Genomic DNA, 72,089 nt, shown 5'->3' on the forward strand with positions numbered 1-72,089 from the left:
GTGACCTGGTGCCAATTTTTGTTTTACACCTCTGCTGCTTAGCGGACAGTGTGGTGTTGTAGAGGAGGTCTCCCCGGACGCGTGCATATGTCACACTAGTCGAAACATAGCAGGGATTTTTGTCCAGCGTCCACTTTAGTCCACTGTATTCTGGAAATGGGAAGTTTTTTTAAGTTTTTTTACATCTGACCTGGTGCCAATTTTTGTTTTACCCCTCTGCTGCTTAGCGGACAGTGTGGTGTTGTAGAGGAGGTCTCCCCGGACGCGTGCGTATGTCACACTAGTCGAAACATAGCAGGGATTTTTGTCCAGCGTCCACTTTAGTCCACTGTAGTCTGGAAATGGGAAGTTTTTTTATGTTTTTTTACCTGTGACCTGGTGCCAATTTTTGTTTTACACCTCTGCTGCTTAGCGGACAGTGTGGTGTTGTAGAGGAGGTCTCCCCGGACCCGTGCGTATGTCACACTAGTCGAAACATAGCAGGGATTTTTGTCCAGCGTCCACTTTAGTCCACTGTAGTCTGGAAATGGGACATTTTTTAAAGTTGTTTTACATCTGACCTGGTGCCAATTTTTGTTTTACACCTCTGCTGCTTAGCGGACAGTGTGGTGTTGTAGAGGAGGTCTCCCCGGACCCGTGCGTATGTCACACTAGTCGAAACATAGCAGGGATTTTTGTCCAGCGTCCACTTTAGTCCACTGTAGTCTGGAAATGGGACATTTTTTTAAGTTGTTTTACATCTGACCTGGTGCCAATTTTTGTTTTACACCTCTGCTGCTTAGCGGACAGTGTGGTGTTCTAGAGGAGGTCTCCCCGGACGCGTGCGTATGTCACACTAGTCGAAACATAGCAGGGATTTTTGTCCAGCGTCCACTTTAGTCCACTGTAGTCCACTGTAGTCTGGAAATGGGAGGTTTTTTTATGTTTTTTTACCTGTGACCTGGTGCCAATTTTTGTTTTACACCTCTGCTGCTTAGCGGACAGTGTGGTGTTGTAGAGGAGGTCTCCCCGGACGCGTGCGTATGTCACACTAGTCGAAACATAGCAGGGATTTTTGTCCAGCGTCCACTTTAGTCCACTGTAGTCTGGAAATGGGAAGTTTTTGTATGTTTTTTGACCTGTGACCTGGTGCCAATTTTTGTTTTACACCTCTGCTGCTTAGCGGACAGTGTGGTGTTGTAGAGGAGGTCTCCCCGGACGCTTGCGTATGTCACACTAGTCGAAACATAGCAGGGATTTTTGTCCAGTGTCCACTTTAGTCCACTGTAGTCTGGAAATGGGATTTTTTTTTGACATTTTTTGACCTGTGACCTGGTGCCAATTTTTGTTTTACACCTCTGCTGCTTAGCGGACAGTGTGGTGTTGTAGAGGAGGTCTCCCCGGACGCGTGCGTATGTCACACTAGTCGAAACATAGCAGGGATTTTTGTCCAGCGTCCACTTTATAAAGTCCATGCTCTCCAGTGAATAGCATTTATCCATTTAGATAACTTTTTAATTACTTATCTTTACACAGAAACATTACTTATTACTTATTTTTACACAGAAACATAATGTGTGTCCTATAGCATCGTTTAAATGCTTAATTTATAGTTTTAATGTGCAAATTAATCTTTTTTTCAATACTCTAGAGGGTACTCTTATTTTGAAGAGATCGTCCACCGGAAGTCTTATATTTGCTCACTTAGATTTGCCAAAAGAACGCTGCTCTGAGTGGCTGTACGGCTTCTCCCGTCCGTGAACCAAAGAAGTTACGACGAAATTAAATTAAAATCGCCTTTCAGACGCGCGTGGAGATTATTCCATTTGACCGCCTTTCTCAAAGATGCTGCTTCATGCCAGGAAATATAAAACTATGACTATGAGCCCAAATCCACGTTTCGCCCGTTTTGTTAAACAAAGTGAAACCCTCTAGGGCTTGCTTTCAATTCGCACCTCAAAAGGGAATGGAGGTCGTGACAGGCACTGATCGTGATAAATAGCTAGTCAGAATAGATCAGAAATAGATCCCCCACGCGATCCACAGGGCCAACTGTTGTCTGTTTGCCACCTGTTTGCCACAGTTGGGGAACAACAGCTGTTGTATCATTGATTTTTGCCACTGCCCCTCGGAATCTAAGTCCCCGAGTTTCGCCAGCAGTTGGCGCCAGATAACCAGTTTTATTAGTGTATTGTAGCCCAAGGTTTAGACTCTCGTAGAGGTTTTTTTCGATTCTGACGAATCTCTCAACATAATCGAAAATTACCTCTCCAATAGATAGATAGATAGATAGATGGATGGATGGATGGATGGATGGATGGATGGATAGATAGATAAGATAGAAATCACATAATATCATTAACGAGAGTACTTGAAATACATAATAGTTCACGCGTATATTATTATTACTATTATTTTATAACAGTCCATACCCATTCGGGGCTATAGGATCTACCCAATCTTTACCTCTTTCTCTATAGTAGGCCATATAGTGTGGATAGTAGCCTAAGTTAATTTAAACTAAAAATAAAACACTCCTGTGAAGTGAGGGGTGCTCTTACCATCACACACACACACACACACACACGCACACGCACACGCACGCACGCGCACGCACACGCGCACGCGCACACGCACACACACACACACACACACACACGCACACGCACACGCACACGCACACGCACACACACACACACACACACGTGTTTACTGGATTACTTAATTAGACCATGGCTCCCAGCTGTGTGCTGAATGCCATTGTACCGACATGGCATCTAACATATTTGATATATTAGGCTACCGGTAGGGTATACTACTTGTGTAACATTGATAGAGTCGAGTCATACGAGTTAAATGCTCTCTACATCAGAGCAGAAGTGTTCCCATCGACCATTTCAACATTTAGTTTTATTTTGTTTAGGGTGCAGCGAATAGTTATACACATTTAGCAGCTCATCTGCAGTTATATTGCATGCACACATGAATTCTATTCTGGTGCCAACATTAGTCAATAAAGGCAGCTCAACAAGTAAAATCATGCAGGCACACACAGATATTTAATATCCAGATATGTCCCTATATAGGGGCATATTAACACGAATATGCCCATATGTGATATGCCTATAGGCTAAGTATATGGTTATAATGGCCAGATTGACGGTATTGAACACCCAGATCTCCATACATAGGTACCCTTTTAGCCATGTTATTTCTCACTGTATTGTGGGGTAAATTCAAGATCAAATACCTTTTGACAAACTTTCTGTAACTCTATACAAATTACTATTATTTTTGAGGGGCACTAGTGCCCCTCCTATGCCCAGCTTTGTGTACCCCATTGCGATGATTTGATTGGCTGAGGGCTTAAAAGTGAAGATAAAAAGTGAGGACAGAAAATGAAGGATGCCAAAATTGATTGGCCGGAATGTGATGATGTATGATAGGAGCGCCCCTCACTTCACACAAGTGTGATTTTTTCCATCCTAGTATAGGTACAACAGAACAGATATTCTGCAAAAACACCTCTACAAACAAGACAACTATTTAGAATCTAAATAATTAACAAATATATATATATCACCTATCTATCATACTCTTTCTTGACAGCCCAAACAAAACATGTCAACATACAGTGAATAGTAACAATAATGTAGCAGCTTGTCTGCACTGTAATGCATTCATATTAACCATATGAACCCTAGCGACTTAGCGAAAAACCCACCAGAATCTCTGCATGGGGGATTAAATGGTGCTTGTTAAGTGATTTGAATCAGCTGTGTTGACAACAGGAAATGATGCCCACAATAATTGCCCCACCCCCTTCCCCCTGTAGGCTAAGCTCCTTGGGAAACTTGTGGATAGGGTTTCAAGTAGTAAATTATATAGCAATAGCAAATATGCCTGATGAACAAAGTACTTCACAGCCCCAGCATTGCAGACCACCACTGTAATAGCACCACTGACGAGGGAAATTGAATAAAATGTACACGGACACAGACAGCTCAGATTCGCAGCTCCACAGGACGCTGTCCTTACAGCAAGTGAGGCCTTTTATTGAACAAACCCAAATCATAATACACGCCCACCGCAGATGGCACTGATCAGTGTTCAATTACTCAAATAATCAAGCATCAAATCAAAACAATGTATGAATTGTATGAATCCTCATGTGTTGTTTTAGAGTAGCTGACTGACCAAAGTCAAAAACCAAGTCAAAACCAAACCAAGTCAACTCAGATGGCTTTTTAAATGTACATCTAAATGTACAAACATTTCCCTATAGGCTACCGTATGGGTGTTTGTCTGTTCATATGTTGAGTTTGATTAAATCTCTGCTACTTTGCTAATGAGTTCTCATATGAGATTTCAGAAGTCCACTTTGAGTGAAGCTTTTGCTACAAACTGTACAACTAAAGGGCTTTTCCCCTGTGTGAATCCTCATGTGTTTTTTCAGATCACTCATTCGACCACAACCTTTGCTACAAATTGTGCACCTAAAGGGTTTTTCACTTGTATGTGTAATCATGTGTTGTTTAACAAGGTTAGCACGAGCAAATCTTTTGCTACAAACTGTGCAACTGAAGTGTTTTTCACCTGTATGACTAACCATATGTGATTTCACATCATTAGCACGAGCAAAGCTTTTCCTACACACTGTACAATAAAAGGGCCTTTCCCCTGTATGAATCATCATATGACTTTTCATATGACTCTTTTTAACAAAGCCTGTGCCACACTCTGCACAACTAAAGGGCTTTTCCCCTGTGTGAGTCCGCAAGTGTTGTTTCAGACTTAAATGAACACTAAAGGTTTTGGTACAAAATGTACAACTAAAGGGCTTTTCCCCTGTATGAATCATCATGTGTTGTTTTAGAGTAGCTGACTGAGCAAAGCCTCTACCACACTCAGCACAAATAAAGGGCCTTTCCCCTGTGTGAATCCTCATGTGTTGTTTTAGACCAGCTGACTGACCAAAGCCTCTGCCACACTCTGCACAACTAAAGGGCCTTTGATTTTCCTCTGTATGAGTCACCATGTGTGATTTCAGATGTTGCTTAAGACGAAATCTTTTGCTACAAACTGAACAACTAAAGGCCTTTTCCCCTGTATGAGTCAGCAAGTGTTGTCTCAGATGACCCATTACAACAAAGCCTTTGCCACACTCTGTACAACTAAAGGGCTTTTCCCCTGTATGAATCATCATGTGACGTTTCAGATGACCCATTACAACAAAGCCTTTGCCACACTCTGTACAACTAAAGGGCCTTTCCCCTGTATGAATCCTCATGTGACTTTTCAGATGACCAATTTGACCAAAGCCTTTGCCACACTCTGTACAACTAAAGTATTTGGTCTCTGACTCTGTACAACTAAAACCTTTGGTCCCTGTGTGATTCCCTGTGATTGCTGTGATTCCCTGTGTTTGTTTCGATGATGTCAGGTCCTGGGACAGGTTATTGCTCAAAGACAACCTTTGTCCTTCTACATATTTTGTATAATGTGACGACTCATCACTGTCTTCAGTGACGTCAGATTCAGAACAGTGTGAAGAGAGGAGTTGGTCATCACTAGCTGGTTGTGATGTTCCACAGTCCTGTATATCAGCTTGTGGTGTCAGGTGTTCAGTTGTACTGGCTAGAGGCTCCATCTCTCTGTTTTCATCATCATCTTCACTTTTCATTGCTAGTAATCGGGTTGACCCATCAACCTCATTTGGTCTTTGAACTAGGTCCTCCTGTTCCTCTTTCATCTCTGGAGGCACTGGTTCCTCCTCTTTACACACAGTGAACTGCAGGAAGTGAAGGGGAAAAATAAGACAACATAACTATTATCAGGTGAAAATACATTTAAATATATTTGAAATGGTATACACAAGGCAAACTGTATATGCCACTTATATTTCATAAGCACTACATGACACCTGTCATAAACATGCTACAAAGCCATGTCTAGCATTAGGGTTTGAGCTCTGCAGTGTTTGGGGACGGCAGTGGCTAAGGGGGCAGTTGATCAGGGGGCAGTGGCTCAGGGGTAGAGTGACCGGATGGCAACCGCAAGGTTCCCAGTTTGAACAGAGTTAGTGTTGAAGTGTCCTTGAGCAAGACTCAGCCTTGTAAGGTTTTCTCCGGCATTGGTGTGTGAATGTGTGTGTGAATGGGTGAATGTAATGCACAATTTCTGTAAAGCGCCTTGGATAACAGCGCTATATAAATTCACTGTCATTTACATGATGTGGTGCGTATCTTTCACTTCCCAGCTGTACTTTGTGTTGGCTCCCACAATGTCTGTTTGCTTGCCACCAGTTCCGGGTGCCTGACACAGTCACAGTGCCCAGCCGGTCTCATCATTCTCTCTGACTTTGTGTGTGCTTGTGGAAGGCCCCAGTAGAGGTCCTCATTTTTATGTAGTCTGTCCATGTGACACCAAGTGCATTCTTGTGTACAGTAGATGCCCTGCTGTGAGCGTCCATGTCTCTGCTGTTTTGGACAAATGTGACACCAGTCTGAAGGCACCGCAGTATTTGTCTGTTTCAAGGGGCCCCTACATATCTTGTCAATAGAAATATTCCATTTAGGGGCGTAGAGGGTGCAATGCTGGTTAAGTTTTTACTACATGGTGTTTGTCATATGGAATTAAACATTTTGTGGAATATTTTCTTTTCTGGCCAAAACATGTATTTTAATAATAATAATAATAATAATAATAATAATAATAATAATAATAATAATAATAATAATAATAATAATAATAATACATTTTATTTATAAGGCACCTTTCAGGGCACTGAAGGTCGCCTTACAACAGGTTAAAACAGTTTATATAAACATATTTAAAAACAAAACATAACTAAGGTACAGCCTGCAGCAGAGGTCAGCCATATGCCTGCCTGAACAGGTGCGTTTTGAGGTGAGTTTGGAAAATGGTAATAGAGTCCATGTTTCTAATATCAGGGGGGAGGGAGTTCCAGAGGTGAGGGGCAGAGCGGCTGAAGGCTCTTGACCCCATGGTGGAGAGACGGGCTGGGAGGACTTTCAGAGTGGAGGATCTTGTAGTCTATGCGGTGTTTGATGGGAAGCCAGTGGAGTTGGTGAAGTACAGGGGTGATGTGACTGTTGACAGGGGTTCTGGGGACGATACGGGCAGCAGCGTTCTGGACCAGTTGGAGTTTATGGAGGAGTTTGTGGGGGAGACCAAAAAGAAGGGAATTACAGAAGTCCAAGCAGGAGGTGACGAGAGAGTGAACCAGGATTGCGGCACTGTGGGGAGTGAGTGAGGGGCGGAGGCGGTTGATATTTCTGAGATGGAAGTAGGCAGACCGGATGGTGTTGTTGATATGGGTGTGGAAGGATAGGGTGCTGTCGAGGACGACACCCAGACTCTTAACCTGAGGGGAGGGGGAAACCGAGGATGTGAGGTACGGACTAAAATAACATGTAGGCGTTTATGCCTACTTATATTGATCCCAGGTGACTGGCCATGGGGTCTATTTGCAGCATTGCCCCTGTTGTAGTCCAATTTCCCCATGGAATCCGCTTGTAATTCCGCAGGCGCATTAGTCCGACAACATGGCTCCGCATGCGGTTAATGTTTGGGTTAAGGACAGGGTTAGTATATGGGGCGAGTCGGACCAACACGCCGTCGGAATAATGACGCTGGCCCTTTCCCCATCAGTCACCCGCAGCCTTCATATCATGGAGTGGAGCCCATAAGAATATCGCTTTACGGTCTTATGCTATTTCAGTGAAAATAGAAAGTAATGAAATGTTAATAAAATGATAGATCAGCACAGAAAAAAGATAAGAAAACGAGCATGAAACTTACTGAATTCCAAGTGGTTTTCAGGTTCCTGTTTAATAGAAACGGTCCTGGTTGGTGCTGGAGAACTCATGTGCAGCTGCAGGCTGGACTCCACAGACTGGTCTGGAATGAAGGAATTAAAAATCGATTTTTCAAATCAAAACGTTTCTCGATTCGATTACTGGGGTCATGATTTCATTACAAATTAAATAAGGACAGTAAGAGTTTTATATATTATGTAAACTAAGGTCTAAAGGTTTTATGTCTTAATCTGCGTCCTAAATACAATATTGGCACTGGATATCAGCGTGTGCGGCCACTTCCTTGTTTTTTCAAGATTCCCTGTTCATGTAAACTAAAGGGACTCATCTTCAAAGTGCTGTCTCATTCATTGTATACCAGCCCTTGCAGCCTCTCACCCTCAAGAACTTACCAGCTGACATCACTTAAATCAGTGAGGGTCCAGGACTTGAGGGCTCAAGGCGGACATTGGAATTCTACTCTAAATGATAAATGCTTTCAGTTGACTTCATTAGACTACATTCAACACAGATCTCCAACATTATTATAACGACCTACATGTTTACATTTTTTACATTTACATTTTTTCATGTTTACATTTAAATACTCATTAAAAAGATTGAAGTATTGTTTATTTAGACTAGACCTAATCATTCAGGGTAAGGATTTAAATGTGTTGTTGCTGCTGTAAGGGCAGGACTGACCTGTGTCTTGGCCATGCTGTTATTATTAGTTTTGACTTTGTGTTTTAATAAAGGACATACCACCCATTATGTTGTATAATAAAATGCCATGCCACAAACAAATACTTAGCAGCCTACCTACTATACTCTAGATTTAAAAACGATTAACTCTATCCGTTAAGATCTCATCTCTGTGCATTAATACTAGTCAGTGTAAAACACTAGGAAAAATGTATGTAATACATAGGCCTACCTATGCTGCAAAACGTTACTACAGGTTTCATCGAGTCATCAGGCAGTCCACATTCCTGGTCCATTTCTCGCTCTGACGATGTTGAATACCATTTGAAAGCCATCTCTCGTGAAAAGTCGACCTCTCCCTGTGGTGGTCTGGGGAAATCACCAGCAGAACAAACTTTAAGTGTATCATTCAGCAACCTTACATACAGAATGTGTTCAAGTGTGGTCTTCTTTAGCTGCTACTGATTGTGCTAAACAGGTCAAAAATAGATCCTCGAGGGAGGTTTTGTTGTCACAGTTGGGGCTAGCTTTTGCCCACATAACAGCTGAAGGTTGTAGAAAGTAACACTTTACCCATAGATAATGGGTAGCACTCACATGTTACCAGAAGGTTAATGCTAATTCTGTCAGTGTGGTTTAGTACCCTACAATGAAACAACAGTTTTTTTTAAATACATACATACATTTCATACATCACATTCCGTGCTCAGCCAATCAAATCGTCACATTCCCGGCACAAACCCGTACACGTGTCTTAAGAATATGATTATTGGCAGAATCGCTGAAAGTTTCGAATATTTGTGTGTGTTTGTATATATACAAACACACACACAACAAATGTTAAAATAAATGACTGTATTCTTCTGCCTGACACATAGGTCATGTCCTAACTGAGCGAATAGGGGATGGGGGTCTTCGAATAGTATTTGACAGTTCAGTTTAAAAATTTCGAAAGATCAGTGGATGTTGCAATTACCTGCACTACAATACCCATAAAATGTAATGATGTGTAGGCCTACGTTTCGTAATGCAGCTCCAATGGTGAAAGTTTTTATTTTATTTTTTGTTAAAAGAAAAGGGGGTTTCCCCCACCCCACAGGTTGAACAGCGAAACAGATACAAAATTACAATACAGCAAAAACAATCATAATAATAATAATAAATAAAGCAAGACAGGTACTTTACCATTGGAAAAATTAAATTAAAATAAAAGAAAATAACAGTCATCAGAGATGTTAGCATGTTTAAGTTTTTCTAATGCTGTGGATAAGATGTCAAGTGTGTTTTCTTGTGCCCCATTGGAAAGAAAATATTAGGCAAGAGGGGAATTCTAGTTCCCATTACCTCAGATAGTACTTCTGAAACTCTAGACCAAAAACGATTGACATCTGGACACTCCCACATCATGTGCATGTACGTCCCCAGTTTGTTATTGTTGCATAGGGTGGAAATGGGTGTCATACAGAGCCGGAGTTGAAAACGTTTCCCTGGAGTCAAATAGAATCTCTGGATAAATTTGAAATTCAACATTTGATAGTTATAATTTCGTGATGAGAGAGAAATATTTTCCCAAATTCAGCTCCAATGGTGAAAGTTGTGTAGTTTCACCCAACGAATAGAGGACTCCTACTCTACAGTATGTCCTCTCTATGGCCGATCGAAACTGGCCCCTGTAAAAACAAATTAAGCACCCCGTAGGCCTACTAGGCCTACATGTTTTTCCCCTCTTTTTTATTTTTACTTTTTCTAACTGTATATAATGATTTATTTTTCTTTTGCATAGAAGTGTAGGTCTGTATTCGTACATCTTAAAATGTTCTGATGAATTGAAAATGGAGGATCCTGATGTATGTCCATGTGTTTTTTGTGTGCAACTGAAACAATCTTTCACGCACGCACGCACGCACGCACGCACGCACGCACGCACGCACGCACGCACGCACGCACGCACGCACGCACGCACGCACGCACGCACGCACACACACACACACACACACACACACACACACACACACACACACACACACACACACACACACACACACACACACACACACACACACACACACACACACACACACACACACACTCACACAGCGTGTATTACATACCTTGTGTCCCAGTTGGTTGTTGGTAAACAGAGCTTTTTCGGTTGTTTCCTACAATGAGCGCTAACACTACGTTAGGCATGCATGTGTTGAAGCTTTCCTGTTTAACACCTTGAAGGGTTTAACAACACCTCGGACTCTTCAGTTTGGTCAAAACTCCACTGAGTGAGTGTACGGCTTCTCCCGTCCGTCTGATAATCAGGCTCAGGCTGTCGAACCAAAGAAGTTACGACGAAATTAAATTAAAATCCCCTTTCAGACGCGCGTGGAGATTATTCCATGGAATAATCTCGCGGTCAAATGCATTTGACCGCCTTTCTCAAAGATGCTGCTTTATGCCAGGAAGCTCTAAAACACGGGGCAGCACTCCTAAATCTAACCAAATTGGTCAGAATAGATGAGAAATAGATCCCCCACACGATCCACAGTTGGCCCTGTGGATCGCGTGGGGGATACCTTTCTGGGTGCCATGTCATTAGTCAGAAGGTTCATTGTTCCGAAATTACTGTCCTTATCTCTAACCCTAACCTAAACATAACCGCAAGCACGGGAGCAGTGCATGTTCGCCAACCTTAATGCATGTTCGGACTAACAGGACTTCGGATCTATGACGTATATTATTACTATTATTGTATAATACATAACTAGTCCATACCCATCTGGGGATAGGATCTACCCAAGCTTTGGACGAGAGCTACATCCCTACCTGCTTTCTCTGCACCATTTAAGGCCGTTTCCAAATGTTAAAATGTAAAAGACCAATATTAGGCCTATTATGAAGAAAACAAGATGTTAAGACCGCTAAACAAAATAGAATAAAGTTTACCTTCAGAAAAAGCGTTGTTTATGGCTTCTGAATGTAGGTCTTTTAACATGTAATGTCTATGGAGTGACGTCACGTCAACACCACTAGGTCTGGAAAAGGTGGCATGGAAAGGGGGCGGGGAAGGGCTGTGAGACAGGCAGAAATTGATCCCCCACTCGGTCCACAGGGCCAACTTTTTGCCACAGTTGGGGAACAACAGCTGTTGTATCATTTTGCCACTGCCCCTCGGAATCTAAGTCCCCGAGTTTTGCCAGCAGTTGGCGCCAGATAACCAGTTTTATTAGTGTATTGATTGATTGCCACTCACTTTATGCATGCGCATATCCTCTATTACCTCTGCAAGTAGAGATAGATAGATAAGATAGATATAGTTTATGATTAAAAACAAAAAACAGCTCCTCCTATGCCCAGATTTGTGTGTGTGTGTGTGTGTGTGTGTGTGTGTGTGTGTGTGTGTGTGTGTGTGTGTGTGTGTGTGTGTGTGTGTGTGTGTGTGTGTGTGTGTGCCCCATAGTGATGATTTGAGTGGCTGAGGGCTTAAAAGTGAAGATAAAATGTATAAATTTTATCAGCAAATGTATCAAATCTCTGGATCTCATCCAAGGCTATACCTGTGCAAAGGTAAGTTAATCTTGTTATCTCCGTCTTGGCTACAGAGGAGTTAACCATAGCCTATGAACAAGCCCAGTGTCACACTGGCCAACACCAGAATCTCTGCATGGGGATTAAATGGTGCTTGTTAAGTGATTTGAATCAGCTGTGTTAGCAACAGGAAATGATGCCCACACTAATTGACACATCCCTCTTCCCCCAGTATAAGCTCCTTGGGAAACTTCCGGATAGGGTTTCAAGTGTGAATATATGAGCAAATATGCCTTTCAAAATCCTGAACTAGAGAGATACTCATATTGTTGTACTAGTCTTTTATTAGTGTCATGAAATTATGACATAGGGAAAAATATGAAAAAGCAACACAAGCATTTCATAGTCCATCGTGGTGAAATTTGAATCTACTGACTAACAACAATTTAATAAAATACAGAAAATGAGAATCAACATAGCTGTGGGGATTATGTGTATGGCATCATGTCAACTCAGATGGCTTTTTAAATGTACATCTAAATGTACAAACATTTCCCTATACTGTATGGGTGTTTGTCTGTTCATATGTTGAGTTTGATTAAATCTCTGCTACTTTGCTAATGAGTTCTCATATGAGATTTCAGACATCCACTTTGAGTGAAGGTTTTGCTACAAACTGTACAACTATAGGGCTTTTCCCCTGTGTGAATCCTCATGTGTTTTTTCAGATCACTCATTCGACCACAACCTTTGCTACAAATTGTGCACCTAAAGGGTTTTTCACTTGTATGTATAATCATGTGCTCTTTAAGATGGCTAGCACGAGCAAAGTTTTTGCTACAAACTGTGCAACTAAAGGGTTTTTCACTTGTATGCGTAAACATGTGTGATTTCACACCGCCAGCACGTGCAAAGCTTTTGCCACAAACTGTACAATAAAAGGGCCTTTCCCCTGTATGAATCATCATGTGAGTTTTCAGAAGATTCATTTTACCAAAGCCTTTGCCACACTCTGTACAACAAAAGGGATGTTCCCCTGTATGAGTCCGCAAGTGTTGGTTCAGACTTCCACGATCAGTAAAGTGTTTGGCACAAAATGTACAACTAAAGGGCTTTTCCCCTGTATGAACCCTCATGTGTTGTTTTAGAGAAGCTGACTGACCAAAGCCTCTGCCACACTCTGTACAACTAAAGGGCTTTTCCCCTGTGTGAATCCTCATGTGTTGTTTTAGAGTAGTTGACTGACCAAAGCCTCTGCCACACTCTGCACAACTAAAGGGCCTTTGAATTTCCTCTGTATGAGTCCCCATGTGTGATTTCAGATGTTGCTTAAGACGAAATCTTTTGCTACAAACTGAACAACTAAAGGCCTTTTCCCCTGTATGAGTCAGCAAGTGAATTTTCAAATTACCAATTTGACCAAAGCCTTTGCCACACTCTGTACAACTAAAGGGATTTTCCCCTGTATGAATCATCATGTGACGTTTCAGATGACCCATTACAACAAAGCCTTTGCCACACTCTGTACAACTAAAGGGCCTTTCCCCTGTATGAATCCTCATGTGACTTTTCAGATGACCCATTTGAACAAAGCCTTTGCCACACTCTGTACAACTAAAGTATTTGGTCTCTGACTCTGTACGACTAAAACCTTTGGTCCCTGTGTGATTCCCTGTGATTCCCTGTGTTTGTTTCGATGATGTCAGGTCCTGGGACAGGTTATTGCTCAAAGACAACCTTTGTCCTTCTACATATTTTGTATAATGTGACGACTCATCACTGTCTTCAGTGATGTCAGATTCAGAACAGCGTGAAGAGAGGAGTTGGTCATCACTAGCTGGTTGTGATGTTCCACAGTCCTGTACATCGGCTTGTGATGTCAGGTGTTCAGTTGAGGTACTGGCTAGAGGCTCCATCTCTCTGTTTTCATCATCATCTTCACTTTTCATTGCTAGTAATATGGTTGACCCATCAACCTCATTTGGTCTTTGAACTAGGTCCTCCTGTTCCTCTTTCATCTCTGGAGGCTCTGGTTCCTCCTCTTTACACACAGTGAACTGTAGGAAGTCTAGAAGGGGAAAAATAAGACAACATAACTAGTTATCAGGTGTAAATAAATGTAAGATATATTTGAAATGGTATACACAAGGAAAACTGTATATGCCACTTATATTTCATAAGCACTACATGACCCCTGTCATAAACATGCTACACGCCCATGTCTAGCATTAGGGTTTGAGCTCTGCAGTGTTTGGGGACGGCAGTGGCTAAGGGGGCAGTGTGACCGGATGGCAACCACAAGGTTCCCAGTTCGAACCCGGGCTCCCCCAGAGTTAGTGTTGAAGTGTCCTTGAGCAAGACTCAACCCCTAATTGCTCCCGATGTGCAGGTTGGTGCCTTGCAAGGTTTCCTCCGGCATTTGTGTGTGAATGTGTGTGTGTGTGTGTGTGTGTGTGTGTGTGTGTGTGTGTGTGTGTGTGTGTGTGTGTGTGTGTGTGTGTGTGTGTGAATGGGTGAATGTAATGCTCAATCTCTGTAAAGCACCTTGGATAACGGCGCTATAAGCTCCGCTGTCGTCAGAGTTGGGTGTAACGAGTAACGGAATATTTCGTTACTGTAATCACACTACTTTGGTCGGTAACGAGTAATATAACGACACTCCTCCTCCAAATTGATAATCACATTACAGTTACTGGTCGCTGTAGCGCTGCATTTACTCGTTACTTGCGTCATGTGGCTGCTTTCAGCAGTGTTGCTTTGGAGAATAATGCACACAACGGAGATGAGTTGAACATGAACACTAATGGTTGTGCTGGCAACGCACTAGCGGAGTCGCGGACTAGAACATTTCAAACCGGTGTCAGATCAGCAGCAGCACAGCACTTTTTGTTACTGTCATGGACTCGTAGGGTGGCCAGACGTCCGGTTTTAGACCCACCTGTCGTCCTCCCTCCCACCTCAACCTCTGGCTGGACACATCATTGTCCGTTTTTTGTGATAGTGCTTGTGTCATAACTGTCATTTACGTCGTCTCGGGATTAAAATCTCCGCAGCGCTGCTCAGCTCCACATCGAGCCGGCCACACTCACTCCCACTGTCATAAACAGAGACAGAGCAGACGTTGGGGTGTTGCCATGTCCGCTTATTATATAAGCGACTTTGGGCTTGTTTTATAAAATAGCCCAGTCAGGCTTCTTTTGGGCTTGTTTTCATAGACATGGCTGCTTGTTTCTCTCCCAAAACCTGGCAAGTTTGGCAACACTGCCAGTGGGAGGGTCGGTTTGTTTGTTGTAGAATGTGTGCTCTCACAATCACTCGCTAGTTAGTTAATGCAGAGATGAATAAACCAAATATGCCGAAATGAAAAACTACATTTAATGAGCAATGGAGCAGGGAACTCGACATCATAAAGAAAGGGATCCTAAAGCACTGTGAACATATAGGCTACTGATTTCTCTCAGTCTCATTATTTTATTTGAATATATTTTGGGTTAATATTTGCCTAGAGAACCTGTGGTACAGTGGTTTTCAACCATTTTCATATCATACCATATATCATACCAAATGGATTTGGTTTCATTTTACACTATCAAGAGTTAAAGATATAAGGGTTAAATATCTAATGAGTGTCCATTTGGTTACCAACTCTCCATCATTTAGCTGGGCACCACCTGGAACACCCTCAAGGCTCACTGGTGTCTGGTGGTCCACGGACCACTGATTGAAAGCCACTGCTGTCACTGTTACTAACATGTACAATGTACTTAAAGAATTAATTAGAAGTTTGCAAAGAAAACGTTTTACAAGGTCAAAAGAACCACTGCACTAGACCGTTTTGGAAAGGCCCATTTTGTTTTATTCCTCCACAACCTGGTAAAGAGCATAAAGAAAGATCTTGTGTATGTCCTCCTTATTAGGATTTTAAAGATTAGTTAAGTGGTGGTAAATTATGTGACAATGCATCTCAGGCGATTTTATGGAGTAATGCAAAAGTAATGTAACGAGTAGTGTAACTAAGTTACTTTCTCCAGGGAGTAATCAAGTAAAGTAAGGCATTACCTTTTTCAAAAGTAATGTGTAATATGTAGTGTATTACTTTTTTGAGTAACGGACCCCAACTCTGGCTGTCGTTTACATGTGGTGCGTATCTTTCACTTCCCAGCTGTACTTTGTGTTTGCTCCCACAATGTCTGTTTGCTTGCCACCAGTTCCGGGTGCTTGACACAGTCACAGTGCCCAGCCGGTCTCATCATTCTCTCTAACTTTGTCTGTGCATGTGGAAGTCCCCAGTAGAGGTCCTCATTTTCATGTAGTCTGTCCATGTGACACCAAGTGCATTCTTGTGTACAGTAGATGCCCTGCTGTGAGTGTCCATGTCTCTGCTGTTTTGGATAATAGACAGTGGTGACACCAGTCTGAAGGCACCGCAGTATTTTTCTGTTTCAAGGGGCCCCTATATATTTTGTCAATATAAATATTCCATTTAGGGGCGTAGAGGGTGCAATGCTGGTTAAGTTTTTACTACATGGTGTTTGTCATATGAAATTAAACATTTTGTGGAATATTTTCTTTTCTGGCCAAAACATGTATTTTAGATGTGAGGTACGTGGGGGCTGTGATTGTTCCCAATAAGGAAAGTAGGCTTTCAACATCTTAAAACCGTGCTTGTTTTGGTGAGTAGCTGTTATTTTTAGTAGAGAAGAGAGGTAACATAGCGGTTAAAGGACAAGTCCGGACTAAAATAACATGTAGGCGTTATTTTAGTCCTACTTATATTGATCCCAGGTGACTGGCCATGGGGTCTATTTGCAGCATTGCCCCTGTTGTCGTCCAATTTCCCCATGGAATCAGCTTGTAATTCCGACGGCGCATTAGTCCGACAACATGGCTCCGCATGCGGTTAATGTTTGGGTTAAGGACAGGGTTAGTAATGGGGCGAGTCGGACCAACACGCCACCGGAATAATGACGCTGACCCTTTCCCCATCAGTCCCCCGCAGCCTTCATATCATGGAGTGGAGCCCATAAGAATATCGCTATACGGTCTTACGCTATTTCAGTGAAAATAGCAAACTTGAAATGTTAAGAAAAGAAAACGAGCATGAAACTTACTGAACTCCAGGTGGTTTTCAGGTTCCTGTTTAAAAGAAACGGCCCTGGTTGGTGCTGGAGAACTCATGTGCAGCTGCAGGCTGGACTCCACAGACTGGTCTGGAATGAAGGAATTCAAAATTGTTTTTTTCAAATCAAAAGGATTCTCGATTCGACTCTATATAAGGACAGTAAGAGTTTTATATAGTAGGCCCCGCCTATGTAAACTAAAGGTTTTATGTCTTAATCTGCGTCCTAAATAATATATTGGCACAGCGTGTGCGGCCACTTTCTTGTTTCAAGATTCCCTCTTCATGTAAACTAAAGGAACTCATCTTCAAAGTGCTGTCTCATTCATTGTATACCAGCCCTTGCAGCCTCTCACCCTCAAGCACTTACCAGCTGACATCACTTAAGCATGGGCGGATTTAAATAATTTGGCGACCCCTGGGGGGTCGCGACCCACGGGTTGAGAACCCCTGCTTTAAGAGACCGGCATCACTATGGTTACGAATCTCTAATTTTCTAACTTTGCTTCGGAAATCGGTTCGGACGGGACAGTTTGATTTTAGATTAACACAACAAACAATCTATCACAGTCATCATGAAGCGAGTTTATCCTGCCGGATATGAAAAAACTAAAAGGAAAAGGCATCAGAGTGAACTATAAAGCAAGACTGACAGCAATCAGGTAAAAAAACAAACTTGCAGGATTGCAATGCCGGTTGTTGTTGTAACTTGTGGTGCTCTTCTGACTGTATAGTTATTAGTTTGCTGCTGTAGTGTGTGCGTGTGTGTGTGCGTGCATGCATGTGCGAGCGCTGCTGTCCTAAATAACTCCTTTTTAGCCGTTAGGGGTTGTATAAAAATGGCAAAATAATAAAAAAGGTTAAAACATTTTTTTAACCTTTTATTATTATTTTGATTCCCCCCAGACATTCCCCAGCCCCCGCCCCCCCCCCCCCCTCCCCCCCCCCCCTGGGGTCAACTTCAAACTACGCCCATGCACTTAACTCAGTGAGGGTCCAGGACTTGAGGGCTTAAGGCGGACATTGGAATTCTACTCTAAATGGTAAATGCTTTCAGTAGACTTGATACATTCAACACAGATCTCCAACATTATTATAACGACCTACGCATACATGTTTACATTTAAATACTGATTCAAAAGATTTAAGTATTGTTTATTTAGACTAGACCTATTCATTCAGGGTAACTGATTTATATGTGTTGTTGCCGCTGTAAGGTCAGGAGGGAACTGTGTCATCTCTGTGCAGTAGTAGGCCTACTAGTCAGTGTAAAACACGTAAAAAATGTATATAATACATACCTATGCTGCAAAACTTTACTACAGGTTTCATCAAGTCATCAGGTAGTCCACATTCCTGGTCCATCTCTCGCTGTTCCTCTGACGATGTTGAATACCTTTTGGAAGCCATCTCTCGTGAAAAGTCGACCTCTCCCTGTGGTGGTCTGGGGAAATCACCAGCAGAACAAACTTTAAGTTTGTCATTCAGCAACCTTACATACAGTACAAGTGTGTTCTTAGCTGCTACTGATTGTGCTAAACAGGTCAAAAATAGATCCTCGAACAGGGAGGTTTTGTTGTCACAGTTGGGGCTAGCTTTTGCCCACATAACAGCTGAAGGTTGTAGAAAGTAACACTTTACCCATATACTAATGGGTAGCACTCACATGTTACCAGAAGGTTAATGCTAATTCTGTCAGTGTTTTAGTACCCTAGAATGAAACTTTTTTTTTTTAAATACATAGGCCTACATGCATATAATATATGTACAACATGTGTTGTGTGTGTTTGTATATATTATATATAAAACACACACAACAAATGTTAAAATAAATGCCTGACACATACGTCATGTCCAATCTTTCACGCACGCGCGCACACACACACACACACACACACACACACACACACACACACACTTCATACCTTGTGTGTGGGGGGTTGTAGCCTATGTGAAATAAAGAAAGAACTCCACTGAGTGAGTGTACGGCTTCTCCCGTTTCATCAAAACATGACACACCGTCCGTCTGATAGCCTAATAAGGCTCAGGCTGTCGAACCAAATAAGTTACGACGCAATTAAATTAAAATCGCCTTTCAGACGCGCGTGGAGATTATTCCATTTGACCGCCTTTCTCAAAGATGCTGCTTCATGCCAGGAAGCTATAAAACTATGACTATGAGCCCAAAATCCACGCTTCGCCCGTTTTGTTAAACAAAGTGAAACCCTCTAGGGCTTGCTTTCAATTCGCACCTCAAAATGGAATGGAGGTCGTGACAGGCACTGATCGTGATAAATAGCTAGTCAGAATAGATCCCCCACGCGATCCACAGGGCCAACTGTTGTCTGTTTGCCACAGTTGGGGAACAACAGCTGTTGTATCATTTTTGCCACTGCCCCTCGGAATCTAAGCAGAGGCGTATATACAATAAGGCGAGGGCAGGCGGCCGCCTGTCCAAATCCATTTCTTGCCTGGCCAAAATCCATACAATGAGAAAAAAGAGGACAAAAACAAGACCCATTGGAATGCATGCCTTTCAGCCTTTGTATCCCACTCGTTTGGCAGGTAGGCTATATCTCTTTGAAAACCTACGATTGTGCGCGGGGAGACTACAATTAACATATCTTGCCTGGCCAAAACGTAATTCCTGGATACGCCACTGAATCTAAGTCCCCGAGTTTCGCCAGCAGTTGGCGCCAGATAACCAGTTGTATTAGTGTATTGTAGCCCAAGGTTTAGACTCTCGTATAGGTTTTTTTCGATTCTGACGAATCTCTCAACAGAATCGAAAAAAACCTCTACGAGAGTCTAAACCTTGGGCTAAGTGTATTGATTGATTGCCACTCACTTTATGCATGCGCATATACTCTATTTATATTATCTCTCCAATAGATAGATAGATAGATAGATAGATAGATAGATAGATAGATAGATAGATAGATAGATAGATAGATAGATAGATAGATAGATAGATAGATAGATAGAAATCACATAATATCATTAACGAGAGTACTTGAAATACATAATAGTTCACGCGTATATTATTATTACTATTATTTTATAACAGTCCATACCCATTTGGGGCTATAGGATCTACCCAATCTTTACCTCTTTCTCTATAGTAGGCCATATAGTGTGGATAGTAGCCTAAGTTCATTTAAACTCAAAATAAAACACTCCTGTGAAGTGAGGGGTGCTCTTACCATCACACACACACACACACACACACACACACACACACACACACACACACACACACACACACACACACACACACACACACACACACACACACACACACACACATCGATTTCTTTGAATCCACAAATTACAATTAATTTTACAAGGAGACAAATGTAACGGGGTTGACAGTTCATGTTCACTTAAAGGACAACTTTAGTTTTTTTCAAACAAGGTTCATGTTTTAGGTTGTTATTAGAGAAAGTAAAAGATGAGTGTTAATTTTTCTTCATTTGTTGCTTTCTTTCATTTTAGGGATTTTAGCGGTTTTTGACAGGGGGGCGGGGGCATTCGAGCATGGGGCTAAATATGTATTTTTTTACAACATTTTATAGCGATTTATTTTTGTATTATTTACTATAGTCCTACTAAACCTCAAGAAATTACATCCGGCCACAAAAGATCACGAGATCTACTGAATGTGTCAAACTGACATATTGAGCCTAAGACACACAGTGTGGCTTCCCCCCAGTAGGCTACCTTTACATTCAGTAGATCCTGTGATCTTCTGTGGCCAGATGTAATTTCATGGGGTATATTAGGACTATAGTAAATAATAAAAAAAGAAATCGCCATAATATTTTTTAAAGAAATACATATTTAGCCCCATGCTCGAATGCCCCCGCCCCCCTGTCAAAAACCACTAAAATCCCTAAAATGAAAGAAAGCAGCAAATGAAGAAAAATGAACACTCATCTTTTACTTTCTCTAATAACAACCTAAAACATGAATCTTGGTTGAAAAAAACTAAAGTTGTCCTTTAAGGATACACATGGCACCTCCTCCTCCACACGGACAAACTGCCTATAACAGCCGAAACAGAACAGTATTTGGCAAGTTGTTTGGCTTTACTTTTTGTCATGCCAGCTATTCTTAGGCCACTCATGGTCACTTTATGCACATGGCCCAGGCTTCCGGATATCAGTATGGCAAATCTACAGCGATACCCCAGGTTTGTTATACTTCCAAGTAATGGTTGATACTTGATACTTGGAGTGTTTATCTTGGAATGCCTGGTCCATGTACAAATCAAAGACACAGCCCACCTCCAGAATCAGGACCTCCTTGTGACTGGTGTCAACAAAGACAACATCAGGTGTATTTGGGGTGTTAGCAAAGACATCGCATGCACAGCTAAACCAATCTGGTAACACTCTTGAATGTTTATACATTGCTGCACTAGATGGCACATACTTTCAAACTGCATCGGACACTAGGTCAACAATCCGGTCGTGGCGAGCAATATACAAATTTTTGTATGCACTGCATCCGTTTGTTATGTGTGCGATGGATTCTAAGTGTTGTTCAGAATCATGATGGTTTATACAGAGTGGAGTGTGGGTGTCGGGATACCAGATTGACAGATTGTACTTGGTTGGTAATACTTGCAGTCTTGCTTTGATGGTGAATTTTAATACATCCTCCCCAATAACAGCATTTTTGTACATCGAATGTGAAACAGAGTGATCAGCTGAATCAACACAGGCCAACTTGCCCTGCAGTCGAAGGCCACGCCAATGTTCTTTGGCTTCAGTCTGTTTCGTGCTAAGCAGAACCCTTCTTGCCGTTTCTTCCTGTAGTCTAGTGTCTGCTCCCTGGTGGGTGAGGGTAGCCTTCACTACCACGCTGGGTCTGTAATTAATCCATCAGAGATGGGCACATTTTCGTTGTTTTTTGCCCATTTTAGCTGGACTCCTGTCCGATGGCAAAGGTCGTTGAGATCTGGCCAATCAGACCAGACCCCGAAGCCCTTGGCTTGTGAGTCCAGTTTCCCAGAGTCTTTCCTCCTGAAGCCCAGGAAGTTATTCTGGTCTGCAGCAGCCAGGGGTACCTTCCTCCTGCGCAGGTCCAGTAGGAGGACACACACACACACACACACACACACACACACACACACACACACACACACACACACACACACACACACACACACACACACACACACACACACACACACACACACACACACACACACACACACACACACATGCAAGTTGTACAATGTGTTTACTGGATGACTTAATTAGACCATGGCTCCCTGTGTGCTGAATGCCATTGTACCGACATGGCATCTAACATATTTGATATATTAGGCTACCGGTATGGTATACTTGTGTAACATTGATAGAGTCGAGTCATACGAGTTAAATGCTCTCTACATCAGAGCAGAAGTGTTCCCATCGACCATTTAAACATTTAGTTTTATTTTGTTTAGTGTGCAGCGAATAGTTATACACATTTAGCAGCTCATCTGCAGTTATATTGCATGCACACATGAATTCTATTCTGGTGCCAACATTAGTCAATAAAGGCAGCTCAACAAGTAAAATCATGCAGGCACACACACAGATATTTAATCTCCATATATGTCCCTATAGGGGCATATTAACACGAATATGCCCATATGTGATATGCCTATATAGGCTAAGTATATGGTTATAATGGCCAGATTGACGGTATTGAACACCCAGATCTCCATACATAGGTATCCTTTTAGCCATGTTATTTATCACTGTATTGTGGGGTAAATTCAAGACCAAATACCTTTTGACAAACTTTCTGTAACTCTATACAAATTATTTTTGAGGGGCACTAGCCCCTCCTATGCCCAGCTTTGTGTACCCCATAGCGATGATTTGATTGGCTGAGGGCTTAAAAGTGAAGATAAAAAGTGAGGACAGAAAATTAAGGATGCCAAAATTGATTGGCCGGAATGTGATGATGTATGATAGTACAACAGAACAGATCTTCTGCAAAAACACCTCTACAAACAACACAACTATTTAGAATCTAAATAATTGACAAATATATATATCACCTATCTATCATACTCTTTCTTGACAGCCCAAACAAAACATGTCAACATACAGTGAATAGTAACAATAATGTAGCAGCTTGTCTGCACTGTAATGCATTCATATTAACCATATGAACCCTAGCGACTTTACAGAAAAACAAGCCCAATGTCACACTGGCTGACACCAGAATCTCTGCATGGGGATTAAATGGTGCTTGTTAAGTGATTTGAATCAGCTGTGTTGACAACAGGAAATGATGCCCACAATAATTGCCCTTCCCCTTTCCCCCAGTAGGCTAAGCTCCTTGGGAAACGTGTGGATAGGGTTTCAAGTAGTAAATTATATAGCAATAGCAAATATGCCTGATGAACAAAGTACTTCATAGCCCCAGCATTGCAGACCACCACTGTAATAGTGCCACTGACGAGGGACATTTAATAAAATGTACACGGGCACAGACAGCTCAGGTTCGCAGCTCCACAGGACGCTGTCCTAACAGCAAGTGAGGCCTTTTATTGAACACACCCAAATCATAATACACGCCCACCGCAGGTGGCACTGATCAGTATTACTCAAATAATCAAGCATCAAATCAAAACAATAGATAATAGTTTGCTCTACACAATATAAGTTACAATTAAGAGCATATCTTAACAATGCCTTTTCAAATCATGAACTCTGGACAAATACTCATTTGTTGTAGGCCTACTAGTATTTTATTAGTGTCGGGTAATTATGACATAGGAAAAACGACAAAAGCATTTCATAGTCCATCATGGTGAAATTAAAATCTACTGACTAACACAAATAAAATACAGAAAATGAGAATCAACATAGAAAACGGGTCATGTTGGGATTCTGTGCATGATGGAGGCTGGTATATCTAAATATACAAATCAATGTCCCTACGCTGTATGGGTGCCAATTTGTTTCTGTTAAGATGTTGGGTTTTATTAAATCTTTGCTACAAACAAGCTTTTCCTCTTGAATGAGTTGTAATATGATTTTTGAGACCTCACTTGACTGTAGCTTTTGCTACAAACTGTACAAATGGCGTTTGGCTTTTCCGCTGTATGAATCATCATATGGCATTTCAGATGACTCAATTTACCAGTTGTTTCAGATTTAAATGAACACTAAAGTTTTTGGTACAGAATGTACAACTAAAGGGCTTTTCCCCTGTATGAATCATCATGTGTTATTTTAGAGTAGCTGACTGACCAAAGTCAAAAACCAAGTCAAAGCCAAACCAAGTCAACTCAGATGGCTTTTTAAATGTACATCTAAATGTACAAACATTTCCCTATACCATATGGGTATATTTGACTGTTCATATGTTGAGTTTGATTAAATCTCAGCTACTTTGCTAATGAGTTCTCATGTGAGATTTCAGACATCCACTTTGAGTGAAGTTTTTGCTACAAACTGTACAACTAAAGGGCTTTTCCCCTGTGTGAATCCTCATGTGTTTTTTCAGATCACTCATTCGACCACAACCTTTGCTACAAATTGTGCAGCTAAAGGGTTTTTCACCTGTATGAGTAATCATGTGTAGTTTAACAAGGTTAGCACGAGCAAAACTTTTGCTACAAACTGTGCAACTGAAGTGTTTTTCACCTGTATGACTAACCATGTGTGATTTCACATCATTAGCATGAGCAAAGCTTTTCCTACACACTGTGCAATAAAAGGGCCTTTCCCCTGTATGAGTCAGCAAGTGTTGTCTCAGAGTTAAGGGAAGAGCAAAGTTTTTGGTACAAAATGTACAACTAAAGGGCTTTTCCCCTGTATGAATCATCATGTGACGTTTCAGATGACCCTTTACAACAAAGCCTTTGCCACACTCTGTACAACTAAAGGGCTTTTCCCCTGTGTGAATCCTCATGTGTTTTTTCAGATCACTCATTCGACCACAACCTTTGCTACAAATTGTGCAGCTAAAGGGTTTTTCACCTGTATGAGTAATCATGTGTAGTTTAACAAGGTTAGCACGAGCAAAACTTTTGCTACAAACTGTGCAACTGAAGTGCTTTTCACCTGTATGACTAACCATGTGTGATTTCACATCATTAGCATGAGCAAAGCTTTTCCTACACACTGTGCAATAAAAGGGCCTTTCCCCTGTATGAATCATCATATGACTTTTCAGAGTACTCTTTTTAACAAAGCCTGTGCCACACTCTGCACAACTAAAGGGCTTTTCCCCTGTGTGAGTCCGCAAGTGTTGTTTCAGACTTAAATGAACACTAAAGGTTTTGGTACAAAATGTACAACTAAAGGGCTTTTCCCCTGTATGAATCATGATGTGTTTTTTTAGACTAGATGACTGAGCAAAGCCTCTACCACACTCAGCACAAATAAAGGGCCTTTCCCCTGTGTGAATCCTCATGTGTTGTTTTAGACCAGCTGACTGACCAAAGCCTCTGCCACACTCTGCACAACTAAAGGGCCTTTGATTTTCCTCTGTATGAGTCACCATGTGTGATTTCAGATGTTGCTTAAGACGAAATATTTTGCTACAAACTGAACAACTAAAGGCCTTTTCCCCTGTATGAGTCAGCAAGTGAATTTTCAAATTACCAATTTGACCAAAGCCTTTGCCACACTCTGTACAACTAAAGGGATTTTCCCCTGTATGAATCATCATGTGACGTTTCAGATGACCCTTTTGAACAAAGCCTTTGCCACACTCTGTACAACTAAAGCATTTGGTCTCTGACTCTGTACAACTAAAACTTTTGGTCCCTGTGTGATTCTCTGTGATTGCTGTGATTCCCTGTGTTTGTTTCGATGATGTCAGGTCCTGGGACAGGTTATTGCTCAAAGACAACCTTTGTCCTTCTACATCTTTTGTATAATGTGACCACTCATCACTGTCTTCAGTGATGTCAGATTCAAAACAGTGTGGAGAGAGGAGTTGGTCATCACTAGCTGGTTGTGATGTTCCACAGTCCTGTATATCAGCTTGTGGTGTCAGGTGTTCAGTTGAGGTACTGGCTAGAGGCTCCATCTCTCCGTTTTCATCATCATCTTCACTTTTCATTGCTAGTAATCGGGTTGACCCATCAACCTCATTTGGTCTTTGAACTAGGTCCTCCTGTTCCTCTTTCATCTCTGGAGGCACTGGTTCCTCCTCTTTACACACAGTGAACCGTAGGAAGTCTAGAAGGGGAAAAATAACTATAACTATTATCAGGTGAAAATAAATGTAAGATATATTTGAAATGGTATACACAAGGCAAACTGTATATGCCACTTATATTTCATAAGCACTACATGACACCTGTCATAAACATGCTACACACCCATGTCTAGCATTAGGGTTTGAGCTCTGCAGTGTTTCTCTCTAACTTAGTCTGTGCTTGTGGAAGGCCCCAGTAGAGGTCCTCATTTGTATGTAGTCTGTCCATGTGACACCAAGTGCATTCTTGTGTACAGTAGATGCCCTGCTGTGAGCGTCCATGTCTCTGCTGTTTTGGATAATAGTGGTAAGTGACACCAGTCTGAAGGCACCGCAGTATTTGTCTGTTTCAAGGGGCCCGTACATATCTTGTCAATAGAAATATTCCATTTAGGCGCGTAGAGGGTGCAATGCTGGTTAAGTTTTTACTACATGGTGTTTGTCATATGGAATTAAACATTTTGTGGAATATTTTATTTTCTGGCCAAAACATGTATTTTAATAATAATAATAATAATAATAATACATTTTATTTATAAGGCGCCTTTCAGGGCACTCAAGGTCGCCATACAACAGGTTTATATAAACATATTTAAAAACAAAACATAACTAAGGTACAGCCTGCAGCAGAGGTCAGCCATATGCCTGCGTTTTTAGGTGAGTTTGGAAAATGGTAATAGAGTCCATGTTTCTAATATCAGGGGGGAGGGAGTTCCAGAGGTGAGGGGCAGAGCGGCTGAAGGCTCTTGACCCCATGGTGGAGAGACGGGCTGGGAGGACTTTCAGAGTGATGGAGGAGGCAGACCTAAGAGACCGGGTGGGAATGTTGACATGGACAAGGTCAGACAGGTATGGGGGGGCTGTATGGAGGAGGATCTTGTAGTCTATGCGGTGTTTGATGGGAAGCCAGTGGAGTTGGTGAAGTACAGGGGTGATGTGACTGATGACAGGGGTTCTGGGGACGATACGGGCAGCAGCGTTCTGGACCAGTTGGAGTTTATGGAGGAGTTTGTGGGCTGACCAAAAAGAAGGGAATTACAGAAGTCCAAGCAGGAGGTGACGAGAGAGTGAACCAGGATTGCGGCACTGTGGGGAGTGAGTGAGGGGCGGAGGCGGTTGATATTTCTGAGATGGAAGTAGGCAGACCGGATGGTGTTGTTGATATGGGTGTGGAAGGATAGGGTGCTGTCGAGGACGACACCCAGACTCTTAACCTGAGGGGAGGGGGAAACCGAGGATGTGAGGTACGGACTAAAATAACATGTAGGCGTTTATGCCTACTTATATTGATCCCAGGTGACTGGCCATGGGGTCTATTTGCAGCATTGCCCCTGTTGTAGTCCAATTTCCCCATGGAATCCGCTTGTAATTCTGCAGGGGCATTAGTCCGACAACATGGCTCCGCATGCGGTTATTGTTTGGGTTAAGGACAGGGATAGTAATGGGGCGAGTCGGACCAACACGCCGTCGGAATAATGACGCTGGCCCTTTCCCCATCAGTCACCCGCAGCCTTCATATCATGGAGTGGAGCCCATAAGAATATCGCTTTACGGTCTTATGCTATTTCAGTGAAAATAGAAAGTAATGAAATGTTAATAAAATGATAGATCAGCACAGAAAAAAGTTAAGAAAACGAGCATGAAACTTACTGAACTCCAAGTGGTTTTCAGGTTCCTGTTTAATAGAAACGGCCCTGGTTGGTGCTGGAGAACTCATGTGCAGCTGCAGGCTGGACTCCACAGACTGGTCTGGAATGAAGGAATTAAAAATAGATTTTTCAAATCAAAACGTTTCTCGATTTGATTAATGGGGTCATGATTCGATTAAAAATGAATGACTCTAAATAAGGACAGTAAGAGTTGTATATATTATTAGTAAGGGCATTTTATCAGGTATTTGACCAATCTGGGAACTAAATCGTTACCAAGAAATTTCTTCACCAATGTGTTTCTAAAGGTGTCTAATAACATATACTAAAAGTTTGAAATTCAACTCCCGTGGGAAATTGAGTTATTAGCATAATATGTGACCATACCCTTAACATCCTATATAAGGCAAAAAAGTCCAAATTTCATCATTCTTTAAGTAGCATGTGACATATGAAACTAGGGGGTTTTCATGATTCTGAATCCATTCCAAGCATTAGTTTTGCACAAAAAACAGTCCTTGGGCTAAATTAGGCCATATCCACTTGACCAAATGTGCTGACCTCATCACGTTTGTGAGGCCGTTATCCTCCCAAGGAGTGTTTTTTGTGCAAAACTAATGCTTGGAATGGATTCAGAATCCTGAAAACCCTATAGTTTAATATGTCACATGCTACTTAAAGAATGATGAAATTTTGACTTTTTTGCATTATATAGGATGTTAAGGGTATGGTCACATATTATGCTAATAACTCAATTTCCCACGGGAGTTGAATTTCAAACTTTTAGTACATGTTATTAGACACCTTTAGAAACACATTGGTGAAGAAATTTCTTGGTAACGATTTAGTTCCCAGATTTTCATAGATTTCTCTTACTATATGTAAACTAAGGTCTAAAGGTTTATGTCTTAATCTGCGTCCTAAAAAGATATTGGCACTTTGGATATCAGTGTGTGCGGCCACTTCCTTGTTTTTTCAAGATTCCCTGTTCATGTAAACTAAAGGGACTCATCTTCAAAGTGCTGTCTCATTCATTGTATACCAGCCCTTGCAGCCTCTCACCCTCAAGCACTTACCAGCTGACATCACTTAAATCAGTGAGGGTCCAGGACTTGAGGGCTCAAGGCGGACATTGGAATTCTACTCTAAATGATAAATGCTTTCAGTTGACTTCATTAGACTACATTCAACACAGATCTCCAACATTATTATAACGACCTACGCATACATGTTTACATTTAAATACTCGTTAAAAATATTGAAGTATTGTTTATTTAGACTAGACCTAATCATTCAGGGTAAGGATTTAAATGTGTTGTTGCCGCTGTAAGGGCAGGACTGACCTGTGTCTTGGCCATGCTGTTATTATTAGTTTTGGCTTTGTGTTTTAATAAAGGGCATACCACCCATTATGTTGTATAATAAAATGCCATGCCACAAACAAACAAATACTTAGCAGCCTACCTACTATAGGCCTACTCTAGATTTATTTTATAAAAACGATTAACTGAGTCAATCCGTTAAGATCTCATCTCTGTGCATTAGTACTAGTCAGTGTAAAACACTAGGAAAAATGTATATAATACATAGGCCTACCTATGCTGGAAACCTTACTAGGTTTCATCGAATCATCAGGCAGTCCACATTCCTGGTCCATTTCTCGCTCTGACGATGTTGAATACCATTTGAAAGCCATCTCTCGTGAAAAGTCGACCTCTCCCTGTGGTGGTCTGGGGAAATCACCAGCAGAACAAACTTTAAGTGTATCATTCAGCAACCTTACATACAGAATGTGTTCAAGTGTGGTCTTCTTTAGCTGCTACTGATTGTGCTAAACAGGTCAAAAATAGATCCTCGAGGGAGGTTTTGTTGTCACAGTTGGGGCTAGCTTTTGCCCACATAACAGCTGAAGGTTGTAGAAAGTAACACTTTACCCATAGACTAATGGGTAGCACTCACATGTTACCAGAAGGTTAATGCTAATTCTGTCAGTGTGCTTTAGTACCTACAATGAAACAACAGTTTTTTTTAAAAATACATACATTTCATACATCACATTCCGTGCTCAGCCAATCAAATCATCACATTCCGATTCCGTGCTACAAACACACACAATTAAAACAGAACAAAAATTTAAATAAATAACTGTATTCTTCTGCCTGACACATACGTCGTCCTAACTGAGCGAATAGGGGATGGGGATCAACCTCATTTGATTCCGTTGTTTGACCTGGCACAAACCCGCACACGTGTCTTAAAGAATATGATTAGTGGCAGAATCGCTGAAAGTTTCGAATATTTGACAGTTCCGTTTAAAAATTTCAAAAGATCAGTGGATGTTGCAATTACCTGCACTACAATACCCATAATGTAACGATGTGTAGGCCTACGTTTCGTAATGCAACTCCAATGATGAAAGCTGTGTTGTTTCACCCAGCGAATAGAGGACTCCGACTCTACAGTCGGAGTCCTCTATGGCCTCTATGGCCTATCGAAACTGGCCCCTGTAAAAATAAAATTGAAGCACCCCGTAGGCCTACTAGGCCTACATGTTTTTACCCCTCTTTTTATTTTTACTTTTTCTAACTATATATATAATGATTTATTTTTCTTTTGCATAGACGTGTAGGTTTGTATTCGTACATCTTAAAATGTTCTGATGAATTGAAAATGGAGGATCCATCCAGGATGTATGTTTTGGTGATTTTGGAGTGGTGCAACCACTCCCTTACGGAGCTATGTGTGTGGGTGGGTGGCTGGCTGGGTGCGTCTGAGCACGAAAATAGCATGGTTGTTTTTCACCACCTGTGCGCAACCTAACACACACATAAACACACACACGCACATAATAACTGTATGGTGATTTTGGGTGTGCCAGTACAGTACAGTGACAGTACAGTGTAGTAGAGGGTACAGTAGAGGGACCCCCACACGGTAACTCTGTCATTTCTCAACCGTTTCAGACGCGGGGCGGCTCGCCGGAATCGGACCGGCACCCTGGGTGCGTTCCTGTGGGTCTGGAACTTCCGCAACCCCCCCCCCCCCCCCACACACACACACACACACATGGAGTTGCACCACTCACTTCACACGGGTGTGATTTTATGGTTTTAGCAGTTTTTATATTGACCGTATATTCGTTGAACTATACCCATTCTACAAACTCTTTGCAAAATAAAATTTGCAAAGAATAGTTGGGCCATAGTAAGTCCATGTGTTTTTTGTGTGCAACTGAAGCAATCTTTCTCACACACACAACACACACACACACACACACAGTGTGTATTTCATACCTTGTGTGTGGGGGGGGGGGGGGGGGGGGTTGTATGTGAAAGCAGCGGCTTTAATTGTCCCAGTTGGTAATACTTGTAGTGTAGTTACTGTAATTACACTACTTTTGTCGGTAACGAGTAAGTAACGACACTACTCCTCCAAATTGAGTAATCACACTAGTTACTGGTTGCTTTAGTTACTTGCGTCCTGCTGTTGCTTTCAGCGCCCCCCGCCGCGAGTGGAGTTTGATTGTGTTTTATTCCTTCACTTGTTCAACAACCTGGTATTAAAGAGCATAAAGAGAGATGTATGTCCTCCTTATTAGGATTATAAAGATTTGTTAAGGGGCAAATTATGTGACTGCATCTCAGGCGATTTTATTCAAAAGTAATGTGTAATGTGTAGTGTATTACTTTTTTGAGTAACGGACCCCAACTCTGTTGGTTATTGGTAAACAGACGTTCTTGGTTGTTTCCTAGCAATGAGCACTAGAACGCTACGTTATGTCAACCATCGGCATGCATGCGTTTAACTAAGCTTTGCTGTTTTAACACCCCGGAGGACTTCGGACTCTTCAGTTTGGTCAAAACTCCACTATGAGTGTACTGCGTCTCCCGTCAGTCTGAAGAGAGATTGGAGAGTATTCCATTTGACCGCCTTTCTCAAAGATGCTGCTTTAAGCCAGGAAGCTAGTTAAACATAACTATGAGCCCAATCCACGATTCGCCCGTTTTGTTAAACAAAGTGAAGCCCCTATACTCTAGGGCTTGATTTCAATTCACCATTTGTCAGCCTTCTGATTGGTCCCTGACCCTGACTGACTAACCAGCAGGCTCTTGTTCCGCCCTGGTTCCGCCTTGTTTGTTGAATGTGCTCAAACTTTTTTGCTAATTTTGATATGCCCATGCAGTCACCATCCTGCACCTGTGATGTTCCTTTTTACTGACAAAGTTTAAGATAAGAATTGAATGCACAGAATATCAATATGAAGCAACTGAAAAACGTTATTTCAATGGTAGTGGATGGAGAGAAAGGATTTTTGTCCAACCACGAAACAGCAACCAATAGGTGCGAAGAGGGGCACTACCACAGGCGGGACTTGACAAAGGTTGAATTCGCCTGTCACTCTTGAGTGACAGGCACTTTGTAGCAAGTGGCGCATTGGATAACTAATTAAAGGTTGGTATATGGTAAAGGAATTGACTGCGCATAAACCAGAGTACCAGGTTCGGAAGGAGCTCAATGTGTGAGTGAAAACCAGAGAAATAAGGAGGCAGAAACTGGAGTTAAAGGTTAACGGAAATATTATCATCGACTCAAAAAACAGAACTTAAACAACTTTGAACATTTATAGAAAATAAAAAATACAAAATGGGGGCCCCTTTAAAGGTGGTGACTTTGAGAGTCCATGTTGAGTTCCTATGTTTCTAGGGGGGAATTCAGTCTCTCTCCAGTGTGGAGAACAGGGTTACCACATTTGTGGAGGGAAGGGGGGCGTCAAGATCCGGGTCGGCTCGCCAGGTTCAGGTACCAGCCGGTACCAGAACCATCCAAGGGGAATTCCTTTTAAGGACACAAAAACCTGACCTGCAAGGCCAGGTGTCTAAATCAGTATTTTGTTCAAAAATCATCGTTGTACAACTTTAAATCAAAAACTATTAATGAATAAAGAGTTCGATGTGATCAGTATCGATCTCTTTAATCATTTTTCTAGTAACAGTTTATATCATTACATGCATGCTTTGTCTTAGAAAATAAAATACAAAGTATTTTATAATATCAATATTAATTATTAAACCAAAAGTTCAAACATAAATCAAATACTTTCAATATAAACTCAAACAGTTAACCAGTTGATCCAAGTTAACATGACACCAAGCCTATATAACTCACCGAAGAGTAACCAAGGATTGTCACAGTAGTGAAGAGAAACCTGCTGCTGCCATGCCAAACATTTCGGCCATCTTGAATGAGTGGGGAGTGTAGGAACTGATGTCACCTTTATACTGCCTTGATTGACAGTTGACATGGGTTGCCATTTTCGGGTTGCCATGTTGGCTGGGTTACAACTTCACTGATCGTGATGAAGAATAGGTCATAATAGATCAGAAATTGATCCCCCACGCGGTCCACAGGTCCAACTTTTTGCCACAGTTGGGGAACAACAGCTGTTGTATCATTTTGCCACTGCCCCTCGGAATCTAAGGTGACATTCACACCAGAGAGCTTTGCTGCGATTAAAACGAATCCTGCTGCGCATTGTCAGAAAGTGCACTTCGTTTGGCAGGTGTGAAAGCTCATTCGAAATCTAATGCGTATCAAAGAACCGCATTCTACTCCGAGCAAAAACGGGGGTTTCACTTCGCTTCCAATCGCACTAGATTACGATTCAGTGCAGGTGTGAATACAATCCGCAGTAAATAAAGGAAATGAAGCAAACGATGTGGCGGGTGAGGAGCTGAACACAGTTGGAGACGGAGAAGGCATATTTTACGCAGCGCAAAGATGTCCCGTTACCGTGGATAGACGTGGTCGAATGAGCAGACTGAAGCCCTGATCGAAATGAGGACGAGTACATTAATCAATTGCTTAAGGAAACACATAAAAACACTGCAGTGTATTATAGCCTAGAGAATATTCTGTCTGTCTGTCTGTGCTTGCCGTAAACATGGAGTGCTGTCACTGTGTGGGGAGTAGGGACTTTCATCTCGATAAACTTGTAAACATTTTGCGCTGCTGTCTGTTATATCGCTCAGCGCTGTTCCTTCCATGCCCAAAAGAACAGTGCGTGGCTGCGTGCGTATAGAGAGAGAGAGAGCGAGAGAGAGAGAGGGGTGGGTCCAGTCCCAGACGGCACGACACATGCACGTTATGAGTATAATTTGAATCAATTTTGATCACCATATATTTCACTGTGTAGGGTAGGCTATAGTTTATGAATGGAACACATTGATAAAGGTCCCCCTGCTGCGTTTCCATAGCTGCGGATGACAGTGTGAAGGCAAACCGCAGTAAATTAAATATGCAAGAAGTCCCAATTCTCCTCCCATTCGCATCGAGTCTACCGAAGTATTAGGTGGGAATGTGACCTAAGTCCCCGGGTTTCACCAGCAGTTGGCGCCAGATAACCAGTTTTATTAGTGTATTGATTGATTGCCACTCACTTTATGCATGCCCATATCCTCTATTACCTCTGCAAGTAGAGCTAGATAGATAGATAGATAGATAAGATATAGTTTATGATTAAAAACAAAAAACAGCCCCTCCTATTCCCAGCTTTGTGTGTGTGTGTGTGTGTGTGTGTGTGTGTACCCCATAGTGATGATTTGAGTGGCTGAGGGCTTAAAAGTAAGATGTAAAATGTATCAATTTTATCTTGATCTTGTTATCTCCGTCTTGGCTACCATAGCCTATGAACAAGCCCAATGTCACACTGGCCAACACCAGAATCTCTGCATGGGGATTAAATGGTGCTTGTTAAGTGATTTGAATCAGCTGTGTTAGCAACAGGAAATGATACCAACAATAATTGACACATCCCTCTTCCCCCAGTATAAGCTCCTTGGGAAACTTCCGGATAGAGTTTCAAGTGGTTAATGAATATATGAGCAAATATGCCTTTCAAAATCCTGAACTAGAGAGATACTCATATTGTTGTACTAGTCTTTTATTAGTGTCATGAAATTATGACATAGGGAAAAATATGAAAAAGCAACACAAGCATTTCATAGCCCATCATGGTGAACTTTGAATCTACTGACTAACAACAATTTAATAAAATACAGAAAATGAGAATCAACATGGCTTTTTAAATGTACATCTAAATGTACAAACATTTCCCTATACCGTATGGGTGTTTGTCTGTTCATATGTTGAGTTTGATTAAATCTTTGCTACTTTGCTAATGAGTTCTCATATGAGATTTCAGAAGTCCACTTAGAGTGAAGTTTTTGCTACAAACTGTACAAATAAAGGGCTTTTCCCCTGTGTGAATCCTCATGTGTTTTTTCAGATCACTCATTCGACCACAACTTTTGCTACAAATTGTGCAGCTAAAGGGTTTTTCACTTGTATGTGTAATCATGTGCTCTTTAAGATTGCCAGCACGAGCAAAGTTTTTGCTACAAACTGTGCAACTGAAGTGTTTTTCACCTGTATGAATAACCATGTGTGATTTCACACAGTCAGCACGTGCAAAGCTTTTGCCACAAACTGTACAATAAAAGGGCTTTTCCCCTGTATGAATAATCATGTGAGTTTTCAGATGACTCTTTTTAACAAAGCCTGCGCCACACTCTGCACAACTAAAGGTTTCCCCTGTATGAGTCCGCAAGTGTTGGTTCAGACTTCCACGAACAGTAAAGTGTTTGGTACAAAATGTACAACTAAAGGGCTTGTCCCCTGTATGAATCATCATGTGTTGTTTTAGAGTAGCTGACTGAGCAAAGCCTCTACCACACTCAGCACAAATAAAGGGCTTTTCCCCTGTGTGAATCCTCATGTGTTGTTTTAGACTAGCTGACTGAACAAAGCCTCTGCCACACTCTGCACAACTAAAGGGCCTTTTATTTTCCTCTGTATGAGTCACCATGTGTGATTTCAGATGTTGCTTAAGACGAAATCTTTTGCTACAAACTGAACAACTAAAGGCCTTTTCCCCTGTATGAGTCAGCAAGTGTTGTCTCAGAGTTAAGGGAAGAGCAAAGTTTTTGGTACAAAATGTACAACTAAAGGGCTTTTCCCCTTTATGAATCCTCATGTGACGTTTCAACTTACCCATTTGAACAAAGCCTTTGCCACACTCTGTACAACTAAAGTATTTGGTCTCTGACTCTGTACAACTAAAACCTTTGGTCCCTGTGTGATTCCCTGTGATTGCTGTGATTCCCTGTGTTTGTTTCGATGATGTCAGGTCCTGGGACAGGTTATTGCTCAAAGACAACCTTTGTCCTTCTACATATTTTGTATAATGTGACCACTCATCACTGTCTTCAGTGATGTCAGATTCAGAACAGTGTGAAGAGAGGAGCTGGTCATTACTAGCTGGTTGTGATGTTCCACAGCCCTGCACATCGGCTTGTGCTGTCATGTGTTCAGTTGAGGTACTGGCTAGAGGCTCTCTCTCTCTGTTTTCATCATCATCTTCACTTTTCATTGCTAGTAATGTGGTTGACCCATCAACCTCATCTGGCCTTTGAACTAGGTCCTCCTGTTCCGCTTTCATCTCTGGAGGCTCTGGTTCCTCTTTCTTACACACAGTGAACTGCAGGAAGTCTAGAAGGGGAAAAATACCATGACAGAAATAGTTATCAGTGGAAAATAAATGTGAAACAAAGGCAAACTTTACATGGCACTAAACGACACCCGTCATAAACGACAGACTTTGCTCGTTTCTGTCATCGCACTGTCATCCTTTCAATTTTGTTGTGGTATTAATAGATCAGGGTTTGGGGGGGATCGTATGCTAGCAACACTGAATGCGCTAACTCTCACTGGTCATGTCCTGAGTAAATGAGCCAATGAGCTGCTGAGCACGCGTCATTCGGGTGGTAAGGGGAGTACGATTACTGTGGGAATTAAAATTCCATACCGCCCCAGCCTTAATGGGATCCGTTCGTAATTTCCGACGCCGCATTAGTCCGACAACGTGGCTTAAAGAATACAAGAACCGCCAAACCGTGCGATCGGCGTGAGGTCACCAGAAAAAAAAGCGGGCGAGATGGATTATGGGCGGCGCCGTTACCGTCGGAACCAACACACCATCAGAATAATGGCAATGAGGGCACCTACGGACGGCTGCAATTCGAAACTGGCCCCTGTAACACGGACGCAAGGACAACACAAGAGACGGTCGCGGCCACACAGCCAACTCAAGGTATGGCCACTGAGCCGACTTGGGGACCCAACGCAAGGACAACACAAGAGACGGTCACGGCCACACAGCCAACTCAAGGTACGGCCACTGAGCCGACTTGGGGACCCAACACAAGGACAACACAAGAGATGGTCACGGCCACACAGCCAACTCAAGGTACGGCCACGGAGCCGACTTGGGGACCCAACGCAGCTCCTCCAAGGAAAACAAACAAATGAACGGAGCTGAACGTGAATCCCCCCCACCGCCCACCCCTTTTTTTCCCTCACTGTATATGTTTCTTTTCCCTTTTTACCTCCTTTATGATGAATTCCTGTTCTGTCCCTTGTCTATATAGAAGTGTCTATTTGTACGTCTCTAAATGTTTTTGATGAATTGAACATTGTGGACCCTATTGGAAACAAGTGTAATGCTTAATTGGGTCGTCCACTCACAGTTAACAGCCTTTGTATTGAGTTTGTGCTTGAAATGTACTGTAATTCTGCAAACTGTTAATACATTTTTCAATCAATCAATCAAAACTGTAATGTCAGTCCTGAACCGACACCACTGGCTGGTTACTGAAACCGAGAACTAGTTTAGACGTGTGTAATAAAAACAAAAAACGTTGACTTCTTTTGAAATTAAAGGGTATTTATTTACTGGCACTTCAGCAGATTAAACATACAACATTCAGCAGTCTCTGTTCTCACAAAACAGTGTGCCTCTGCCTGTCAGCAACACCTGTGCTCAATCAGGGACTAGGCTTAAATACCCTGGGTAACCATGGCAACTTTGGCCTCACCCATGCCCTGCTGTGATGTCATCAATATATATAACAAAGGTCATAATGGCTCTTACACGACTGTTTCCCCATCAGTCCCACCCAGCAGCCTTCATATCATAGAGCGGAGCCCATAAGAATATGGCTACTTATGTTCTCACGCTATTTGTGTGAAAATACTGTAGAAATGAATGAAATGTTAATAAATTTATAGCTCAGGGCAGAAAAAGGTAAAGAAAACGAGCATGAAACTTACTGAACTCCAGGTGGTTTTCAGGTTCCTGTTTAATAGAAACGGTCCTGGTTGGTGAACTTGGTGCTGGAGAACTCATGTGCAGCTGCAGGCTGGACTCCACAGACTGGTCTGGAATGAAGGAATTAAAAGTGTATTTTTCAAATCAAAACGATTGCAGATTAAATTCCGATTCTTGGGGTCACGGTTCGATTAAAAAGGAAGGACTCTAAATAAGGACAAGAGTTTTATTAGTTTATAACGTGACACAAATAAGTCATCTCGTGCTGTCCCATTCATTGTATACCAGAACAGCCCTTGCAGCCTCTCTCACCCTCAAGCACTTACCAGCTGACTTCACTTAAGTCAATGAGGTTCCAGGTTTTTAGGGTTTAGGGCGGACATTGAAACTGTCACACCTTGAAATGCGTCAGTAATACTGACTCAAGTTCAAGTATACGGACTCTCCACCAAATTACAACAACATACGCATAACTCAAAAGATTGATGCATTTTTATTTATTTAGACAAGGCCTATTCATTTAGGGTAAATTATTTAAATGTGTTGCCGCTGTAAAGTCAGGACTGACCTGTGTCTTGGCCATGCTGTTGTTTTACTTTGTGTTTTAATAAAGGGGACAACACCACTGTTATGTTGTATAATAATGCCATGCCACAATCAATAATTAGTAGCCTACTACACTGTATATGTATTTGATAAAAACGATGAACTAAGTCTGTCTGTTAAGATCTCATCTCTGTGGAGTAGCACTAGTCAGTGTAAAACACCAGGAAAAAATATAGTTGCATATACCTATCCTGCTAATTACTACAGGTTTCAGCATGTCATCAGGCAGTCCACGTTTCTGGTCCATCTCTCGCTGTTCCTCTGACAATGTCGAATACCTTTTGGAAGCCATATCTTCCAAACTCTCCCTGTGGTCGTCTATCTGGGGAAATCACAAAGTTATCTTTCAGCAACCTCACATACAATGCAGTTCAAGTCAGGCGTGTAGCGTGGATCAAATGATTGACTGGGGAAATTATCATCGCGGGGGGGGGGGGGGGGGATGCGCAGCGCATCCCCGGACTATAGGTGTGAAGTGTGAAGGTTTGGGGAACCAAGGCGGCTTGCATGCTGTGGTTTGCTATACTAAACAGAAATGTGCATGCACAAGGGCTGCCAAAGTAGGCTCTCTTTTGTTGTTTTTCTTGTTTTTTCGCCCCCCCTCTTCAAAGTTACACTGGGTCAGCTCTAAACTGACTGGCCCAATGGACTCTACGCCGGTGGTTCAAGTGTGTTCTTGAACAGCTACTGATTGTGCTATTAATAGGTCAAAACCAGACCCGTGTGAATTAAGTGGTGCAACTCCGTGTGGGGGTCCCCGGGGGAGGGGGGGAAGGGAGTTCCAGACCCACAGGAACGCACCCAGGGTGCCGGCCCAATTCCGGCGAGCCGCCCCGTGTCCGAAACGGTTGAGAAATGACAGAGTTACCGTGTAGGGGTCCCTCTACTGTCACTGTACTGTACTGGCACACCCAAAATCACCATATATACAGTTAATATGTGCATGTGTTTGTGTGTGTGTTAGGTTGCGCACAGGTGGTGAAAAACAACCATGCTGTTTTCGTGCTCAGACGCACCCACCCAGCCAGCCACACACATAGTCACTTAAGGAAGTGGTTGCACCACTTAAAAATCAGACCAGTCTGAGTGGCGCTCTACGGTAGCATACTTGTGCTGTACGTACTGTACTATACTGTACTGTACTGTACTGTACTGGCCCTCCTCCCTGGCCTGTGTGTGTCTGTGTGTTAGGCTGTGCAACAGTGACACTTGGTGGTGAACAAAATGTTCGTGCTCGGACACAGGGACAAACCAGAGCCATGTCTATATCTAAGGCTCTGGGACAGACCTAGCCGCAATTTGCAACTCTAGATTTTTTTATAATGGGATGAATCTAGAGTTGCAATACCCTCCATTGACTCCCCACTCATCCAATTTGGTTTGTGATCTGCTTGTCTTAAACAATGTTAAACTCACAAACATTGCAGCTGTAGTCCAAGCTTGAATTATCCTCTTTCAATCTGCCGAGCTTGTTTTTCATAAAAATCCCCCGTAGACATGTTATGAGCTACTTTCTGTCAAGACATCCTCTGCAGGTGTTGCAGTTTGGAAGCACTCGTTTTTGTTAACGGGTAGCGCTGCTGCCTCCTGCATTATGTGCAAATTCGAAACAGGTGGTACGCTGGGAGTTCAGTGACTTATGACAAGTGCTTCCAAACTCCAGCACTTAGAAAAATAATCACCTGCACAGCATTTCTTGACAGAAAGTAGCTCATAACATGTCTACGGGGGATTTTTATGAAAAGAGGATAATTCAAGTTTGGACTACAGCTGCAATGTTGGTGAGTTTAACGTTGTTTAAGACAAGCAGATCACAAACCAAATTGGATGAGTGGGGAGTCAATTGCAACTCTAGATTCATCCCATTGTAAACAAATCTAGAGTTGCAAATTGCGGCTAGGACAGACCCAGCCACACATAGCTGTCTATAGGAGTGGTTGCACCACTCAAAAATAAATCCTCCAGACAGGGAGGTCTGTTATCACAGTAGATGGGGCAAGCATTTGCCCACACCTTTGACTTGCAAGTTGCAAGGAAAAACACACTCACCAAACAATGCGTGTGGCGTGTGTGTGAGGATTGTATGTGGAATAAAGCAGCGGCTTCGTCTCAGTTGGTTACGCCTGAATGCTACGTTATACCCATGGAGGATTTAAACTAACAACAGACTCTTCAGTTTGGTCAAAAAGATATCCGTGGAACTAGAACTAATACTATCCTGACTCGGGTCTCCACACGCTTCCTCCACTGTTTGGTATGGGACAATGGGAACCATACGTGACGTCACTTGACGTTAGTGACGTAATTTAACAGCGCGTTGTCGTGCGTGCCGACGTACAAAGTGAGCGACGGATCTGTTTCAGTGTTGCCATGTCTGCTTATTATAATCAACTTTGGGCTAGTCTTTCTGTAAAGTTGCTTGTAAATATTGCAGTTGGTTGCGGTTTTTTTTTTTTTATTGCAGATCTTAGCTTGTAGATCTGCTATTTGCACATAACATTTACATGTTTAACGGGGGAAGTGCTCGCTTCTTTTTGGGGCTTTTCCCCCCCATATAGACCGGGTTGCTTGTTTCTCTCACGCAATCTGGCAACACTGATGTGTTTAATACTAAACGAACGAGGCTACATATCACTCCGTTGTGTTGCGTTCGCACGTTGACATTCAGACATTTGGCAGCAGAGAGCTGAAGACAGTACACAGGAGGATATTTCTCTCGACAACAGGTCAGTTGGTGTGTTCGGCGTGTCCTTGTTGTCATAAACACAAACGACACAGTTTGTGTGACCAAGAACGGCTTATTTTGGTCGCCATCTGTCGCCGGGGCGAAGTGTTACATTTGTCCTTGTTGGCTAAACTCAAGGTGTTTTAGCCCACTAGGCTAAAATGGGACAGATCAACGTTGTTTTGCTTGTAGCTCTGTTTTATTTGTATTAGTCTGGACTGACACAACACCATATAGGATACCTGTAATCAGTTACTGTTTCATTGTTTATTAGAACTGTATAATAGCTGTTCATTAGCTGCAAAGCAACTTGGATGCTATAATGCTTTCTGTCAGTTTCTTGCTACTGTAGCTGTTCATTATATTCCAACGTAGTATTGATGGGATGTGCATAATTATACTAATTATTCAGTTGAATATGAATATAGCCTATACTGAGTAAAATGAGTATATGACAGCAGTGTGTACACTACAGTCACAGACGCATACTACTAGTGGACCCCGCTGGAAACAGCCATAGTGCTCCCAGTCCCTAGCATCCTTATTATATAAATCTGTACCTCTGTGCTTTTTCCCCATGCAAACTGTTAATAAAGTATGCAATCAGTCAATTATAATCATATTGGACTGTTCATATACTCATTCTAGAGAGGGAGAGAGAGATGACTCCTACAGCATAAACAAGTTAAATTAAATTTGAAGGAACGGTAAGTTGGTAACACTATACAATTGACACTGACTATAGTCTCTCTTGATCGTGTAATGTAAATCATTTTTTGAAAATAGCTGATTGTGATGTGCAATGTGCACTAACTTCAGAGAGAGAGAGAGAGAGAGAGAGAAATTGTGACACTGGACTTTAGTGGTTGTGTTTTCTGTTGCTCTGCACAGGACTGTGGGCAGGATGGGAGCCTCGTATTCCACCCCTGTTCCTCCATCCGTCAAGGCTGAGGCAGTGGCGTTCGCGCCACCACAGGGCAGTCCCATGCACCACGATCCACAGCCCGTCAAAGGTGGGTTGTGTGTTTATGCCTCCCTTTAGAAAACGAGCACACGAGCAGTCCCTACTTTCTTGTAGAAATCATTCAGTGAAATTGTGGCGGGAACCCCTTTTGGTGTTAGCATCATGTCATGCTTTAGCTATTGAAAAATAGCAGATCTACAAGCTCATAGCGCGCCACCGAGTGGCGCGCTACGAGCTTGTAGGTCTGCTATTTTAGAAAAATCGAAGAACGACTGACATGGAAACATAGCTTTTTCAGAAAACTGTCAGGATGTAGAAGACATTTTTAGAATCTGATCTCAGGTCAAAATGGGTTAAGGGGTTGCACGCACTCTAACTCTAACCATGCAATTTACAATTTAGGCATTTAGCAGAAGCTCTTAATCCAGAGTGATTTACAGTAAGCAAGAACAACACATGGTAATTGTCATCGAGGATCCTAAGCATCTGTCTAACAGTAGAATATCTGTACAATGAAACTGAGTAGACACTATAGAGTGCATTTGCGCTGTTCTAAAATCCATGGCCATGGTAAACCACGGCCTCGCGTGGCTTTGGTTTATTTTACGGGTCCCGGACAGTTGCATTGTAATGTCATACAGGGCGAAAACGCTAGAGATTGTCAGACCCGTTATTAATTGAATTAGTTACACACTATGTCAGCCAGCCATGTTTGTTTTTACCCTACTACTGACCCTGTACAACACTGACTGACCCTGTACAGGACAACAATGCCAGGTGTGACTGAAAAACATTGAGGCGTTTCTCATGTCACAATGGCATTTTATTTGTGGATTCTACTGTTGAGTTTGTCACCTCATCCCGTCTCTCTCTCTATAGTGTCCCCTCCGTCAGAGTGTCCCATGCACCAAGCCCAGCCTGTAACAGGTAATAATACAATTATACTAAATACGATTTATATAGCACTTTTATAGGTACTCAAAGTCAATTAGCTACTATGGTTAAAAACTGTAAAAGAAAGGTAGACAAAGGTGAGTGTGTGTTTGTGTGTGTTCTTCTGGTCAAGCCACATCAATGTCTCTCTCTCTCCTTCAGTGTCTCCGCCATCCGAATGTCTGATGCACCAAACGCAGCCAGTAAGTGGTAAGTGTGAGACACCTGTTGTCAACAACAAACGGTGCCATCTTATACACATCCACACACGCCGACAGCAAATGTAATTCTTAATGAACTGTACAGGTGATGTAACAAGATCAAAAGAAGTTGAGCATGTAAAAAAAAAAAGTACATTTGAAAGCAGGTGCTGCAAAGAAGGTCTGCAACACTAGGTTCAGTTCTTTTTGGTTCTTAGTCCACAGTAGTAGCTTTTTCATATTTTCGATTATTTTGCACATTTTCCTACATAATGCCTCATTTGCATATTTAAAATGTAAAATGTGTAAAACAATAAATCATTGTCTTTGTGTAAGTACTCAATTGGGGAAGTTTCATGGTGATAACAATCTAATATAGGTATGGTTTTGCCCACTCAATTCATAATTAACGTTCTGGCTCATGGACTAAGAACCAAAAAGAACTGAACCGGTTCCCATTGGGAACCAACCGGTGAAAAAGGGGCCTACGTGTCAACAAAAGTCCGACAAAGGTCATAGTGTTTGGGCCTAGTGGTCCTGGTATCGTTCCCACTGACCTAGGTTCCCTGCAGCCTTATGTGACTTTGAGTGGGTTATCAATGCCTTTATTTCTACGCGGTTGGACTACTGTAATGCACTTTATGTTGGTTTAAACCAAGCCTCCCTTGCTCGACTCCAGCTAGTCCAAAACTCTGCCGCAGGCGGAACTCCTTGTTCGTTTTAGAGTTGATTATCTGTCTGAACTTATTAAGGTTTATACTCCTCAAAGGTCACTGCGGTCCGAAGGCCAGCTAAATCTCAGAGTCACAAAGATGACCCGCCCCGTCAAATTGGCCCCTTCCATCGAGACTTTTAAATCTCGCCTTAAGTCCCACCTTTATACCTTGGCTTTTAACCCTGTTTGAGTTTCTTTGGTCCATGTTATGTTTATTCACTGTCTGACTTGTACTTTTTAGTGATGTGTCTCAGTTGTTTCACTGTTTTGTACTGTGTTCTTGCTGTTGTTTTTCTGTGTTTTAGCTACAGTGTATTTGCTTTTTATTTATCCTGTAGAGCACTTTGTAAACCCTGAGTTTTGAAATGTGCTATATAAATAAAGTGGACTGGATTAACGCATCCATGCATCCAACAATAGCAGGTGATCCTAAATATCTATACAATGTGCGCTCTACTGTCTCCATCAGACGTTCCCACGCAGCAAGCAGCACCACCACCACCACCAGCAGAAGCAGCAGCCCCGGCACATCAGAACAGGGCCTACGAGTTTGTGGGATGTCCGATGAAGGGAGCAGCGGCGAGCATGCAGAGCGACATCGACCCAACAAACATGGTACGCTTCACATGTTTAGATAAATTCTACTGTCCGCCCTGAAACTGGGAGGTCGGCCGGGTCATACCAAAGACTGTAAAAATGGGACCCAATGCCTCCCTGCTTGGCACTCAGCATCAATGGGTTGCATTGGGGGTCAAATCAACTAATACAAATTATTCCTGAGCGCGGCACGCGCACCGCTCCTTGGCTGCGTCTCACCGCTCCAAGAGATGGGTCAAATGCGGAGAACAAATTTCACTGCGGTAACGTGTGTGACAAATCGTATGACTTTGACTTAGTGAATGCTGGAGAAATTGTGACAATAATATGGAGTCAAAATTGAAGTTGAATTGAAGACACGCAGCAAAGATCGTCGGAATCGCTCACGCGGTCTCCTAGGTGCCCAGACCGCGAGGCTGAGGCATATTCTTTACATTTTCACCCTCCTTGTCTGCCTGTGTCCAGATGCTCCCTCCTAACCTCCTTGTCTGCATGTGTCCTCATGCCTCCTCCTAACCTCCTTGTCTGCATGTGTCCTCATGCCTCCTCCTAACCTCCTTGTCTGCCTGTGTCCACTGTCCAGATGCCTCCTCCTAATCAGGTGGCCGCTCCAGACCAGCCCTTCCCCCTGCCCGTCAACCGGCAGGAGTCCCAGATCCCCCGGCACGGTTCCGGCAGGAACTGGGTCTACCCGTCGGAACAGATGTTCTGGAACGCCATGCTCCGGAAGGGGTCAGTGTTTCTCGTTATAAAAGGGCGGGCGATGATGGGGCTCGTCCAGTTTATACCATAAAAGGATGTAGGATAAAATGGCAACACATAAGATGATGTCTCATACTCTCATTCTCTCCCCCGCACCATGCAGGTGGCGCTGGCGTGAGGACGACCTGGCTCCACATGACATGAGCAACATCATCAAGATCCACAACCAGAACAACGAGCAGGCCTGGCAGGAGATCCTCAAGTGGGAGGCTCTCCACGGACAGTGAGTCCACACTCCTACTAGTTGCTAATGCAGGGGTGGGCAACTTTGACGATGGAGAGGGCCACTATTATTTCCACACTCACTCCAGAGGGCCACATTACATATTTCTGTCGTAGCAAAAATAGCTGATCTACAAGCTCAAAATGCGTCGCACTGTGACTATTTTTGCTATTTTTGACTTGAAATACTGAATACTTTTTTTGTTTTTTAATTGGAATCCTGAAAAGTGACCTTTTTATATAATCTCATTTTAATTAGTTATAGTTATGTTAACTTTATGAACTAAATACAAATGCATTGGACATACAAAGACAATAATATTTTAATACTTGTCAGTAAGCTACATATAGACTGAAGTAATTCAAGCGGGTCATGCTTGCAATGTTTGGAATTGTAACCGCTTAAATCAATAATTTGTCAGTATTCTGATAATAACCTGCATTAAGTGATGGTGGGGGCCGCATGTGGCCCCCGGGCCACCAGTTGCCCATGTATGTGCTAATGGGTCTATTCCAGATGACATGCTTTGGCTATCAAGTTTCTCGCCTGTACACAAAGATTTCGCCCCTAAATTACACATTTCTATTTTTGTTGTGCCTAAATAAAAGGCTAAAATAAAGGACGCGTTATTGTGAGCTTCTGGGAGGAGAGGCAAGGTAGGAGATAAAGTATCGCACCCACACTGAAAGGTCAAATACAGGATGTGTGTGCTGGATATTCTCCGTGAGATATATATGGGCAGCCTCAGTCACTCACTAAATTACAAAAACAGCTTTTTGATAGACAGCGGGATGAGGTTATTATGTATACTGTGATCAAGACCAAAGTTAGATAATCTTGGTTAGGTGTTTACATGACATTCTCCTGGCGTATTGCCTTAATCTGCGAGCAAACGTGTTTCGTACCATGTGCAGATTACGCACACGCCAACATGACCTGTTCATGCTGATTCATAATGTATTGTAAACGGTTAAAGTCTCTTGTTAACTTGGTTTGTGTGTCTCCCACAGGGAATGTCCATGTGGTCCCTCTCTCAAACGGTTTGGAGGTAAAGCTAAGGAGTTCTCTCCCAGGGCACGCATTCGCCACTGGATGGGGTGAGCTATTTGACACTTAATTGCTTTAAATGCACTGTGCACGTAACTAATGTTAGGTGATGGGGTCAGTGCAAGGTTAGCCTTAGCCATGTATGCAAACCAAATCACTATCCGTTTAGGACTGATTACAAATAACTCATAAAATGTAAATAGGTTTTCAATGTAATGAGTCCCGGGATGCAGGGGTGGTCTTTTAGATGAGTCCCAGGGACGATGAGTCCCATTTTTTTACAATTTGCAGCATTTCACTCCCCTTTCATTTTATATGGTTATAATGTGGTTATATTCATGTAGAAAACAGAAGAATAAATGATTATTATTAGTCTTTTTTTAGGGGCGCCTATATACAGGTTTAATGTTTGTTTTTAGTTAAACAAACGTTAAAAACGCCATTGACAATGAAGGGAAATGTACGTCATCTTGTCCCTAACACAAACATTAAATGCCATTAACAACACAGAGTTTAATGTTTGTTTTACATCACCATTACATACACATACAGTTAAAGTGTATAAAGATGAGTTTCAGTGCTCTCCTCCTGTCCCCATGGATTTAAGTTCTCAGTCGCCACGACTGATTTCAGTCATTTGGATTCCATAGAAGTCAGCAGCATGCCAAAAAATGGCTATCTACAAGCTTACAACACGTGTTGTAAGCTGGTAGATAGCCTATTTTTGATTATTAGTTATTTCAGTCTTCCAGAAAACCCTAATGATCTCTGATATTTCATAAACGCAATCGTTAACGCCTCCCTCAATCTGCCATTTCTTCAACTGGTTAGCTGTATGGTTACCAAAACAACACGGCGCTAGTGTGTGGTGGCGCCTTTCAACGTCGTTTCACAAATTGCCCTATTTTTCAGTCATGATATATATATATATTTTTTTTTTTTCTTTAATCCATGCGTCCCTCTGCCTCCTCCCTCAGGTATGAGCTGCCGTTCGATCGGCACGACTGGATCGTGGACCGCTGCGGGAAGGAGGTGCGCTACGTCATCGACTACTACGACGGCGAGATCAACAAGGACACGTACGAGTTCTCCATACTGGACGTCCGTCCTGCCTTAGACTCCCTGGACGCGGTCTGGGACCGCGTGAAGGTGGCCTGGTGGCGTTGGAGCTCCTAAAAGAAAATACTTTGTCACTCCCTCTTCTCATTCGTCGGGAAGTGACGTGTTGTGAGCTTGTTGGTCAGCCGTTTTCAGAACATGCCCAAACTACGAACGAAAACCATGTGGAAAGCGCTTGATTCCTACTCCTTCGTGCAAGGATCTACAAGCTAACAATGCGTCACGGATGGTGCTCGCTTGTTTTATCAGTTCTTACTAGTAAGTGACATTGTCGTACTACTTTTATACAAGTTGGAGGATAATAAGCTTAAAGGACGGAATTGAAGTATGTCACACACGGGAACACTTCAAAATACTTGTTTGGACGGAATCCTATTTTCACATTTGAAACCAGTGAAGCAGTGAACACTCTACTTCAAAGAAACAAGCTTCACCATGCTAATCAATTAAATAATTTAAAATAACATAAAAAAAGATTTAGGCATGTCGTGCAGCTACATGGAATTGTATGTTCTCCCAGTCCCTATTGCATAGGCTGAAGCTGCCACTCTGATACAAGTGGAACCCATAGGATTCTTAATAGAATTATCGTTTGATAGATATCGGAAAACAAAAGCATCCTTCCCTGGGTGCGTTTGTCCTTGCAGGCTGGTTAGGGCGTTTGTCACATTACGGACCCCCATACCTCTGAGTGTACAAATGGAACCGAATGGACCCACTCTCTCAGTTAACGGAGCCACAAGGGTCCATTTAGTTCTTGACAATCGGTCATATCGCTGGTGACCCCCTCTAGGATCCCTGGGGGTCCCCGGGCCCACCTTATTTAGGCCATACCATGGTCTTAGAAGCGGAAATGGAATCGTCGGTTTTTGGGGTTCAAGTGAAAATGTGCCTCAATTTCATGTGAATGTTTTCAAAAATACGCTTTGCTGTCTGGCAAGCTAGTTTCATATTGTTTATTGAGTTGAAGCGGGTTTGACCAAAGGGCCGTGTTGTCAGTGGGGTATAGTTATATTTAGGGTATAGTTTTATTTTTTTAACAAAAGGAAAGGGAAAAAATGGTCTCGGCTCTGAGATTGTAAGCAATCAGATTCCTTCCCTCCCCCCTCCCGGTTTGTGTGTGTGTGGTGTTGAATGCTGAGGGGTGATTTTGTATCCGAGGTTTAGGGTTTGCTATAATTTAATCTTCACTGTGCGACGGTGTCGAGCACCAAAACCTCAGTTCACAAGCTGTCGTCTTCTGAGACACGTCTTGCGACATGCTGTGAACTTGCAGGTCATAGGCCGTTATCATAGCGAGACACCGTCATACAATGAAGTATAAATTACGCTTCTGAATTGAATGGTTTGGAGGATGGATTATCCTGTCCCAGTATTGTAAAGTTGTCCTCCTCTCATACCGCATCATAGGGCTGGCCAATAAATCCATATTATATTAACATCCATATGGCTCAGCCCTACTCGCTTGCTTATTGCTTGCTTCCAAGGGAATAGGCGCTCCAAAGAAAATGTGAATAAATGTATTATTTACCCATTATTAGCTTGAGGATCGAAATGCATTTTTATCCTGGGGACGGCTGTCTCATTTTGACACGGTATCAATCACCATACTGTATGCATATGCAGATGCATATGCATCTGCTGTGCATTGGAGCTATGCCTCAACTTGGCTGCCACTCCCTCTTTCCCAGGTGTTTCTAAACCTAACCTCACAGAAATGCTGCCTAAAATCTAGCTCTGGTCCATAGCTCTAATGCTGTCGCATTTAGAGCTATGTTACTGTCTACTTCCGGGGCTCGCATAAATGCAGACCAGCGCAGTGGAGTAACTAAAATGTATTTATTTTTCCGGTGAAAACAAAAAACCTAACCTCTGTCCACCTGGGCGAAACTCCTGGGAAAGAGTGAGTCCCGGAAAGCTGCACTAATGCATGCAGCATGTATGTATGTAGCCCAATGTAATGTATGTCTAGTTAAGCAGGAGGTTTCTCAACCAATTTTCAAGAAGCTTGGTTTGTTACAAATGTTAGACTTGCAGTTACAGGATAATACTTGGTAATTTATTTGAATCAAAACGCCTTATCTTACATGTGTAGTACCAGACTCGGGCATATGTCTGTCAGTGGCGTTAGGCCAAGTTGCCCCTGCCAATATGGCAGCAACATTGCGATCCAGTCGCCAATGCAATGTCTACAGTATTATGTCTAGGGTATCGATGTGCAGTAGCGATGTGGGCTAATATTTCTCTTAACATTGAGGTCCCGGTGGATGCTATTCTATTTATTGTTTGTGAGTGACTGACTGTAAATATGGGTGTCCCATATACTGTACCTGCATGCTTCTGTCCGCACAATGTAGTTCTCGATTTCACTGGAACGCTGAAGAATAATTATTTTACTGGATCTGTTATAATATGAAGTTATGAACCAGTCAAGCAATAAAGATGGACTTTTTGACTCTGAAATAAGTATTTCTGTCCCGTTTGTCTCTCTGGCACAATGTGTGGTCATAATCCGCCACTGATCTGTGACATCAGCCATGCACATATTCATGTGACACGCACAACTTGAACTTCACTGCCTGCCCCTGGACATGCAAACAATGCACTCCCACATCGAGCTCCACAGAAGGAGCCCCTGGGGAGTGGCATCCCCACATAAATAAAATCCCACAAAAAGAGGAAAAAAAATACAACTACTTTGGTCAAGTAGTATCTGTACTTGACATGAGTGCTGATTCCCTGGCACAATCCCGGGCCAGAATCAGCACTATTGTCAAGTACAGATACTCAAAAAGATTATTCAAGCAAATGTACTCAGTCAGTGGTTCTGAAGCATTAAGGTGAAACAATAGCACCACCTGTTGGTCCCAACGCAGCAGTGTTGCTGGCACACTGCTGTGCTGCAACAGTAATACATTCTACTAGGTGATCCCACATTGGCCTGGAACAAGACAACAACCACTGTTAACAATTATTGTTTGATGTGCATAAAACTGACATGTGGTGCAGTGTGGAAATGTGACGCTTCACCGGCGCATTTTAGCACCTTTGCTTAAAATCTCGACCAGTTCCTTTCCCCTCCATCAGGCGCCCCAGCTGGCCAGGAGGAGGTAGTTTAGAGACCAGGATTACGGCATGTTTTTGTGAGGGTACCTACCCTAGGGGACACGGGGAGAACATGCAAACTCCACACAGAAAGGCCCTTTCGCCAACCCCGCCTCGGGTATGGGCACTGATGACGCGGAGGAGGGAACGCGCCCACAGCGTCCCCAGCGGGAATCGAATCCAGGACCTTCTAGCTGTGAGGCGACAGCACTACCGACTGTGCCACCGTGACCCCATAGGGGTTTTCTATTATTTTCTATTACTGAAAACTAAAAGTTGCAATGCGATAATGGAAGCCATCCTTCTCACGATAATAAAAATCTAAAAATCTATTTAAAAAATCTGACTAACGATGATGTCACTGGTGGACGGTTCCTGAACTGACCACAGCCCTCCTATGAGACACAGACTGAGTAGAACAAAATTGTGGTATTTTATCATGAACATTAGTGCGGACCAATTATATGAAGATACGTTGAAAAGTGGTGAAGTGGTCCTTTAAGTATACTGCAATGTAGATTCACTCTGTTACAAGTAAAAAGTCCTGTATCACAAAAGTATTTGCATCAAAATATACTTTGAAAGTAAAAGTAGGCTACTCATTATGTGGAAAGTTTTTCCAGTTTTATTAAAAAAAATCACAATGTGTCACATCGCAAGCTTGTAGATCGACCAAAATATATAGGGCTGAAGTGGTTAATGTATGTTTTGTAATAAATCTTCAAAGTAAGTAGTAACACAAATTTTCAAATAATTGTAGTGGAGGAGAGATTTTGCCTCTGAGATGTATAGTGGAGTAGTATTAAAAGTACTGAAAACTAGAAATACTAAATAAGAAATACTACACTCAAATACAAAACAAAACATCTCAACATTACAGGTACAGTTCTTGAGTAAATGTATTTAGTTACTTTACACTCCTGCTGGTGACAGTGTCACAGGCAGACAGACAGAGATTTGGTGAATTAATAGAAGCCTTTACTTAATACAAATAAATTGTGTTCTTCAGACTTTTCACTGTGTGGCACTGGGTGAACTTTCTTGCTGTAGTCTAGAAGATGGCCAGCAGAGGGAGTAGTAGCACTAGAATTGTATTTTTGGAAGCTTTTCCTCTGCTTTGTATACATCTCTTACATAATTATATGAACAGTTGTGGATATGTGCATTTTATTGTGTAGTACTTACTACATTTGTATTTATGGATACTTAAGGATTTCACTCCACTTCATGTCAAGGACCAATATTGCACGTTATACACTCCCTCTGCCAACCTGGGGAGAGCAACGGACTGACCTCATGCTTACTTCTATGCATGAGGAGTCCAAGCTGCTTCTTTTCATCTGACAGGGGGAGTATACCTGGTTGGACATAGCACGTGGAAGGAACACGTTATTCCAACCAGTTGCTTTCCCCTCCATCAGAATATTGTAGACCTACTTTTGACTCCACTACATTTATAGAAATTGGAAATGATACATTCTGAATTATAACCACCACACTACTGTAGGCCTACATCCTTTTTTTTAATTATTATTATTCTAGTATGTTTTGTTATTTCATTCGTTTTAGTTAACTACAATAACCCTGCCTCTGATCGATTCAAAGTAAACACATTGAAAAGCACGCGCATACATTTGTGTTGTGGTTAATCTCGGCTATTATGATTTTGACATGCTCGTTGAAATGAAGCCAATAATGCAAAATTGCAAACCTGATAACAATTAAGAGCTTCAAGAATAGACAGCAGACGCCCCACGCCAACCCCGGAATATTAATCCATTGAGACCTGGAACGCATCCATGTCACGTTAGCGTTTAACCACATTAACCATTAACCCATTTTGTGGCGGGAACCCGTTTTGGTGTTTTAAACATTGTTATAATTTAGCTATTGAAAAATAGCAGATCTACAAGCTCATAGCGCGCCACCGAGTGGCGCGCTATGAACTTGTAGGTCTGCTATTTTTGAAAAATCGTTAAAATGTGCCTCAAATCTTTCCGAAAATTGTCATGATTTAGAAAACTTTTTTTTTTAAATTTCAACGTCAGGCCTGAATGGGTTAAACAACACACAGCGAACGTGACTTTATTTGCAGTGGTGGAAAGTAACTACCGGTAAGTACATTTACGTAAGATTACGTACATTTAAGTACTGTACTTGAGTACAGTTTTGAGGTATTTGTACTTTACTAGAGTATTTCCAATACTTTGACTTCTACTCCACTACATCTCAGAGGCAACTACATTTTAAAATTTTAGTTACTAGTTAGCCTACTTTGTAGATTTTGATATCACAAAACATACATGAACCACTTCCGCCCTGTATACATTTAGGCCATTTGAAAATAGCCGACCTACAAGCTTGTAGATCTGCTATTTTCAAAAGATGTTTAACTTGAAACGGGACATTCTGCACTTACTTTTGGTACTTTAAGTACATTTTGATGCCAATACTTTCACTCAATGTTGAATTCCAGACCTTTACTGTGTATTCATAATTGTAATGAATTATTTCTTTATTGCAGAATTGGTACGTTCACTGAGTAAATGCGAACACAAATAAAAGCCTGGATACTGAGCCTATAGGGCGAGTGGACTTTGGTGGCCTATTTGGGTCCAACCATTCCGAGGTTGCTGGATTTGACCCCAGGCTGAATGTATTCTGGGGCGAGCCAACATGTTCTTAATCGCTGGCCCGTTCAGCGGCAGATTTCACATTTCAGTTTAGATGAAATGAAGACTGAGTCTGTCTGTGTCAGGACTCTGGAGCTAATCTTGCAAACTACTGGACTTGATGATCAGCGACAAATATACAAGTATAGAGGGTACAGTATGTGCATGAAAGTGAGTGGCAAATCTAGTGGCAAACTGAGTTAAATGTTGTTTTTATGCAATCAGATAGGAGAGAAAGAGAGAGAGAGAGAGAGAGAGAGAGAGTACTTCTTCCCCCACTGATTTAGCTTCAAGAGCAAACAGCAATAACAAAAACTAACAGCGCAGCGGAGCTCTGCGGGGGAACAATATCCCTCGAGATTTCACACAGAGAACACAGTGGATGACAGTTGAGTTTGGTGGGTCTAATTAGCCTCCACTTAGCAAACAAAAGAAGCTATCTGAGTCTACATGCGGCCCTCGATCTTTTCATTTAACCACATGAACCCCCCCCCAGATATACCCCCTATCTATAAGCTCACAACGTGCATGTCGCAATGTAAAAGTTGAAGGTAAATCAAAGTTATCATTTGTGTGTGCGTGTGCGTGTGCGTGTGCGCGTGCGCGTGCGTGCGTGCACCGGGTAAACGTGGTCAATTAATTTGATTGCAAGGAATCTCTCCACAATCATTAGAGAATCTTAAAATAATGATAAAAATGTGGTTTATCTGAAATGTTCATTCTTAACTGAATTTAAATACTCATAATGAACAGATCTGACTGTAGACACACGATAATGTTAGAAGAGATGCAGGTTTTTAAGCTGGACGGCGAAAAGTCTACAATGTGTGAAATCAGAAGCTTATGGACGACAGCAAGTAATGCAGCATGTTTTATTTGACTTAGAAAACAGTCAAAACACCCTAACATATTTATGCATCACGAGTTCTCACAGCTGCAACCACTGTGCTTGTGAAGTTCAGCACAACAACATACCAGCACAGACAAGACATGCAATCATCACACAAAGTAAGCTTTGTGTGATGATTACATGTCTTGGCATAATGAACCTGTGTGGTGTTAACCCATTTTGGGCGGGGACCCAAAATGGGTTAGCATTATGGTGTGCTTTAGCTATTGAAAAATAGCAGATCTACAAGCTCATAGCGTGCCACCGAGTGGCGCGCTACGAGCTTGTAGGTCTGCTATTTTTGAAAAGTCAAATAACGACTGACATCAGAAAGGTCAGGTCAAAATGGGTTAACAATGGCAATATGTCTGTCAGTCTACCCTACCCGTCCACCTACCACCTCATCAGTTATGGCTATCTGCCCTCCCACCATTATGCAGGGACATGTCGCGTTGAATTGTTTGTATTATGTATACTGTCTGCACCTGTTGCATTCATATAGCACTTCTCTAAACAGAGGATACAGAGTGTTGAACAAAAATCACACAATTAAAATTCACCAGATAAGGCCTGGGCCATGGCTCAGTGGTCCAGGCACCTTGGCTGGTAATCAAAGTCTGGCAGTGTGCCGTGGGTTCGACTCCCGATCCCGACGGCCTTTACTGCATGTCTTCCCCCCATCTCTCTCCCCATTTCCTGTCAGCCTACTGTCTGTAAATTCACCAGATAAGAACTACTGCGATTCCAAAAACAAGATAAGCAGGAGGCAGCCAATCATATAGGTCGTCACTAAAATCGCTACTAAAGTGGTCTTTACGGTCGTCAGTAGTCCAGGCGCCTGGCCTGGACTACTTGACCAGTGCTGACCAATGGTTTTCAAACATGTGCTCTGAAAATACTGACATCTATATGTGCCACCTCCTTCTCAGGATTAGCAGGCTAATCTCATATCTCGCCTTCAATGCCCCATGGCTGTTTTGCCCAGGAATGTAAATGTTGCTGTGTTAAACCTTACAGCCTTACCTACAAAAGTATTTGTTTAATTGATGCCACCTTGCTGAGTGCCGCAAGGCATTTCACTAGCACTGCACCAATTAGCCTACATAGTAGCGGGTAGAGCAGTGGTTCTGAAACGTTTTTTGACTCATAGTCAATTTGTCAGGGAATATAATCACGGTTTGCAGAATGACTAAACCCAAATGCAGAGGAAAGTTAAAATAAAGTGATTTATTAAATTAGATGAGGTCAAGCTTACAAAGTGTTAGCTGAGGCTGCTTACAGAAAAAAACAGGAATGCTAAATGCAAAACATTTCAAAAGCAGAATGCCACAAACAGAAAGACCAAAAGGCTTACAAAAGGGATTAAGAAGTAAAGTCCCAAAACTGAAGAGCAACACGAGGAACCAGGAATCTTCACGGTAGAGCTCAGGGACAGCAATGTTGCGCACCGGACGGACAAGGGTTTATGTTCTGACAGTTTGTTAGTGCAATGAGTCCAGTATTTAAAGGTGGTGGGTTGATTGTAGCAGAGTTCACAGGTTTGTAATGGGCTGGGCTGATGAGAGTGGAACCAGGTGTGTAGGACTGAGGGCTGCAATGGGAAGTGGGAGTGGCCGAAGTGGAAAGACAGACAACTGGGCAGAGGGAGAGATACAGAAAGAGGGGAATAGACAGGCAGAGGGCCAGACCACTCCTTGTTGTATGGTAACCCAACTTTCAGCAGCTGTCAAAGATTCCCCTAGGGTATCCGCCGTACACTCGACTGCGAACCGGTCCAGTGAGAGCTGAAGGTCTTGGACCGATGGTGGCATCAGGACCACATCATCTGCAAAAAGCAGTGAAGCAACCCTTAGTTCACCGAGCCGTATACCCTCTCCGCCATGAGATCCTGTCCATGAAAATCACAAACCGGATAGGTGACAGTGCGCAGCCCTGGCGGAGGCCAACCCCCACCGGAAACAAATCCGACTTACTCCCGAGCACATGGACACAGCTCTCGCTTTGGGTGTACAGAGATTGGATGGCCCTCAACAAGGTCCCCCTCACCCCATACTCCTGCAGGGGATGCCAGGTGGGAGTTGAACTCCTTCCAGACAAACATACATACACGGAAGGAAAGTACAAAGGTGTAAAGTATATCTATATAATTTAGCAGCATTCGGATTTGTAACAAAAGTAACATGTGCACAAGGTGCAGTATTGCTTTAAAATAATACAGGATTCAAGTAATAAAGGATATGCTGTCAAGTGCACTAGACTATTATTAGACTATACATGGTCAGAGGTTTGGTTGTCGAGTAACCTTGTTTTTGTTTTAGAAAAAACGCATACATACTGTTGAATTAAAATTGTAGCAGTAACTACAAATTAGAGAGTACTGAATATTGCACATATTTGGAAAACTTACGAATAAAATCTTACCTGCATAATGTACAAAATCTTTAATACTACCACATTATAGTGTGTGTGTGTGTGTGTGTGTGTGTGTGTGTGTGTGTGTGTGTGTGTGTGTGTGTGTGTGTGTGTGTGTGTGTGTGTGTGTGTGTGTGTGTGTGCGTGTGCGTGTGCGTGCGTGCACGCGTGTGCATGCACAGCAACATTTTACTTTGAAGAATGTCTTTCAGGATTGTTGTCAGTTGTTGTCAGTTGTTGTGTCAGCCTCTGCTCATTCTCCCTCAACTTTACTATTTCTTTACCCAAGTCTTTCTCCATCTTTGTGATGGTTCTGAGTTGGGTTTCCAGCATGCCTGCGTTCCAGCCTTGGTCAAACGCAGGCCTAATCCACCCGGGGATTGGGAGGTTGCAAATGATTGATGAATTCTGGATGACATGGAAATGATCACTGGATCCTAAGAAACGCTTAAGATCTCCACTTTTCTTCTCAAGTTCTGCGATTTGTTTTTTTAGATCTGCAACAGGCCCCATGGCCTGTTGCTCAGCTGCCTTCTGCCAATGCTCAAACATGTCATCCATCTCCGATTTCCTTTTCTCCAAGACCCTCGTCACAGTGGAAAACACTTTGTGGCATAACTTTCTAGATCGAGCTATCTTGAACTTCTCCTTTGTGGCCCAGTTCGGCACATAACTCACAGATGCACGCACAGTCTGTCTTGCAGTACAGCTGCAGAACCCTGTTGTGTTTCTGACACACTCTGTGCTCGAGGTTCTTCACAGGGAGGATAAGCGTGTGCTTCTTCAGAGTGGCGACCCTTTCATGAGGCTCCACGTGAGCCTTGCAGTAGGAAACCAGACACATGAGGCAGGAGTGGACAGCCTTACTTTTGCTTCCAACACACACATCACATGGCACCTCCCCTGCTTTAACCAACTCCTTTCTGCCACTCGCCAGGCCTGGTTTCTCCTTCAACTGGTCAGCCAAACCAGCAAGGACCGTGTTAACCTTCAGCGTAGGATGGCTACTATGGCCCAGTTTACACATGGGGCATCTGAACTTCTTGTCTCTTGCCCAGCAGTGAGTGATGCACGTTTGGCAGAAGGTATGGCCACATGGGATGGTCACAGGTTTGGTGAAGACTTCAAGACACACAACACAGCAAGCTGCTCATCCAACTGTGTTATAAAAGAGGACATCTTTACAAAGCAATGCTATTTTCATAACATTTTCGCTGTGCGCTTATGATGTGAAAGTCTCCATCATCAACAGCTCCATTATCCATTAGAAGAGACTGAAGATAACTATCTACGGTACCTTTATAGGTAGTTCAGTGATGTCATTGTGGGGTGTGACCTGATTGGTCCACCACAGATTGGACAGCCTATTTAAAGCTGGTGTTTCTCACTTTGTAAAATTCCATTTGCATTCGAAGGCATCGTGCAGAGATAGGGTTTTCTTTTGCATCGATCGACTCTTGGTCTTATACGCCACCACCTTTGTAGGTGGGCAAAAGTCTTCCTTATTTTTCCTCCTACACTGTCTCCTCTCAGCTTTCTCCCTCTCGTCCTCCTCTTTGTTCTACTCTTCCTCCTCCCCCTTATTCTCCCACAACATCCTCCCCTTCCGCCTTCGTCTCCTCCTCCTACGTCTCCTCATCCTACTCCTCCTCCTACTCATCCTACATTTCCTACTCATCCCCGTCGGTCTCCCCCACCTCCTTCCCGTCATTCTCCCCCTCCCACCCATCGTTCCTCTTGTTCCCCCCCTTCATCTCATTCCCCTTCCCATCCCTCCGGTTCTGTTCCACAATGGACATCACCGAAACCGCCCCACTCTAATGATGTCCGTCGTGGCTCCGAAGTACAGGGACAGCCATTTCCACCAGAGCAGAAGGGCTCTGCTAGTGATGTTCGTCGTCCTTTGGGGCAACATGGTACTGAAGTACAGGGACCTTCATTTCCAACCAAGCAGGAGGGCTTGCATGATGTTCATCATAGTTCTGAAGTACAGGGTAAATTTGGTTCTGGAGTACGGGGACCCTCATTTCCACCACAGCCAGGCGGGTCTGGTGATTGTCGTGGTTTAAAACTACAGGGTCCGCATTCTGAAGTGAAGGGTCCCTCATTTCCAAGAAAGCGGGGGGGCATAGTTTCAAAGTACAGGGCGAAGTACAGTAATAGTGTCGAAGTACAGAGGCAATTTGGTTGTGAATTTCAGGGACCCTCAACTCCATTAGAGCGACTTGCTTCCGAAATACAGAGATTCTCATTTCCTCCAAAGCAGGACAGCTCTGGCGATGTTAGTTGTGGTTTAAAAGAACATGATCCATGTTCTGAAGTACAGGGACACTCATTTACAACAGAGCAGCAGGGCTTTCGTCGTGATTCCGAAGTAGAGGGACCACTTGGTTCTGGAGTACAGGGGCCCACAATCTCGCCATATCTGGAGGCCTTTGGCGATATACGTCGTTCCTTAGAGCGACGTGGTTCCAAAGTACAGGAATCCTCATTTCCACCACAGCACGACGACTCTGGTGATGTTTGTTGTGGTTTAAAAGTACAGGGAACAAAGCAAGAGGACTTTCCTGATGTTCATCATGGTGCCGAAGTACAGGGATACTCATCTCCAGCAGAGCAGGAGCGCTTTGGTGTTGTCCGTTGTCCACCGGGGAGACTTGGTTCTGAAGTGCAGGGACCTACATTGCCACCAGAGCAGGGGGTCCTTTATGATGTTCGTCATGATTTCAAAGTACAGGAACCACTTGGTTCTGGACAGGGACCCTTATTTCCACCACAGCAGGATATCTTTTGTGATGTTCATCATGATTCTGAAGTACAGGGACTCACATCTCCAGCACAGCAGGAGGGCTTTGATGTTATTTGTGGTTCTGAAGTACAAAGACCACTTGGTTGTGATGTACAGGGAACCGTAATTCCACCAGAACCGGAAGCCTTTGATGATGCACGTCATCCATTAGAGCGACTTGCTTCCGAAATACAGAGATTCTCATTTCCTCCAAAGCAGGACAGCTCTGGCGATGTTAGTTGTGGTTTAAAAGAACATGATCCATGTTCTGAAGTACAGGGACACTCATTTACAACAGAGCAGCAGGGCTTTTGTGATGTTCGTCGTGATTCCGAAGTAGAGGGACCACTTGGTTCTGGAGTACAGGGGCCCACAATCTCGCCATATCTGGAGGCCTTTGGCGATATACGTCGTTCCTTAGAGCGACGTGGTTCCAAAGTACAGGAATCCTCATTTCCACCACAGCACGACGACTCTGGTGATGTTTGTTGTGGTCTAAAAGTACAGGGAACAAAGCAAGAGGACTTTCCTGATGTTCATCATGGTGCCGAAGTACAGGGATACTCATCTCCAGCAGAGCAGGAGCGCTTTGGTGTTGTCTGTTGTCCACCGGGGAGACTTGGTTCTGAAGTGCAGGGACCTACATTGCCACCAGAGCAGGGGGTCCTTTATGATGTTCGTCATGATTTCAAAGTACAGGAACCACTTGGTTCTGGACAGGGACCCTTATTTCCACCACAGCAGGATATCTTTTGTGATGTTCATCATGATTCTGAAGTACAGGGACTCGCATCTCCAGCACAGCAGGAGGGCTTTGATGTTATTCGTGGTTCTGATGTACAAAGACCACTTGGTTGTGATGTACAGGGACCCGTAACTCCTCCAGAACCGGAAGCCTTTAAAGATGTACGCCATCCATTAGAGCGACTTGCTTCCGAAATACAGAGATTCTCATTTCCTCCAAAGCAGGACAGCTCTGGCGATGTTAGTTGTGGTTTAAAAGAACATGATCCATGTTCTGAAGTACAGGGACACTCATTTACAACAGAGCAGCAGGGCTTTCATGATGTTCGTCGTGATTCCGAAGTAGAGGGACCACTTGGTTCTGGAGTACAGGGGCCCACAATCTCGCCATATCTGGAGGCCTTTGGCGATATACGTCGTTCCTTAGAGCGACATGGTTCCAAAGTACAGGAATCCTCATTTCCACCACAGCACGACGACTCTGGTGATGTTTGTTGTGGTTTAAAAGTACAGGGAACAAAGCAAGAGGACTTTCCTGATGTTCATCATGGTGCCGAAGTACAGGGATACTCATCTCCAGCAGAGCAGGAGCGCTTTGGTGTTGTCCGTTGTCCACCGGGGAGACTTGGTTCTGAAGTGCAGGGACCTACATTGCCACCAGAGCAGGGGGTCCTTTATGATGTTCGTCATGATTTCAAAGTACAGGAACCACTTGGTTCTGGACAGGGACCCTTATTTCCACCACAGCAGGATATCTTTTGTGATGTTCATCATGATTCTGAAGTACAGGGACTCACATCTCCAGCACAGCAGGAGGGCTTTGATGTTATTTGTGGTTCTGAAGTACAAAGACCACTTGGTTGTGATGTACAGGGAACCGTAATTCCACCAGAACCGGAAGCCTTTGATGATGCACGTCATCCATTAGAGCGACTTGCTTCCGAAATACAGAGATTCTCATTTCCTCCAAAGCAGGACAGCTCTGGCGATGTTAGTTGTGGTTTAAAAGAACATGATCCATGTTCTGAAGTACAGGGACACTCATTTACAACAGAGCAGCAGGGCTTTTGTGATGTTCGTCGTGATTCCGAAGTAGAGGGACCACTTGGTTCTGGAGTACAGGGGCCCACAATCTCGCCATATCTGGAGGCCTTTGGCGATATACGTCGTTCCTTAGAGCGACGTGGTTCCAAAGTACAGGAATCCTCATTTCCACCACAGCACGACGACTCTGGTGATGTTTGTTGTGGTCTAAAAGTACAGGGAACAAAGCAAGAGGACTTTCCTGATGTTCATCATGGTGCCGAAGTACAGGGATACTCATCTCCAGCAGAGCAGGAGCGCTTTGGTGTTGTCTGTTGTCCACCGGGGAGACTTGGTTCTGAAGTGCAGGGACCTACATTGCCACCAGAGCAGGGGGTCCTTTATGATGTTCGTCATGATTTCAAAGTACAGGAACCACTTGGTTCTGGACAGGGACCCTTATTTCCACCACAGCAGGATATCTTTTGTGATGTTCATCATGATTCTGAAGTACAGGGACTCGCATCTCCAGCACAGCAGGAGGGCTTTGATGTTATTCGTGGTTCTGATGTACAAAGACCACTTGGTTGTGATGTACAGGGACCCGTAACTCCTCCAGAACCGGAAGCCTTTAAAGATGTACGCCATCCATTAGAGCGACTTGCTTCCGAAATACAGAGATTCTCATTTCCTCCAAAGCAGGACAGCTCTGGCGATGTTAGTTGTGGTTTAAAAGAACATGATCCATGTTCTGAAGTACAGGGACACTCATTTACAACAGAGCAGCAGGGCTTTCATGATGTTCGTCGTGATTCCGAAGTAGAGGGACCACTTGGTTCTGGAGTACAGGGGCCCACAATCTCGCCATATCTGGAGGCCTTTGGCGATATACGTCGTTCCTTAGAGCGACATGGTTCCAAAGTACAGGAATCCTCATTTCCACCACAGCACGACGACTCTGGTGATGTTTGTTGTGGTCTAAAAGTACAGGGAACAAAGCAAGAGGACTTTCCTGATGTTCATCATGGTGCCGAAGTACAGGGATACTCATCTCCAGCAGAGCAGGAGCGCTTTGGTGTTGTCTGTTGTCCACCGGGGAGACTTGATTCTGAAGTGCAGGGACCTACATTGACACCAGAGCAGGGGGTCCTTTATGATGTTCGTCATGATTTCAAAGTACAGGAACCGCTTGGTTCTGGACAGGGACCCTTATTTCCACCACAGCAGGATATCTTTTGTGATGTTCATCATGATCCTGAAGTACAGGGACTCACATCTCCAGCACAGCAGGAGGGCTTTGATGTTATTCGTGGTTCTGAAGTACAAAGACCACTTGGTTGTGATGTACAGGGACCCGTAATTCCACCAGAACCGGAAGCCTTTGATGATGTACGTCATCCATTAGAGCGACTTGCTTCCGAAATACAGAGATTCTCATTTCCTCCAAAGCAGGACAGCTCTGGCGATGTTAGTTGTGGTTTAAAAGAACATGATCCATGTTCTGAAGTACAGGGACACTCATTTACAACAGAGCAGCAGGGCTTTCTTGATGTTCGTCGTGATTCCGAAGTAGAGGGACCACTTGGTTCTGGAGTTCAGGGGCCCACAATCTCGCCATATCTGGAGGCCTTTGGCGATATACCTCGTTCCTTAGAGCGACGTGGTTCCAAAGTACAGGAATCCTCATTTCCACCACAGCACGACGACTCTGGTGATGTTTGTTGTGGTCTAAAAGTACAGGGAACAAAGCAAGAGGACTTTCCTGATGTTCATCATGGTGCCGAAGTACAGGGATACTCATCTCCAGCAGAGCAGGAGCGCTTTTGTGTTGTCCGTTGTCCACCGGGGAGACTTGGTTCTGAAGTGCAGGGACCTACATTGCCACCAGAGCAGGGGGTCCTTTATGATGTTCGTCATGATTTAAAAGTACAGGAACCACTTGGTTCTGAAGTACAGGGACCCTCAATTCCCCCAGAACAGGAGGCCTTTGGTGATGTACTTCAGCCGTTAGAGCAACTTGGTTCCAACGTACAGGGATCCTCATTTCCACCACAGCAGGAGGGCTTTCGTGATGTTCGTCATGGTCTGGAACTTCAGGCACATGCATCTCCACAAGGGCTTGAGGGCTTTTTCAATGCTTGTCATGATTCTGAAGTTCAGGCACCCTCATTTCCAATGAAGCGGGAGGGCTTTCGTGATGTTCGTCATGGTTCTGAAGTACAGGGACAATTTGGTTCTGAAGTACAGGGATCCTCATTTCAATTAGAGCAGTTGGGCTTTGTTGATGTCCGTTGTCTACTGGGGAGACTTGGTTCCGATATACAAGGAGCAACATCTCCACCGGACCAGGAGGGCTCTGGTGATGTTCGTCATGGCTCTGAAGTACAGGGACAATTTGCTTCTGATGTACATGGACCCTTAATTCTACGAGAACTGGAAGCCTTTGGTGATGTACGTCATTCCTTAGAGCGACTTGTCTCCAAAGTACAGGGATCCTCATTTCCACCACAGCAGGAGGGCTTTCATGATGTTTGTCATTGTTCTGAAGTACAGGAACCCACAAGTCCAGCAGAGCAGGAAGGCTCTGGTGATGCGTGTCATGGTTTGAAAGCACAGAGTCCCTGTTCTGAAGTACAGGGACCCTCTTTTTCACCAGAACAGCAGGGCCTTTGTGATGTTTGTCATGATTGCGAACTACAGCAGGAGCCACTTGGTTTGAAAATGCAGGGACCCACATTCCCAACAGAGCAGGAGGGCTTTTGTGATAGTTTTGAAGTACAGGGACAATTTGGTCCTGAAATACAAGGACCCAATATTTGTCATTCACGTAGACAACTTGGTTTTGAAGTACGGGGACCCTCATTTCCACCCCAGCTTGAGGGAACTGGTGACGCTCATTATTCCAAAGTACAGGGGCCATTTGGTTTTGAACTACAGAGACCCTCATTTCTGCCAGAGCAGGAAGGCTCTGGTGATGTTTGTCGTGGTTCCAAAGAAGTACAAGGACCTCTTGGTTTGGAATTACAGGGACCCTCATTTAAGCCAGAGCTGGAGGGCTCGGGTGGTGTTCGTCGCCGTCGTGGGAAGAGGAGGAGGAGGAGAAGGAGAGAGCCAGGGCTGGATGGCTCTGGTGATGTTCGTCAGTTGGGTGAAGTACAGGGACCCAGAGAATCTCCACCAATTTCCAGGACTCGACTCTCCATCACAGACCCTTCTTCAAGAGCTAATCTTCAAGACTCTACCTTAGAGACCATCCTCGATCTCCGGAACGATTATGATTGGGGCGACATGCACGACTCATATTATCGGGATTGTAACAGCTCTCCTTCTCCCCTTCCCTCTCATTCTCCCCCAACTCCCACTCTCATGTCCTCTCGTGCCCCGCCCCTGGCCGCTGGTACTCCCCAGCCTACTTTTCCTCCTTTTCCACCGACTCCTCCTCCCCGTCCTCCTCCTCCTCGTCCTAATACACCTCCAACACCCTCTCGTCCTCCTCCCCCTCGTCCTACTCCACCTCCTACGCCCTCTCGTCCTCCTCCCCCTCGTCTTACTCCACCTCCTGCGCCTTCTCGTCCTCCTCCCCCTCGTCTTACTCCACCTCCTACACCCTCTCCCCCTCCTCCCCCTCATCCTACTCCCCCTCCTACACTCTCTCATCCTCCTCCCCCTCGTCCTACTCCACCTCCTACGCCCTCTCGTCCTCCTCCCCCTCGTCTTACTCCACCTCCTGCGCCTTCTCGTCCTCCTCCCCCTCGTCTTACTCCACCTCCTACGCCCTCTCGTCCTCCTCCCCCTCGTCTTACTCCACCTCCTGCGCCTTCTCGTCCTCCTCCCCCTCGTCTTACTCCACCTCCTGCGCCTTCTCGTCCTCCTCCCCCTCGTCCTACTCCACCTCCTAAACTCTCTCATCCTCCTCCCCCTCGTCCTACTCCACCTCCTACGCCTTCTTGTCCTCCTCCCCCTCGTCTTACTCCACCTCCTACGCCCTCTCGTCCTCCTCCCCCTCGTCTTACTCCACCTCCTACGCCCTCTCGTCCTCCTCCCCCTCGTCTTACTCCACCTTCTACGCCTTCTCGTCCTCCTCCCCCTCGTCTTACTCCACCTTCTACGCCCTCTCGTCCTCCTCCCCCTCGTCTTACTCCACCTCCTACGCCCTCTCGTCCTACTCCACCTCCTACGCCTTCTCGTCCTCCTCCCCCTCGTCCTACTCCACCTCCTACACCCTCTCGTCCTCCTCCTCACCCTCCCTCTCCTCCTCTTCGTCCTCCTCCCCCTCGCCCTACTCCCCCTCCTACACCCTCTCGTCCTCCTCCTCACCCTCCCTCTCCTCCTCCTCGTCCTCCTTCCTCTCGCCCTACTCCCTCTCCTACATCCTCTCCTCGTCCTCGTCCTACTCCCCCTCCCATGCCCTCTCGTCCTACTACAACCTCCTCACCCTCCCTCTCCTCCTCCTCGTCCTCCTCGTCCTCGCCCTACCCCCTCTCGTCCTCCTCCTCACCCTCCCTCTCCTCCTCCTCCCTCTCCTCCACCTCGTCCTATACTCCCCCTTCTAAGCCCCTTCCCTCTCGTCCCCCTCCTATCCCCCCTCGCCCTCAACTGCCTCCTACTTCTACCTTTTCCCCTCCCTCTCCCACTCGACCTCCCTCCCAGTCTCGTCCTACTCCTCCTTACCCTCCCTCTAGCCCTCCTGCTCCTCGTCCCCCTCTTCCTCCCCCTCCTTCCCCCCATTCTCCTCCTCCTCTGGAAGGTGATCAGTCCAGGTCCCAGTCTTGATAGCCTGCTTATCAGACAAACCAGGAACCATGACCATCCCTCTGCTTTTTACACAGCACCAAAGCCTGATGTCAAAAATGTTGTTTTTTTGTTATTATTTTTGCTTGTTTGACAACCAAGAACTGACAATGCTGCCGTCCTACAGAAAGACAATATTTAAAATGGGAAAAACGACACTTATTTTTTAATGTCAGACTTCGGTTCTCTATAATGGTTAGCTGGGAAAACGCAGAGAAAGGAACGAATCTGCCTGCCGATCAATTCCTTTTCATGAGCAGGTTGTAGAGAGCACCCAGGTAGAGAGAGAGGAAGGAAGGGCAGAGCGCGAGGAAGAGGACGTAGATGAGAAGAGTTGATAGATGAATGAAGACTAGATAGAATAAATGAATGACAGAAAGACTCCATTAACCAGTTAAAGGGGCATGAAACCCGGGGGGTAGGCATGTCGATCGGATTGGGTGATCGGAAATTGTAGCCAATCATGTCATTTTCAAATGAGCGGGATCGGGAGAAATAAATCGGAGATTTTCTTTTTTTTTATTTCAATAAAATTGTGAATCTAAATAGGCTTGTGTCTAATGTAAATCTCAAAGAAAGATGTATAAAGAATGATATTTTGTGAAAACTGTCATGTTTATGCTCATGTTTGTCCTCCTGGGGCACTAGTTCCAGCAGTAGCAAACACTTGGTCTCAAAGATCATGCAGCAAAAACATCCACAGAGGCGTGACATAGACCCATGATGAAAAGTAAACAAAGGAATGCAACCCCCACTATGCATGATATGATAATGTCCTGTAGTAGGCCTATATATCTCTGAATGATAGCCAAAGCCATGCAAATGGTGTTTTCTCTACAAGAGTTTTAACGTTGACTTCAGTTCCATAAGCTGTAGTATTCACTCAATCTAATTAACAAATACATCATTATTTTTGCTATGATCCCCAGCTTTCATATGACATATATAGTTCCAATTCTGGGTGCCTTCCATGCAATGGCAGAAACACAGGTTGAAATCCACCATACTCTGGGTGCTTGCCATGCAATGGCGAAACACAGGTTGAAATCCGCCATACTTACATCGTCTTTATTTCTATCCGCAAAGTTTGATGTCTATGGCCGGCCGCACGGTTTACCAAAGCCCCGCAATATATACATTGAAACATGCGGCTCGGCTGGGAATGGTGTGCTTGTGCTTTTCTTTCCGTTTCGCGTTACCGTGCCGACGTAATTCGCAATAAACAACACGGAAAATGCCCCATTCAAAGTCAATGGGGAAATGCGGGGAAAAACAGAAAACGACACGTTACTTTGGAGCCACATTACTCTGGCATACTGTTATGTAGAAACACGATTTAAATGTCAATCATCACACAAGGCCATCGACTTTGTCGCACACCCAGAGAGAGGCCAGGTCAGAGTGTGGAGCCACTGTGAAGACTATACTGAAATCCTCACAGCCAAAATATTCACTTTACACGCATGGGCTTCGGCAATTTTGTAGCCACACTCGTCCTCTTTCACCCAATGTCACAACCACAGCACAGATACATACAGTACGTGAACTACAGCCCTGAAAGCGACAGGCTGGTTAAGACTCACCCGTGGCTGCGGTTAGGGTTTGGGGTAGGGTGTCGGACTCTTGCATGTCGGACTGTCAGGATGCATTGAGGTAGTCATCACGGATCATAAGTAAACTAAGAACCTATCATCAACTCTCATCACATACATAATGGGTGTTAGTTCAATTTTTGGCCAGGGAGAGGCTACTTCTGCCAATGTCTGGCTTTTTAAATTGCATGGCAGCCCAGTCTATATACTTTTTAATGTTTGTTTAGAAGCATTCTGCACAAAATGTTTGTTTCATACAAATCCACCATAGATATGTTATGAGCTATACTTTCTGTCAATACATTCCATGAAATTCAATGCCTCCTGCATTATATGACATGTAGTGTTTTGCCACTCAGTCTAGATGGTGTCCCGGTGGAAAATGTATCTCTATATTAGTACTACACACACACACGCACGCACACGCGCACACACACACACACACACACACACACATTCATTCATCAACCATGTGCTGTACAATTCTCCCCATATTCCAATTTGTTGTTGTCGGTCTGACCCCGGCTCGCTCTGTGTGTTAGTGCATATCTGATGAGCGGCGCGCGTTCAACGCACATCCACTCACATCGTAGTGGTCGCCATTATTAACGCTCAACCAGAAACCACCCGCCTGGTATGAAGCCCTAATTACATCCTTGATTAGTAGGAGAAGCAATTAAAGAAATAGAGCGCGTGCTAGGCGGTATATGTAGGCAAGCTGACCCTAGCCTCTTCCACTTGAGTTTGGATGATATAGCTGTCAACACCTGTGGGTAAGAGTGTGTGTGTGTGTGTGTGTGTGTGTGTGTGTGTGTGTGTGTGTGTGTGTGTGTGTGTGTGTGTGTGTGTGTGTGTGTGTGTGTGTGTGTGTGTGTGTGTGTGTGTGTGTGTGTGTGTGTGTAATAATAATAATAATAATCCAAATCTACAAATGAACTAGTAACTAAAGCTGTCAAATAAATGTAGTGGAGTAAAAGTAGGCTACAACATTTAGATGTTCATTCATTCATTCATTCATTCATTCATTCATTCATTCATTCATTCATTCCTACCATGAATGGATTATGGATATATAAATGTAAATGGATTTTTAATGTATATAAGCTCAATTGTGAAGATTTGAGAAGACAAGAAGTACAATAAATAAACACGTTTTTGTCCCTGACCTGACAAACCTCTAAACTCCAAATGAAATCCAGCATAACCTGATGATGGCACATCTACGACAACATGATGTGCTCACCGGGAATGAATTCCAAACACTGTAAGAGGGGGTGGACGCTGATGGCCCAATATCATGGGAGGATATTGGAAAATAATTTATTGGTTGGTTATTCATTGTGAAATTCATTAAAATCCAATTGTGTGAAGTTGGGGGGGATCGAGCTTGGGTAGACTGGCATGCGAATATGACAAATGGGACTAGAGGTGGAAGAAGAAAGAAAGAAAGAAAGAAAGAAAGAAAGAAAGAAAGAAAGAAAGAAAGAAAGAAAGAAAGTGATAGTTTAAGGTTAAACGATACAAAGATGAAAAGAAAGATGAAAGAAACAAAGATGCACTAGATTATCTTGGAGAGCTGGAGAGTGTACAAATGGAACCAAATGGACCCCATATCTTTCCGAGCTACAAATGGGTACATTTAACCTTTTTTCCCTTCACTGCATGCGCCGCCAATGCAGCATCCTACTGGTTCTGAATGGCTTAAAGCTGATATAAGCAATAATATGTTTTAATGACCTTTTTATTTTTTATTTTTTTGGTATTCAGACAGCCAGCAATGGGTAGAACGCTCCCAAAAATAATTTAGTCTCTGTGACACATCTAGGGGCCGCAATCTGCATTCATGTTCCTAGAAGCTTTGTCATTGATCGAGAAAAAAAACCCGGTCGCAATGACTAACCAATCAGGAACCAATCAGACAGGCAAATCGACCAATGACAAAGCTTCTAGGAAGATCTTTGAATGCAGATTGCGGCCCCTAGATGTGTCACAGAGACTAAATTTTTTTGGGAGCGTTCTACCCATTGCTGGCTGTCTGAATACCAAAATAAAATAAAAAGGTCATTAAAATTTGGACATATTATTGCTTATATCAGCTTTAAGAACAGTTATAACTTATATCCTACATTTTCTGGAGTAGAAATACAAAAAAGGAATACCTTTCCTCAGGGATAGCACCTGCCCTTTTGCCTTCTGGACAGCAAAGTGCCCTTGTTGTTTTTGTTTTGTATACAGTGTACTGTACCTTTTGTGGCCCATGGTGACATCAGGCAATTCTAGATTACAACTCTATACAAATAAATCTCACACACTATTAATAAGGCAGCCGACAGTTCCACGAGCTGCACAAGGTGCCCTTTTTTTCACATGACCCTCAAAATGTCTGTGCACGCCACTGCCTTTCCTTTACCTTTCCGTCACACGTTGCCTTGACTGAACGGTGACGAGCTTATAGCAACACCTCTTCCCATCATCGCACCACCTGCACCCTTTCATATAGACTGACACCACACGCAGGCACGCACACATTTTCTATTATTATACCTGTTTTTCCCCCTAATATAAGTTGTTGTTACTTATCCTCCGCCCCCGCCCCCCACACACAAGCGACTTTGAGTAGCCTAGATACTCAGAAAAGCGCTATATAAATTCCAGGTATTATCATCAACATTCTAGGCGAACGATTTTATGAATGTCCTTTATGTAATGTTTTCCAATGTTTTTAACCCTAAACCTAAAGTTGTTTTCGGTGCAACTGGGATGTCGGGAGACGACGGTGTTGTCGGTCTGTTAGTATGTCTAGCCGTGCACAACACCAGCACACAACCAAAGTATGAATCTGACATGACTCAAACCCAAGCCCCCAAACCTATAGCTCTATTCCAAACCAACCTGAATTTTAACCATTAAAACCAAATTAACCATAAAACATGCCTATTTCTCTAATTCTACTATACTTGTGGGGACATCTGGACTACACGGCAAGTATAGTAATATAAGTACACACACACACACACACACACACACACACACACACACACACACACACACACACACACACACACACACACACACAGTTCGATTAGCCGTGATGCTAGCTCCCCACATCCTGACTGCAGCAACAATCAGGATGGGAATTGGGGTGGGGTGGGGGGGATTAGCTCATTAGCATGCTACGCCATGCATGCTTTCAAGAGTAAAAGCGCCGAGCGGGTATAAACAACAACGCCGTGATTGAGCGGGAGCGACAAACAAGCAGGCCTCCGCAATTAACTCAGAGTAGCAGCTGGCGCCAGAATGCCATGCTTGTACCTAGCAGAATAGCACTTAAAACCCTACACACACACACACAGGCCTACTGTGTACATCAAACAGTGACAAGGCATGGCAACGCAAAACACTTTGTGAGCTTGTAGGTTTGGAATGTTCCATTTTTGCAAAACATTATTTTGTAGAAGAATTTTCCATTTGTGTTTAATGAATAAATACATATATTTTTCTGTAAGAATTGATGTGCATGATTGTGCACGCTGTGTCACAGTGTGACTCATGGGATGTATATATAGGGCCCAATTGCAAAACAGGCAGTGATTTATTTTCTAAAAAAAAAAAGTGGTGGAAAAATTACTCAAATGTTTTACTTGAAGGTGATTTAAGTGATTTTCTTTAGTTAAAATAAGTGTTAAAAAGCTCCATATTGTGATAGTACTCATTACTATAAGTGTTTGTTGCAGTAACAGGAGTCTCCATCCATGCCTCTCCAGCTTTTTATTAAACAGAAAATCAGAAACCAAAACTGGGATACCAACTTTATCCAATCAGGATAGAGAACGCAGTCAGGAATCAGGATACAGATTAAACAAGTTGAAGTGTAAGTGATTACACAAAGAAATGAGCAGACAAAATTGGAACACTGTAAAAAATAAGCTCATAAATGACTACTCTGTCCTGATTGGCTGAAATTGTCACCTACCTGGATTCTTTTTCTGTTTATTAAAGAGCTGGTTGTT

General features: G+C 43.3%; 2 protein-coding genes and 1 long non-coding RNA gene across 7 annotated transcripts; 1 reads left to right on the forward strand and 2 right to left on the reverse strand.

Moving 5' to 3' along the window:
* Window positions 1-12,504: 12,504 nt before the first annotated feature.
* LOC306913501 lies at window positions 12,505-19,508 on the reverse strand. Its single transcript, XR_013788550.1, has 4 exons — window positions 19,065-19,508; window positions 18,441-18,583; window positions 17,132-17,230; window positions 12,505-14,088 (listed from the first exon to the last, which is right to left on the reverse strand). It is a non-coding gene; the product is annotated as an uncharacterized lncRNA (long non-coding RNA).
* A 4,406-nt stretch (window positions 19,509-23,914) lies between these two features.
* On the reverse strand, window positions 23,915-41,065 carry LOC306913497 (uncharacterized protein). 4 transcript variants are annotated; one of them, XR_013788548.1, is made up of 5 exons: window positions 40,828-41,065; window positions 38,965-39,096; window positions 38,175-38,282; window positions 35,115-36,554; window positions 23,915-24,480 (listed from the first exon to the last, which is right to left on the reverse strand). XR_013788548.1 is itself a non-coding variant. In XM_079490188.1 (4 exons), the coding sequence occupies exons 2-4, from the start codon at window positions 39,068-39,070 to the stop codon at window positions 35,182-35,184; spliced, it is 1,587 nt and encodes a 528-aa protein (XP_079346314.1). In that variant the 5' UTR covers window positions 39,071-39,096; window positions 40,828-41,065; the 3' UTR covers window positions 34,958-35,181. The 4 variants fall into 4 exon arrangements, 3 of the variants coding, with proteins under 3 accessions (XP_079346314.1, XP_079346315.1, XP_079346316.1); XM_079490188.1 differs by lacking the exon at window positions 23,915-24,480 and having other exon boundaries at window positions 34,958-36,554; XM_079490189.1 differs by lacking the exon at window positions 23,915-24,480 and having other exon boundaries at window positions 34,958-36,554; window positions 38,965-39,100.
* A 289-nt stretch (window positions 41,066-41,354) lies between these two features.
* Window positions 41,355-50,520, forward strand: hccsb (holocytochrome c synthase b). Of its 2 annotated transcripts, none has more exons than XM_079489987.1 (9): window positions 41,355-41,504; window positions 42,395-42,516; window positions 43,347-43,394; window positions 43,563-43,610; window positions 44,785-44,930; window positions 45,496-45,644; window positions 45,778-45,897; window positions 46,908-46,994; window positions 47,922-50,520. In XM_079489987.1, exons 2-9 carry the CDS (start codon window positions 42,408-42,410, stop codon window positions 48,118-48,120), a joined length of 906 nt encoding a protein of 301 aa, XP_079346113.1. In that variant the 5' UTR covers window positions 41,355-41,504; window positions 42,395-42,407; the 3' UTR covers window positions 48,121-50,520. The 2 variants fall into 2 exon arrangements, with proteins under 2 accessions (XP_079346113.1, XP_079346114.1); XM_079489988.1 differs by lacking the exon at window positions 41,355-41,504 and adding an exon at window positions 42,170-42,210.
* Window positions 50,521-72,089: the final 21,569 nt, after the last annotated feature.

Source organism: Electrona antarctica (genome assembly GCF_951216825.1).
Source record: "Electrona antarctica genome assembly, chromosome: 20".
NCBI classification, from domain to species: Eukaryota; Metazoa; Chordata; class Actinopteri; order Myctophiformes; family Myctophidae; genus Electrona; species Electrona antarctica.

Bases quoted from the DNA above. Each gene is read 5' to 3' on its own strand.
- hccsb (XM_079489987.1), top strand. From the start codon at position 42,408: ATGGGAGCCTCGTATTCCACCCCTGTTCCTCCATCCGTCAAGGCTGAG. The intron at 42,517-43,346 runs GTGGGTTGTGTG...CTCTCTCTATAG, and splicing joins CGATCCACAGCCCGTCAAAG to TGTCCCCTCCGTCAGAGTGT. The intron at 46,995-47,921 runs GTGAGCTATTTG...CTCCTCCCTCAG, and splicing joins CGCATTCGCCACTGGATGGG to GTATGAGCTGCCGTTCGATC.
- LOC306913497 (XM_079490188.1), bottom strand. From the start codon at position 39,070: ATGGCTTCCAAAAGGTATTCGACATTGTCAGAGGAACAGCGAGAGATG. The intron at 38,283-38,964 runs GTATATGCAACT...CCTTCATTCCAG, and splicing joins TGTAGTAATTAGCAGGATAG to ACCAGTCTGTGGAGTCCAGC. The intron at 36,555-38,174 runs GTAAGTTTCATG...TTCCCCTTCTAG, and splicing joins TGAAAACCACCTGGAGTTCA to ACTTCCTGCAGTTCACTGTG.